The sequence below is a fragment of the Hyla sarda genome, chromosome 6 (assembly GCF_029499605.1).
Source record: "Hyla sarda isolate aHylSar1 chromosome 6, aHylSar1.hap1, whole genome shotgun sequence".
Lineage (NCBI taxonomy): Eukaryota > Metazoa > Chordata > Amphibia > Anura > Hylidae > Hyla > Hyla sarda.
In genome coordinates, this window is record NC_079194.1 from 68,980,618 (window position 1) to 69,052,706 (window position 72,089).

Below are 72,089 nucleotides of genomic sequence, written 5' to 3' on the forward strand. Positions count from 1 at the left end.
TTTTGCTGTTCTGGCACCATAGGGGCTTCCTAAATGCGGCATGCCCCCAGAGCAAAATTTGCTTCCAAAAAGCCAAATGTGACTACTCCTCTTCTGAGACCTGTAGTGCGCCAGCAGAGCACTTTTCACCCCCATATGGGGTGTTTTCTGAATCGGGAGAAATTGGGCTTCAAATGTTGAGGGGTATTTTCTGCTATTACCCTTTTTAAAAATGTAACATTTTTGGGAAAACAAGCATTTTAGGTAATTTTTTTTTTTTACATTTGCAAAAGTCATGAAACACCTGTGGGGTATTAAGGCTCACTTTATCCCATGTTACATTACCCGAGTGGTCTAGTTTCCAAAATGGTATGCCATGTGGTTATTTTTTGCTGTTCTGGCACCATAGGGGCTTCCTAAATGCAACATGCCCCCCAAAAACCATTTCAGAAAAACATACTCTCCAAAATCCCCTTGTCGCTCCTTCCATTCTGAGCCCTCTATTGCGCCCGCCGAACACTTTACATAGACATATAAGGTATGTGCTTACTCAAGAGAAATTGGGCTACAAATACAAATAAAAATTTTCTCCTTTTACCACTTGCAAAAATTCAAAAATTGGGTCTACAAGAACATGCGAGTGTAAAAAATGAAGATTTTGAATTTTCTCCTTCACTTTGCTGCTATTCCTGTGAAACACCTAAAGGGTTAAAACACTTACTGAATGTCATTTTGAATACTTTGGGGGGTTCAGTTTTTATAATTGGGTCATTTGTGGGGTATTTCTAATATGAAGACCCTTCAAATCCACTTCAAACCTGAACTGGTCCCTGAAAAATATCGAGTTTGAAAATTTTGTGAAAAATTGGAAAATTGCTGCTGAACTTTGAAGCCCTCTGGTGTCTTCCAAAAGTAAAAACTCGTCAATTTTATGATGCAAACAGAAAGTAGACATATTGTATATGTGAATAAAAAAAAAATGTATTCGTAATATCCATTTTCCTTACAAGCCGAAAGCTTCAAAGTTAGAAAAATGCTAAATTATCAAATTTTTCATCAAATTTACGGATTTTTCACCAAGAAAGGATGCAAGTTACCACAAAAAATTACCACTATGTTAAAGTAGAATATGTCACGAAAAAAAACGATCTCGGAATCAGAATGATAACTAAAAGCATTCCAGAGTTATTAATGTTTAAAGTGACAGTGGTCAGATGTGCAAAAAACGCTCTGGTCTTTAAGGCCAAAATGGGCTTGGTCCTGAAGGGGTTAAAGGGTACTCCGGTGGAAAACTTTTTTTTTTTTTTTTTATGAACTGGTGCCAGAAAGTTAAACAGATTTGCAAATTACTTCCATTAAAAAATCTTTACCCTTCCAGTACTTTTTAGCAGCAGTATGCTACCAAGGAAATTATTTTCTTTTTGAATTTCTTTTTTGTCTTGTCCACAGTGCTCTCTGCTGACACCTCTGTCCGTGTCAAGAACTGTCTAGAGCAGCATAGATTTGCTACCGGGATTTTCTCCTGCTCTGGACAGTTCCTGATACGGGCATCAGGTGTCAGCAGAGAGAACTGTGGATAAGACAAGAAGAGAAATTTATAAAGAAAAGAACTTCCTCGGTAGTATACAGCTGCTAAAAAGTACTGGAAGGATAAAGATCTTTTAATAGAAGTAATTTACAAATCTGTTTAACTTTCTTGCACCAGTTGATTTAAGAAAAAAAAAGTTTTCTACCAGAGTACCCCTTTAAAGCCCAAAGACTTTTATGGGATTCTGCACTTCCATTCACGCTGCTGAATTTTCCGCTTGGGAGTGTGGAATCCCATAAAAGTCTATGGGCTTTAATTTGAGTCAGAATCATGTCTTCTTGTCCTCACAGCTCTCTAAGGCTAGGTTCACACTGCAGAATTTCTGGGCAGAATTTCTGTCGGAGATCGAGCTGGCGGCGCTAGGACCGAGCAGACTGTTTACTGCCCCCATAGACTGCAATGCATTTCTGGTAGGCTCTTTTGGGAGATCTGCTCGGAAATGCATTGTCATCTATGGGGACGGCAATGTAGTCCGCACGGTCCTAGTGCTGCTGGCTCAATCTCCGGCAGAAATTCTGCCCAGAAATTCCATAGTGTGGACCTAGCCTAACAGTGTCAGTAGTTTGGAGCGTGAATTGCAGCTGACAGATTCCCTTTAAATAAAAGATAACATAAGTTCTAAAATTACACATTTTCTGAATCATTTAAAGGAGAACTCCGGTATGGGGGAAAAAAACAACTCATCCCCTATCCTAAGCATAGGGGATAAGTGTTAGATCGCGGGGGGTCCGACAGCTGGGGCCCCCTGCGATCTCCTGTACGGGGACCCGGCTCGCTCCTGCTCAATGCAGGAGCCGAGCGTTTTCGACCACAGCCGAAGCTGCGGCCTACATGCCCCCTCCATATACTTCTATGGCAGGGCCGGAGTGCCAGTACAGGAGCGAGCCGGGTCCCCGTACAGGAGATCGCAGGGGGCCCCAGCTGTCGGACCCCCCGCGATCTAACACTTATCCCCTATGCTTAGGATAGGGGATAAGTTTTTATTTTTTTTTACCCCATACCGGAGTTCTCCTTTAAACAGTATTTTAAAAAAAATGCCTTTGAGTAGGTCTAGATGAGATCTTTATGTGCATTAAGTTTCAGGCACATGAGAGACGAAAATAAAAAGCTCTGTTTGGAAATTATGAATCTGCAGGGCAAGGTGGTGTTCTAGGAAGATGTAAGCAACTTTCTCATTCCAGCCATACTAGTGTCACCTGCAGAGGAAGAACCCCCCATCTGTATACAGCTGTTTCAGAATTCTTGTCCCTTATCGGTACAGAGCAGGGTGCTGGTTGATGCATGAGATGCAGCTCATGGGAGGGACTATTATTTCTCATTGAATCTGTCCCTCCCCTGAGCTGCATCTAAGGTATCTCTCTAGACAACCAGCACCCTGTAGGAAAAGGAACAAGAACTCTGAAACAGCTATCTAAGGATAAATGACTCTTGCTTTAGCAAGAAACTCAAGTTTAGCCAGTACAAGATCATCTTCTTCTTTCCAGAGGTGGGCTAATTTACATACTTTTTCCATGAAGCATTGTCTGAAAATAAGTCTTAAAGGGGTTATCATCCATAAGGTGATTTAAGTACCAAAGCCAAAGGCTGTCGGCCATGCTGAGAGTTGTAGTTTTGCAACAGCTGGAGACACACTGGGAAACACTGCTATATGGGAACTTCTGTAGGCTTCACACTTTATTCATTATAAAATGTGGGCTACAGCGGCATCTAGTGGCAAAAAGTGAGATCACAGTTTACTAAGCTACTGTATGGTTTGTATTTTGTTTTCTCCTTTTTACAATAGACGTCTCTGTTATAACTTGTTATGATGCTGTTTGGTTCATGATTCAAAGGGAAGATAATTAAAAAAGCCTTATTATTAATTTTACATCAACAGTGTGACTGGATAAATTAATCTAAGTATTTTAATACTAAAATGTTCCTCCATGGAAAGGAAAACCTGTATAAGGGATGGTAAATCCTAAGTATGAATAAAGTGTCCTTTCTTATTGGAGTCTATATATAGTCTTTCACATTTAATATTTAGCCTTAGTACAAGGGGTACTTTGGTTCTTTTACGCTGAATTTCAGCAATTTTATACCTGTTGGTTAAATGGCTGTAAATGTTTCTTTGTCAGTATAGCAAAGGGATTTACTGTACAATTTAAAGGGAATTTGTCTTCAGAAAATGATCTATTGTTTAAATCAAGTTTTTATGTTAAAAATATTTTTTATAATGTTTTTTTCTGGTCTTTCATGTTACTATCCATATTTTAAAAACAATCCTGAAATCTTGCAGTTTATATTTTGGCCTGAGGACCCGGGGATCTCCATGCTGCCCTCGGTGTTTGTTTTGCGCGTCAGGTGCAGCACCGGAGGCTCGTGATGTCCCCCCCCATCCCATAGACTTGCATTAAGGGGGTGTGAGGGTGAAGTCACGAGCCTCTGCCCCAAATTGCCAGTCATCCGACAAGGAGTGAAATTCGCTCTGTGCACCGGATGTCTGGGGTGCCACAGCCAAGATTGCAGGGGTGCTCCAGTGGCAGGACCCCCGCGATAAGGCATCTTGTCCCCTATCCTTTGGATAGGGGATAAGATGTCTAGGGGCGGAGTACCCCTTCAAGCAGTGTTGTCCAAACTGTGGCCCTCTAGATGTTGCATAACTACAACTCCCAGCATGCCTCCAGCATGCCTAGACAGCCGTTTGCTGTCTGGGCATGCTGGGATTTGTAGTTTTGCAACATCTGGGGTGCCATAGTTTGGACATCACTGCCTTTAAGGGTAGCATAACATACAGTGGATTTCCCATGATGTTGTGAGTTAGGATCTTGTTACAAAGTTAGGTTGTGTGAATGTATCCTTACAGTAGCTGATGCTCCGAGCTTAGCCTCCCCCTCACCTTTCCCGATTATGTCAATGGGTCAGCTCCTGTCCATTGTTGCCTATGTCCATGGGTCCTGCTGTAAAGCATATCTCTAAATGCAGTTCAAAGCAGCTTGATGGCTGCCCCATAATAACAATATGCAAAATTGAAATAAAAAAATAACAATCAGAAAAAAAAAACAGTTAGAAAGTACATGTATCAATATTAAGCTTTTATCTGAACCCCCCCCCCCCCCAATGTGAAATATAAAATAACCCCCACAAAGTATCACATATACATTATACCTTCCCCCAAAATGTTCCATATAATATTATTTCTCTTAGAGTGTCAAGTATTAAATGATGCCCCCCTATAAAATAAGGCTTCCCGAACTGCTCTGTATCATTATATCCATATAAACACTTTTTATTTTCCTAGGGACAAGTTGTATTTTTTACTGGCACCATGTAATTTAGCTCGGTAGAGATGGGTAAACCACATAAAACACCATTCAGAGACAGTGACAAAGTTCTAATGCTGGGCGTCTCCTGCAGTTTATTGTGCAAAAATAAAATAAAGCCGTATTCACATTGGTATAAAACAAAACAAAAACCTGCTTGTTCAGCACTAACAAAACACTTTCAACTGGTCCTCACTATACAAGTGGCTTACTACCCCGGCATTTCCTTTAAATGTGTTACCTTACCCTACTGGAACTTGTCACAAGTCTGCTTTTGAGACTGCAGCCTTCTGAAGTACAACTCCAAACTGAGGGTCAGGCTCCTCCCAGCCTCTCTATCAGACTAACTTGCATACAGTTTTAACACCCAGGCACAAGCTGTCTTCAGCACCTGTGCTGATCTGGGCTTGTCTGAAAACCTGGAGTGGCCAAGGAAGCAGAATTTAAAGGGGTTATCCAGGAAAAAAACTTTTTTTTATATATCAACTGGCTCCAGAAAGTTAAACAGATTTGTAAATTACTTCTATTAAAAAATCTTATCCTTTCAGTACTTATGAGCTGCTGAAAATTAGTTGTTCTTCTCTGTCTAAGTGCTCTCTGATGATACATGTCTCGGGAACCGCCCAGTTTAAAAGCAAATCCCCATAGCAAACCTCTTCTACTCTGTGCAGTTCCCGAGACAAGCAGAGATGTCAGCAGAGAGCACTGTTGCCAGACAGAAAACAACAACTTCAGCAGCTGATAATTATTGAAAGGATTAAGATTTTTTAATAGAAGTCATTTACAAATCGGTTTAACTTTCTGGATCCAGTTGATATTTAAAAAAAAACTAAAAACTTTTTTCCTGGATAACCCCTTTAAGGCTTCACTGCCAATCCCGCCTTTCATTCTATAAAAATCCAGGCCAGAAGTAGGACTCTAAGCTAAGTATTGCCAGATACTTACCCATCTCCTGCATTCCCCATATATCACCCAGCTTTGGATGAGAAATACACTTCCTGAAACCTAGTGGTTACATATGACAGGTAGCTTGGGGAAATATAGTCATCCCGACCACCATTCCTGTCACTGCTTCACACCATATAATGAATAAAAAAAACTTTTTTGAAGTTTTTATTGTGTGATAAAAATCACATGCTAACAATATTGTGGGTCAGCAGGATTATGACATATAAAATTATAGTTATATAGTTTTACAAAATAAAGTGCAGTGCCATATTCCAACACCCATAACTTTTTTATTTTTCCATTCATAGAGGGCTTGTTTTTTTTTTTTTTTTGCGTGACAAGCTGTAATTTTATTCTTACTATTTTGGGGTACATAAAACTTTTTGAAAACTATTGGTTTTGGAAGGTGAGGTTACCAAAAGAACAACAATTTTGCATTGTGTTTTATATGTTATTTATTTGTTTTATTTTACAGCGACGTGTGGAATGAATGCAGTAATATTTTAGTCACTCACTCAGTTTACAGACACAGCAATAACGTTTGTTTATATTTTTATGTAATTAATGGATTTTTGACCTTTTATTTTCTTGTACATTGTATTAAACTTTTTTCTTGCATTTTTCATTCTGTGATCCCTCATACAATTCACTGGTAGAAAAGCATTAAAGTGTATTGTATTAGTGCATAGTGAAGCATTTAGAGGGAGATTTATTAAAATCTGTACAGAGGAAAAGTTGACCAGTTACCCATAGCAACCAGATTGCTTCTTTTATTTAAAAAAAAAATAAAAAAAAAAAACCTCTCTGGAAAATGATTGGTTGCTTTGGGCAACTGGTTAAAGGGGTACTCCACTGGTCAGAGTTCAGAACATTTAGTTCCGAATGCTGTGTGCACCTGCTGCGGGGGTCAGACACGCCCCTCGTGACATCACATCCCGCCCCCTCAATGCAAGTCTATGGGAGGGGGCGTGGCAGCCGCCACGCCCCCTCCCATAGACTTGCATTGAGTGGACATGGCATGACGTCACAAAGTCACATGGCCGACCCCTGCAGTGCGCACACAGCTTTCGGGACTCTGCCCAGTGGAGTACCCCTTAAAATTTTCCTCTGCACAAGTTTTGATAAATCTCCCCCTGCTTCTCACAGCCCTAAGGATAGAGGGGGAGATTTATCAAAACCTGTGGAAAGGAAAAGTTGCTGAGTTGCCCATAGCAACCAATCAGATCGCTTCTTTCATTTTTCAGAGGCCTTTTCAAAAATGAAAGAAGCGATCTGATTGGTTGCTATGGGCAACTCAGCAAATTTTCCTCTGGACAGGTTTTGATAAATCTCCCCCAGAGTCCCAAAATAAAGCTTCTACATGTAGAGGAAACTGCACACGCATGGGCAGTGGCGGCATTATTCTGTCAGTGATACGGTTTTATACACACGTCCCATTCTACCTTTACAGCAGTACTAAGATAGGCATGGTGGGAGTTGTAGTTTTACAACAAGCTGGAGGCACCCTGGTTGGGAAACACTGCCTTAGGCCTAGTTGTCAATTTACTAGAAACTTTATATGGGTAGGGTCACGCGTAACGGATCGGAAAGGTATTTTACACTACGGATGCGCAGACGACCCTTGAATGAGCCCCCTGCCTGCGCCCGCTCGTAGCAGCAATCTGCATGCACAGTTTACTACAGTCGCGCAGATCCCTGTGTGTGCTCTTAGCGGCGGATTGCTGCTATGTGCGTGCACAGGCAGGGGGCTCACTCTAGGCTCGGTCATTGGCAGATCCACAGCGTGTTTTTATGTGTTACATGCGACCCAACCCTAAGGGTAGGTCCACACTGCACTCCTGCCGCCATCAATAGCCCCCGTCATGAGTTCGCTTAAAATAGCAGATACGTCCTGAACAGAGTCACTCCTTTCGGAAGTGAATGGGGTCCACTGTTCTCGTTCTTGGTGGAATGCCGACGGATACAATTAACAGTGTCAGGAACACAGTGTGGACCTACCCTTAGGATAACTTGTTACTTATATGGTGGTGGGTAGCGGCTGTTGTCACGCTATCACATCCCTCCCCTCCTACGCACCAGACATATTCAAACTGACACTTTTTGAATTAGTGTCACTTTCGGTAATCCGGCAACTGATAGTCCAGAATTGGATTAAAGTCCCGTAAATGATATGGGATCCTGATATATTAAGAAAGATAAGTAGGTTATAGTTACAAGCCTGATAAAAGTCCCACTGTATCGTCACCTGAGGATGAATAGTGAGGTCCGCAAGTCTCGGGTGGTGAAAGACGCTGGCATGCGTCACCACGGCGGTCTGCCTGCCACAGACTAGTTTGAATGGAAGCCTCTCCCGGGATCTCTTGCTATAGTTGGAATCTAGTGGTGAACGAGTGCAGACCTCGTGGTATCCTGATGGCGTGTAAAGTCTCAGGCGCTTGGCAATGCTGTCTGGATCTTGGACTTGGATGGTAGAGCTGCTTTAACCAGAAGTCAATCCTTCAAAATAGGTGAGTATTGAATATCGGTGATGTAGTCGTACAAAAACGCATTTCAGGGCTCTTATATGTAGAACACAGCCCTTTCCTCAGTAGATATGAAATAATTTTATACATTTAATAAAAAATTGTATCTTATGACTGAACCACGATCCAGCTATTTACTATTATTATTTATACAATTTTTCATCTATGTATCAGGTAACTGATACTAGTCTTGAGGGGTTGGTTACGGTTTGAAAATATTGCTTTAAATGTATAACACCTGGTGTAGGTGTACAACCTCCTTACCTCGGCTAGTTAATTGTGAGCTGCACAACCCTCTGTTTTTTACTTTTTGAATTTCACTTGCTGCCGGGGCCGAAAACATCACACTGCCGCTCAGCCTATCGTTGGCCGAGGCGGGACTTCGCTGTGGTCGGTGATTGGTTGAGTGCAGTAGGACTCACCGACCACCGCCAACCAGGAAGAGGATCGCAGCGGAGGCCGGATCGGGTAACTGGAGTACGGTGTCCATTTTAGGACATCATCAGTCATCAGCCGTACCTCTGTCCTCCATCAGGTGAAACGGCATCCCACCTCCTTCCTCGGACCAATTGCTGTCAGTCGTAACTCCGTCCTCCGTCAGGCGAAACGGCATCCTGCCTCCTCCCTCACACCAATCGCTATCATCCTTCAGCCATAACTCCCTCATCCGAAAGTCCCTCATCCAAAACGCCGTCATGCCTCAGACGATTCTCCCTCAGACGCATAGCAGAGCCGACATTGAATAGCATGTACAGCAGAACCAGTATAGCAGAGAGCCGACACTGACTCGGCTCTGCTACACGGCAGGAATCTTTTTCGTCTGAGGGATGACAGAGTTTTGGATCAGAGACTTTAGGATGACAAATGGGAGGAGGGAGTTGCGGCTGACACCTGATGGAGATTGGTCCGAGGGAGGAGGCGGGACGCTGTTTAGCCTGATGAAAGACGGAGGTACGGCTGACGATTTCCTAAAATGGACACTGTACTGGAGACACCGGGGGAGCGACAGCAGGTATGTATCTCTTTATTTTTTTACTGCTGCCTGTCTGAATGACAATTTTTGGATCCCGGAGTACTCCTTTAAGAGAACCGCACCATCGCCCAGGACACCATCTACCGATGCTGTGCCATCATGCATTGGAGGTGACTGCAAAACCACTGGAGGACCCCCTACAATACTGGCTTTCAGTTCTGCAGCATGTTAAAACATAAAAGAGCCATGACTGTAACACCAGATCAGCAGCGCCGGTCCTTACTAGGGAATGAAGACGCCTGTTACCAGATGTTATCTGTGCAAAGAATAACACAGAAAAATGCAATAGTGGACTACAAGTAACAGCATATTGGAATGCTCCTGTTACGAAGGACTGATCTTCTGGCTTTGACCTCGGCTTTAATAATGGACTATACTTTTTGACTGCTGTCTGGCCAAACAGCCTGTTTTGCCGTAACACAAAATACAGCAATATCTGTTTAGCATTACCAAAACTTCAGTTATTAAAATTAATATTTAGACTTCTAAAATAATAATGATAATGTTAGGTTTTGTACTACAGAAGTAATAAAGAAAGAAAAAAAGTGTAATCTGTAAAAAAATGTGCAAAATCTGCAATTTTGCAACCTCAACTTCTAATCCACAGTGGACTTGGTGTGTTTTGGGTCACAAGTCTCATATTTTGCTGCATATTTTCTGCAGCTGATTTTGCTACCTATTGACTTCAACGAGTGGGAAAATATGCAGCAGCAAATATTCAGCAAAATACAGCATGTGTGACCCTACCCTAAGGCAAAGTTTCCACTTGTTTTTTGGAAAGCCAAGAAAAACGCCAATTCTGCCACATGGATGGCGTTTTTTTCAGCCAAAAAATGCTGAGGCCAGATGTTAGCTGTAAATCAATGAGTAATTGCAAAATTCTTTTTCCACTGTGTTTTTCAGTTTGGCGTTTTTTTAAATCCTTTTGGCATTTTTTCACTCTTTTTTCCAGTTTTTCAGCTCCTTGGCGGCTTTGCAAAGTTGCAGCATGTTCAGCTTATGGCGTTTTTTTCCTTGAACTCCTGGCGATTTCTCCCATAGAAGTCTATGGGAGTATAAAAACGCCAAGAAAAATGACATGTGGGTTTTAACTTTGGCATTTTTGCTGTCAGTTTTTATTCTTTTTTGGACTTTAGCGATCCAGAAAAGTGATTGAGATACCTTTTTTTTTTAAATAACATTTCGTAGGGTACCATTAAGAAAAAATATTAAAAAAGAAACAGAAAAAATTGTATTTAATGAAATGTATCTTTATTATAACAACATTTTAATTAATTTTTAAACAGGGGGCGGGCAGGGCACTAAAAATGTAGTCAACAATAATTTAAAAAAAATTATTTTACATTTTTTAGGTAGTACTACTACTCCCAGCATGGAACACACTGTTCCATGATGGGAGTAGTAATACCTGTACTAATTGACAGATCGCCCCAGGTCCGTTGCGATCCTTCTGTATAATGTATAGATGCAGCTGCTCTTCTATGGTCCCCTGCACTCCTGGATATATACACATATTCATATTTCCTGCAGAGAGCTGTGATTGGCCAAATGATTCCAGCCAATCACAGCACTCTGTGGGAAATATGAATAGGTGTATATATACATCAGTGCAGGGGACCATAGAAGAGTGGCCGGCCGCATCTATACATTATACAGGAGGATCACAGGGGGTGTCAGGAGTTACACTCGCTGTGATCTGTCTATTAATGCAGATACTACAGCTCCCAGGATGGAGCAGAATGTGTTCCATGTTGGGAGCAGTAGTACCTGCAGTTGAGGACAGATCACAGCGGATGTCACTCCTGACACCTGCTGCGATCATCCTTCAGGGATGCAGAGCGGCTTTTTTTTTTTCCTGCGCTCGCATCTCTGCTCTGTACTCCGGCCACTACCTCATTCATATTTCCCGCTGAGAGCTGTGATTGGATGCAACCATCCAGCCAATCCCCAATCTGGGTGGGAAATATGAATAAGTGATGTTCTATTAACATCACTGGCCAGAGTATGGTGCAGAGATGTGAGCGCTGTATAGAGCCGCTCCACATCTCCGCTATATTATGGACGATCGCATCGGGTGTCAGGTGTGACACCCGGGGCGATATGTCTATTAGTACAGGAACTACTACTCACATAATGGGACAGTGTGTTCCATGCTGGGAGTAGTAGTACTACCTAAAAAATATTTAAGAAAATGAGGAAAAAAAGTGAACACACACACACACACACACACACACACACACTACATTTTTTATTATTGTCGGACACATTTTTAGTGGTTAAAGAATAAAAATTTAAGAATAGAATAAAAATTTTGTTATGAAAAATATATAAATTTCGTTAAATACATTTTTTCCATCACTACTGCATCCTTTTTTTTTTTGGTACCCAACTAATTTAAAAAAAAAAAACGCCAAAGGGGCCAAAAAATGCTATTTTCACTCAAATGCAAAAATGCCAGTAAAAACGCCAAATAAAAATGTCAGACGCAAGAAATTGCACTGGCGTTTTTTCTGGCGTTTTTTTTTTTCACACAAAAAAAATGCAGGAAAAATAACCCAAGTGGAAACGTAGCCTAATGGTTCAAAATGATAGTTAAAAACAAAATCAGGTGGTTTGATCCAGGGTCCTTGAACTGATCGCCTTTTCCTGAGGTCAGGAACATGAATTGGCTGAATGTGTCCAGGGTTTTTTGCCCCTGGATCAACAGCTTTAGGAATAGGGACCTTATTTATTAATTTATAGTTATAGTAAGAAAAACAAAACCTATGGAAATAACAGTAGTAATAAAGATGATAAAATGATAGCATAATGAAGAGTATATTAATAATCAATCATCATAATAGTAACATTACTATACTAATCTAATAATAAGAATAGAAATATCATGTACAGTATAATAACAGGAGTAGTAAGGGTAATTACAGCTGTGATCTAGGGTCTTAGAACCAATCGCCTTTTCCCGGGGTCAGGATGAAATTTTTACCCTAAGACATGAATTGGCTGAATGTGTCCAGGGGTTTTTGCCTTCTTCTGGATCAACAGCTTTAGAGACAGGGACCTACATTATAGTTATATTTAAAAAAAAAAACTATAGAATTAATAGTAGTAATAATGATAATATTATGATAGCATAATAAAGAGTATATTATTATGATTTTCAATAATAACATTAATATAATAATCTAATAAGTATAGAAATATAATGTACAGTATAATAACAGGAGTAGTTAGGGAAATTAAAGGGGTATTCCAGGTCTTTTGAATGGATGCAGCTCATTTATGTTTCAATGGTTGGGGTGGCTGATGTGTGGGAGGGAGGAAAATAGAATTATGGGATTTCTAGGCAAAAAAGAAAACTGAAACAGAAAATACCAGTTCACAAAAAGCTAGCCACAGTGTTATGGTAAACTCACAACATAGCCATTTAGCCCCAAGACGAGAGTGGATCCTTCCTAAGCATGTCCATTACTGCCTGCCAGGTACATACTAAAATCACCTTATGGTGGAGAACCCTTTTAACTATAATAATTAGTAAATTAATTATAACACAGCTCTGATCCAGGGTCTAAGGACCGATCGCCTTTTCCCGGGGTCAGGAAGGATTTTGTCCCCTGAGACATGAATTGTCTAAATGTGTCCAGGGGTTTTTGTCTTCTTCTGGATCAACAGCTTTAGGGATAAGGACCTACATTATAGTTACAGAAAAACAACAATAGAAATATCTATAATAAAGAATATAGTTAAAATAACTGTAACAGTTATCTATTAGTAAATATATATATATATATATATATATATATATATATATACACACACACCCTGTTTCCCCAAAAATAAACCCTACCCCGAAAGTAAGCCCTAGCAGGATTATCAGGGTGGGCTGCAATATAAGCCCTACCCCGAAAATAAGACCTAGGCCAGGGGTAATCAACTGGCAGACAGCGGTCCAGATCCGGATATATATATATATATATATATATATACACACACACACACACACACATTACTAGCAGTGTTTAGGTTAAATACAATAATTAGTAAAGTGACTAAAGGAATCAGCAGCTTTGATCCAGGGCCTTAGGACCGATCGCCTTTTCACGGGGTCAAGAAGAAATTTTCTCCCTGTAGCACGAACAGGCTGAATGTGACCAGGGGTTTTCGCCTTTTTCTTCATCAACAGCTTAAAAGGGGTACTCTGCTGCCCCAGTGTTCGGAACATTTTGTTCCGAACGCTTGGAGCAGGCGGCGGGGGTCGTGACATCACTGCCACGCCCCTCGTGACATCATGTCAGGATCGCTCAATGCAAGTCTAGACTTGCATTGGGGAGGCGTGGCGTGATGTCACGAGGGGCATGACAGTGACTTCATGACCCCCGCTGCCCACTCCAAGCGTTCTAAACAAATGTCGGGTACTGCACATAGATCACGGGGGTCCCCCGCGATCAGACATTTTATCCCCTGTCCTTTGGATAGGGGATAAGATGTCTAGGGACGGAGTACCCCTTTAATAAGGATTTCAAAGGACTAGTAATAAAATATACTTTGAGTATAAATATAAAGATAGCATGAAAGTAATAATAGGGCAATGATAATAATAATTATTAGAAATTAAATATTTATTAAAATTATAACTTTGTTGTCTCTTTTTTTTATTAAACAAAAACACATACTGCAGCGGAAAGTAACCTATCCCCTCTCTACACGAGAGGGGATAAGTGTCAGATCACAAGGGGCCCCTCCGTGATTTCCTGAACAGGCCCTGGCTCTTTGAGAGGTCGGCAAATGCTCCATTCATTCTCTATAGGGAGCCGAAGAGACCCAAGTACTGTGCTCAGGCATCTTCGGCACTCCCGTAGAAATTAAGAGAGCGAGTGCCGACTCCACCTTGCGCTCCTCTCAGAAAGCAAAGGCCGTTCAGTAGATCCAGTGGATAAGGGATAAGTTACTTTTCACTGCAGTAACCCTTTAAGGCTGGGTTAACATGTAGGGGTAGATTTATTGCACCTGTGTAGAGGAAGAGTGGTGCAGTTGCCCATAGCAACAAATTTCTACATATTTGTAAGGGTGATCACAAACAATCCGGCACCACATGTAGCTGAAATGCGCCAAACCCTTGTGGTGATTTCCTGTGTTTTTCTACCCTTATAATCCTCATATCTGTTGGTTCAAGTTCAAAATCTGAACATGTCTGGAGGATCACCCTCAGGTTTTTGTTTTTATTTAAATGTGCACTGCCAGATCCAAAAACTTTTTATATGTTGTTACTGATGAAAATTAAAGAACTTTTGTAATTAGGCAGCTTAAAAAATTTTGAATATTGAAAAAAAGAAAACGGCTCCTGAAAATGCCACCATTAGGTCCTTCATAGTTAGTGTCCCTCATACCTACTGGGACACTAACCAGTCCTGCAGAAACATCAGGCTTGTCCATGAGTCATGGACAAGAGATGAGTTATGGACAAGGCTGCATGAGCAGACACACCAATCACCTCCCACCACACACCAATCACCTCCCACCACCAAAAGGGAGGGACACGCCCCCTTCTACCACACACCAATCACCTCCCACCACAAGGAGAGACACGCCCCTTCCCGAGAGGATTTCTAACACTGTGAGCTAATTGTTGTTCGAGCATGCTGGGAGTTGTAGTTTTGCAACAGCTGGAGGCACCTTGTTTTGGAAACAGTGGTCTAGAGGGGTTCTAAAGAACACTGATGGACAAAAGCTGAAAATCATTTTACATTTCTCATTATATCTAGAGGGGTTCTACCCCAGATGCCAGGAACAACCACATTGACAACAATAGGATCAGTTCTGGCATCAGTTTCCCACCATGTTTTTCTACTACGCTGGAAACTGAGCCGTGTCGCCTGGTATATGGGAATGACCCCTTGTAGGTCCAGAATTCTTCCCCTGTATAGTGTAAAGGAGTACTGCAGCCACAATTAACTTATCCCCAATCCAAAGGCTGGGAGATTAGTAGCTGATCGCAGGGGGTTCGACCGCTGGGACCCCCACAATCTACGGAACTGAACCCTGTCTCACTCAGTGAGGAGCGCACGTCGTCTACCGCTAGATGGCACACACTCCATTCATTTCAATGGGAGAACCGATGATGCCCAAATTCTGGACTCCGGTATCCTCGGAGCTCCCATAGAAATCAATGGGGCACTTGCCGTCTACCACATGCGCTTTTCACTCAGAGCCGGGTCCTGTTCCCGAGTTCGCGGGGGGTCCGATCATTCTAAGTTTAAGTCTGTAGTACCCCTTTAAAGGAGAAATGTGGCGGAAAACTTAACATCCCCTGTGTCCGGGCTGCAAAAAAAATAAAATAAATAAAACTCTCACCTTCCTACGTTCCCGCGTTGCGCCGGCACTGCTTGGGTCCCTGCTTCTTAGGCTTGGACCGTCACGCTGCAATCAGCGTATTGCCGTTGACAGCAATGTCCCGCCTTGGCCGGTGATAGGCTGAGTGCATTGTCATGTAAAGAGCCTGGGCAGCAGGGAGAAGGCTGGGCCCGAGCTCCTTACATGACAATGCACTCAGTCTATCACCGGCTGAGGCGGGACATTGCTGCGGCAGGCGATACGCTGACTGCAGTGTGACGGTCCAAGTCTAAGAAGAAGGGACTCGAGCAGCGCCGGAGGAATGGGACGCCGATATCGGGACAAGGGGGGGAACGTGAGCTAAAGTTTTTTGTTGTTGTTGTTGTTTTTGCAACCCGGGCACAGGGGATGTTAAAAGTTTTCTGTCGCATTTCTTCTTTAAGACGTAAAGTGAGGCCTTCCGTGACCACTAGATGGCGCTTACTGTATACACATTTATACAGTATAGGCCCCATCTGTAGTGAGAACCTATGCTCCCCCTTGTGGTGGCTGTAGAACTATAGAATTAGAAATGTTATCATTGAAATGGGTTGTTATAAAAAACAAACAAAAACAACCCCCTTTACAAATGCACCCATCCCCCATATATCTAGCTGCTGACACCCTTTGAGATCCATTATGGTCAGTCTAGATGTGTTACCTTGTCCCTTCTATAGCTTGTCGTAAGTGTATTTCAGCAGACCCTTATACAGTGCACATTTTTCCAATAGGATTTGAAATCCCACGTGTGGCAAAGAAACAAACAGTGGTACGTTTCGGTGCAATGTAAATGAGCAGTAAAGATTACGGGGGGGGGGGGGGGGCAATTCTACTGATATCCTCTGTGGCGCTCTTCATACTGTACTGATTATTATTCATTTCCATAAAGTTGCTTTAGTCTGCGAACACATACAATTTTTGTTTGACTTTTTTTGGCCTGAAAAAAACACGCCACGAAAAAAACTACCCCCTCATTTTTAACTTCCAAGATGCACCCTAAAGTAAAGTTATGGGGACAGCCTTACCATGGTCTACAAAGACACTTAACAAGACAACCCCTTTAAATTGATGACCGAAATAGTGGAGCTAGAAGGGGACTCTCCATTCATTCCACAGACTGGTGGTCCCCAAACTGCAACTCTCCAACTGTTACAAAACTACTACTCCCAGCATGCCCAGCCTGCCAAAGTCTAACATTATTATCAAAACTGGGGTGCTTATACTAAATATTAAAACATACCCTTTAATTGGTTAACAGATAAAACTGATACACATAGTGGCCCCAACAATGCAAAAACCAGAAACGCAGGCATAAGAGGATTGAGGGTTGATATATGACTAACAAATGCTTGTTGTTGTTTTCATATCTTAGCACTCAAGTTTGTATATTTGCACATTTATGTTATTGTGTTTAGCACTATGTTAGTGTTCTTACCCATTCACTCTAGATAGAGTAGGGGCAGATCCAGAGGCATGGGGGCCGCCCTTGTTAGTGCCAAACGTTCAGGGTAAAAGACTAGCTGAGGTTTAGTCCCCTATGGGGAATTACCCACTGGGCACTCGTTGCTCATCCCTGAGGGCTAGGACAGGAGATTAGGGTTGGGGACCACACTGTATCCCGCAACTGGCGGCGGTGAATGAATGACGCTAACATGTCCCGCATGTAGGCTTCATTCATTCACTGCTGCGCGACATGTCCCTGCTGCTGCCCTGCTCCTACTAGCGCAATCAGAGCGCACCGCCGGGACATGCCTATTTTCTTTTGCTCATTTCTGTACCCGACGGAGATGAGCAGCAGAGAATAGACATATCCCGGCGGTGCGCTCTGATTGCGCTAGTAGGAGCAGGGCAGCAGCAGGGACATGTCGCGCAGCAGTGAATGAATGAAGCCTACATGCGGGACATGTTGGCTTCATTCATTAATTCTTTCACCGCCGCCGGTTCCCGACATGTGCTGCTGCTGCCCTGCTCCAAGAAGAGGAGCAAGCACTGGGAGGGGAAATAAGGACACGGGGGGGGGGGGGGGGGGGAATAAGGATATGCATACCGGGCCAATACATTATTATAAATATGCATGGGGGCATAAATTTGGGGGTCTCAGTAGTAGTTGAAAAACCCCGCCAGAAGCCCTGAATGGCTACTCAGTGCCGGCCATTCAGAGCTCCCAGAGGGGGATTTAAAATGAAAGTATACACTGTACATACATTGCAGGGGAGCGAAGCATGCTGCCCGCTTCCGTCTAATAACTGCTGATCGCATCGGGTCTCAGAAGTGAGAGCCGGTGCAATCAATCCGTCAGCCCCTGTATTACTACCCCCAACATGGAACAGACTCTTTTCCATGATGGGGGTAGTAGTTTAAACACTAATGCAGCCTCCCCAGCCGGTGGCAGACTCCCGCAGCTGGGAGAACTACTACTCCCATCATAAAAGGAGTCTGTTCCATGATGGGAGAAGTGGAAGTCCCTCAGCACTGCAGGAGTCTGCTGATGTCACCTCTTCTGAGCATGCTCACAAGTAATAATAGTACAAAAACGGATACTATAAACCGGGGGCAAATGGAGGACATTAAAGGTTCATCCATTTGCCATAGACTTCAATGTAAAATTTATAATATCCGTTTCTATTCCGTTATTTTTGAGGGGAGAAAAAATACTGCGTGCACCATCTTTTCTCCTGTCAAAAAAAAAAAAACGGATCAGGAAGCAAATGTGTGCAAACGGGTGATAAAGGATTATAAAAGAAAATCCCATTGACATCAATGGGATTATTTTACAGCCGTTTAAAAATGATCAAACGGATTGCAGAACAGACATTTATTAACGGGGCGGCCGGCCTCATTCACATTGGCGACAGACTCTGCTATTCAGAGTTCCATCGGCAATTCCGCCAGTAGGACGCAAGTTAAGCAGAGAAAAAAATAGTGCAAGCAGTATTGTTTTCTCCACTAAAATCCTGTAAAATTACTGGGTAAACGAAGGACCCCGTGCAAGTGAATGAGGTCCGTCAAGACCAGGTAGTAGCCATTTGCATCTGAACCGTTTTAGGGTCCATAACGATCGGACCCTTAACAGATCAGATGCAAACGGCGGTGTGAATCTAGCGTAAAGCACATACACAGCTCTGCTACATTAATGTTTCATACACAGATGTACAGTATGTACACACACAGCTCTGCTACATGAATCCTTCATACACAGATATACAGTACATATACACACACAGCTCTGCTACATGAATCCTTCATACACAGATATACAGTACATATACACACACAGCTCTGCTACATGAATCCTTCATACACAGATATACAGTACATATACACACACAGCTCTGCTACACGAATCCTTCATACACAGATATACAGTACATATACACACACAGCTCTGCTACATGAATCCTTCATACACAGATATACAGTACATCAATATACACACACAGCTCTGCTACACGAATCCTTCATACACAGATATACAGTACATCTATACACACACAGCTCTGCTACACGAATCCTTCATACACAGATATACAGTACATCTATACACACACAGCTCTGCTACATCCTATAGACACGTCATTCCTCTATGCGCTGTACCGCACCCTACACTCCAACCCCAACCAATCACTAAACATCAAACTGCTTGAATCCTGCTCCTTCCATTCACACAAGAACAAGCGACAACCACTACCGGCATCCTGACCACACCTGCACACGTGACTGGTCACATGGTCATGACATCACGAAAGGTCCTTCACCCACTAGGACTGATTCTTCCTGGTAGTCCCGTACAGTGTGATCAGCTGATCTCTGCCCACCTGGTATAGATGACAGCTTGTCTGCGGAATGGCACCTCAGCACCATGTCCTCCAGGACACCACCAAGCTGGCATCGTCTACCATGGTCCTGCAGGTACAGTCTGATCAGTATGTGGGACAGGACCTTTGGGGAGATAAACTGTTGCCTATGGCAACCAATCAGAACGCTGCTTTTCTTAACCAGAGCAATTTTAAAACTGAAAGCTGAGTTCTGATTGGTTGCTATGGGTAGAAAGGACAGTTTAGAGTGTAACTACAACTCCCAGCATGCTGGGAGTTGTAGTTTTGCTGCAGTTAGAATGGAGAATACTGCTGTATAATATAAATAGATTACAGATCACAGTAGGCTCCCTAACTTTATCTACTACTAAGGCGTCAACCTTGTGGGACGTCGCTATACTTCCTATTGTCTGGTTAAGGGGTTCAGTGGCTCTCCAGCTGTTATAAAACTACAGCTCCCAGCATGTCCTGGCAGTTGTGGGAGTTTTAGTTGGGCAACAACTAGAGCATGCCTGGGATATCAATGTGTAGTATGTTACACCCCCATCTCACACACAAGTGTGGTGCCTTGGGGGGTGTATGTCAGTTGGGGTGTTGCTGTGAGGTATATCACGGTTATAATTAACTCTTGTCAGTCGTGACGCCAGGGTGAGGGTTAAATGCTGTATGGTTTGGCCTATCGCCACCCTTCCCAAGAGCGATAGGTAGACGCAGAATAAAGTATTGTCCACACCCAGAGCTTTGCTGAAAACTTGCGTAAACTTTACTGAAGATTTTCTGTAACATGCGAATACAGGAACAGTCTTTATAACAGAGTCTATATACAGCTCAGCTGAGATTGACGTATGGTTGGGACTTTTGTTCCCAAGTTCTTTAGCTTAGTAGGATTTAGTATGCGCAGATCCGCTGGATTTAGGGTTATGTTTAGGTCCAGGGTCTTGCTAGAAGTAGCGGGGAAGTTGTAAGAACTCCCTGTTTAGCTTCAGGCCGAGGCTGGCAGGCTGTGGCCTAGTATTTGTCGTTGTAAGTTGCGGAGATCTGTCCTCATGAAGTGTCAGAAACCCAAGAGCAGAAGAGATGCTGCTTGCTTTGCAGCTCAGGAACAAGAGAGCGTCTATTGGCTGCAGCTCCCTTATATGGGCGGGGGCTGGCCGTTTTAGGATTGGTCCACACCATCTGTCAATCAGCTTTACAAGGCATTGTGGGTATTACATCACCCATGAACCTCCAAAGGTCCTTTTACCTACCATAGAGACTAAACCATAGTCACATGACCCTGCGACGCTATGCAAGGTAAGTATACACTTTCTATACAGTATTTACATTTATTTTAGAAATATATTAACTATATGAGGGGTGACTAGGGGATGACTAAAGAAGCGGAACCCCACAGTTACTAGGAACTCTGACTTTGGGGACCCCTAACCAAGGTACGTTATGCAATACGGTACCGGGATACCACAGAAGATTACACTGTTAGTGATTATACTGAATGAGTTTTTTGTCGCAACGTTACAGCGACACGGCAATAGGGCTGCATCCAACCATTATTTTCATAATAGAGTATGATTTCGATTAACCGGATAAAAAAAAATAAAGAGAAGAAGATTTGTATGTTAGGGTGCATAAACGCCATGTTTTAAGCCTCTGGGGGGAGAATTTAAAGGGGTATTCCAGGAAAAAACTTTTTTATATATCAACTGGCTCCAGAAAGGTAAACAGATTTGTAAATTACTTCTATTAAAAAAATCTTAATCCTTCCAATAATTATCAGCTGCTGAAGTTGAGTTGTTCTTTTCTGTCTGGCAACAATGCTCTCTGCTGACATCTCTGCTTGTTTCGGGAACTGCACAGAGTAGAAGAGGTTTGCTATGGGGATTTGCTTCTACTCTGGACAGTTCCCGAGACAGGTGTCATCAGAGAGCACTTAGACAGAAAAGAACAACTCAACTTCAGCAGCTCATAAGTGCTGAAAGGATTACAATTTTTTAATAGAAGCAATTTACAAATCTGTGTAACTTTCTGGAGCCAATTGATATATAAAAAAAAATTCTGGATTCTGCTGCACCATGCACATCTTGAAATTTACGCGGCAGATGTTTCTGCGGTGGAAATCCCGATTCCAGCAGCCTCAAAAAGAGTAGACTTGTCTGTTCTTTTTGCGGATATTCCACGGAAATGCATGGCTGTCTATGAGACGGTGCATTTTCGAGCGGCCCTAGAGCCCGCCAGATCTTTTTAATTTGATCTTTCAAATGCTAGTGACATGTCTATTTCCTGACTTATCTGGATTTTGGCCTGGACTGAAAACCACGACAGTCCACGATTTTCAGTCTAGCTAAAAGTCGGATACTGAAAATCATCGACTGGAGTCACTAGCTGACTCCATCTGGCCCATTGAATGGAAAGGGGTATGGCATAGATCTGGCTGCCGGATGCACAAAATGAGATATGATCGCACCCTTAGCATATGTTTACACTGCATAATTTTTGCGGGCTCTCTGGCCTGAAAACATTTCCAACCGGACATTACGTCCGTGGCAAGGGACTGTTCAGAAATGCGCCAATCTCCATAGATGGCAATGCATTTCTGAGAGGAAAGAAAGAATTGACAGCCAAAGGCTGCCTGGGCATGCTGGAAGTTGTAGTTTTGCAACAGCTGGAGGTTCCCTAATTAAAACTGCTGTAACCAGTCAGGAAAATGTTGCATGCCAGTAAGATGGAATTTCAGCACTGTACTGGGGTGTACACAGAAATTTAAATTCTGCCCAGCCTGGTAGAATGAGAGTCAGGAGTATCTTGGGCTGCTACTTAAAGGGGTACTCAGGTGGAATTTTTTATATATTTTTTAAATCAACTTGTGCCAAAAAATCTTAATCCCTTCAGTACTTATCAGCTGCTGTATGCTCCACAGGAAGTTCTTTTCTTTTTGAATTTCCTTTCTGTCTGACCACAGTGCCCTCTGCTGACACCTCTGTCCATGTCAGGAGCTGTCCAGCAAATCCCCATAGTAAGCCTCTCCTGCTCTGGACAGTTCCTGACATGGACAGAGGTGTCAGCAGAGAGCACTGTGGTCAGACTGAAAAGAAATAGAAAAATAAAAGAACTTCCTCTGTAGTATACAGCAGCTGATAAGTGCTGGAAGGATTTCGATTTTTTAATAGAAGTAATTTACAAATCTGTTTAACTTTCTGGCACCAGTTGATTTAAAGAAAATGTGTTTTCCACCGGAGTACCCCTTTATAGACTTTTATTCTGTACAATTTGACATTAAAAAGGATTCTCCATTCTATTAGTTGTTCTATACCCGGTCTATAACCAGCACTCCATACACATCCGGTACCAAACAGTGTCCCGTTACTCACTGCATCTTCTTGTTTGTATAGGTCATCTTCCGCATCCTGACATTTGCCCTAAATGCCTTCACACTGCGCTATGTGTCGAAGGAGATAATCGGTATTGTAAACGTTCGGTAAGTGTCCTTAAATTCAACATTATGACATGGTCTTATATATACAATGTATAAGTCATTCATTCATGGATACAGTGAGCGGCTTTGCAGCGAAATGCCAGATTTAGATTTCTGTGCACATACGTATACAGCAGTGTTTCCAAACCAGTGTGCCTCCAGCTGTTGCAAAATTACAACTCCCAGCATGGCTTGGCAGCCAGGAGTTGTAGATTTGCAACAACTGGAGGCACACTGCTTGAGAAACACTGGTATACAGAATATACAGATTTTAATTCTATTTCTCTCTACTTTCTCTTTAGGCTCACCCTCCTTTATACCACAGTAGTATTCCTTGCCCGCGAGGCTTTCCGTAAAGCATGCTTGAGCCATTCTGCACAGCAGAGCTGGAGACACACCATTCACCTCACCTGGTTGGCGTGAGTATTACTGATGGCAATGCTCCTTTGTAATCTTGTAGAGACGTAAGGTATGATCTAGATCCCTTCCCAATTATAATATTAGAGAATCGTTCTATATAATGTGATAACAACGAACAGAACACAGGGGCACTCACGTGATCCTTCTGGTGCAGAGTTATCTTTTATTTCTTTTGCATTAAAGGGGTTATCCAGGAAAAAACTTTTTTTATATATCAACTGGCTCCAGAAAGTTAAACAGATTTGTAAATTACTTCTATTAAAAAAAATCTTAATCCTTTCAGTACTTATGAGCTGCTGAAGTGGAGTTGTTCTTTTCTGTCTGTTCTTTTCTTCTCTGATGACACGTGTCTCGGGAACCGCCCAGTTTAGAAGCAAATCCCCATAGCAAACCTCTTCTACTCTGTGCAGTTCCCGAGACAAGCAGAGATGTCAGCAGAGAGCACTCTTGCCAGACAGAAAAACAACTCAACTTCAGCAGCTGATAATTATTGAAAGGATTAATATTTTTTAATAGAAGCAATTTACAAATCTGTTTAACTTTCTGGAGCCAGTTGATATAAAAAAAAAAAGTTTTTTCCTGGAATACCCCTTTAACACAGTACAAGCAAGACTCCCTACCGGATTAAACAGGAGCCATGGTAATAGCCATTTTGTGCCACTCCCTGTGCTTCTTCAGACCACGCCCTCCTGGAGGGAAGAGGCCAGATAAATACTTTGCAGGGATGTGGAATTCCTATCGCCCGACGCCCGGGACAAGCAGTTTCGGGTGCCGGCAGGTGAATTTGTCTGGCCCTTAGCCCGGCTTCGGGCAAACAGCGCCGGACCTGACAAGCGCGGCGGCACTCTGCAGACTGTATGGAGCGGGCTCCCGACTCCTGCCCGCTCCATACTCTGCAGCCCCCGGATGTAAAAATCTGTGTCCTCCGAAGCAGAGCAGAGGAGAGGAGATGAGAAGCTGTGTATTTGTCTTCTCTCCCCTGCTTTGCAGACGTGCGGGGGGGAGATGAGGGGGCGTGGCTTCTTGCACTGCAGACGTGCGGGGGGGGGAGATGAGGGGGCGTGGCTTCTTGCTCCCCGTGCAGACCTGCGTCCTCTGCCTTCACTCCCCCCAGCTGTAGCTTCGGAGAGCTGAGGGGAGGAGCGGACGCGCGTCTGCATGGGGAGACTGCATGCGGCGTTCACAGGGGAGTATGGACTGGGCTCCAGACTCCTGCCTGCTCCATACTCTGCAGCCCCCGGCTGTTTTCAGTAGCAAGGGGCCGCCGCTAATAGCATGCAGCGATCGCCGCGGCTGGCTATTAACCCTTTAGATCGCCGCTTTCACAGCTGATAGCAGCGTCTAAAGGGAGATGTGAATGCTCCCTGGTGGGCTAGTGGGGTGGACCACTATAGAGGTAGCCGGAGGGCTTACCTCTGCTTCCTCCTGTCCCGGCTCTGTCATTGATAGATCCTGGCTACGTCATAAGTCTAATAAAGTGTAAAAAAAAAAAAAAAGTTTTAATATAAGTTTGAAAGACACACATTAACCCAGTGATCTCCAAACTGTGGCCCTCCAGATGTTACAAAACTACAAGTCCAGGCATGCCGGGAGTTGTAGTTTTGCTACATCTGGAGGGCCACAGTTTGAAGACCGCTGCATTAACCCCTTCCATGTTAAAAGTTCAAATCACCCCCTTTTCCTATATAAAAACATGTAAACATAGTAAAAATAAACATATTTGGTATCGCTTAGTTCGTAATTGTACAACCTATTAAAATATAACATTATGTATCCCGTAAAAAAATACCAAACCACAGATTTGCAATTTTTATAATATCCCAGAAAAAAAAAGTTAAAAAGCGATTAAAAAGTCAGATCAATACCAAAATGGTACCGATACAAAAAACTGATTATGGCGCAAAACATGAGCCCTCATACAGCCTGGTATGTGGGAAAAAAATAAAGCTACAGGGGTTAAAAAATGGTAATTAAAAAAATTAGAAAAAGTTCAGAATTAGTAAAACATGATGTAAACGATACAAATCTGGTATCGCTGTAATCAGGCGCCTAAAGTATAAAACTAACATGTTACCTCAACCACAAGGTAAATGGCGCAGAAAAGAAAACCACCAAATCTGCTAAATTATCTTTTACTATTTCAATTTCACTTCCCTTGATATATATATATTTTTTTTTTGGTTCAGAGAATGTTATTGAAAAATTTAAAGGTATCCTTATAGTAGGTAGTTATGGCTATTATAGGGTGAGGAGGAAAAAACGAGAGCGTAAAAGCGAAAATTGGCCCGGACAAGTGGATCGTCATGAGGGACAAGTAGATTTTGCTCCATTTTAGTCCCGTGGACAAGTAGTTTTTTATAAAATTTCCACACCCCTGACTTTGTGACCTCTGACTTCACCAAGTGATAAAGATCTCCTTATACAGAGAGAGAAAATTTTAATCAATTAACAACAAATCCTATTAAAATACCTAACTTACATGCAATAGAAGAGAGCCTACAAACTACCCCTATATTATTTACATACAATTCAAGGAACGAGGAAATAGTTAAATGAACACACTCATGTCTAAATAATTGTTAAGACCTAGATTTCCCGGCACATCTGTCTTTAGAATCCACATAGCCTCCCGTTGTAATAATGCCTTGTGTCTCTTTCTGCCGTCCCTACATCTAACTAATTCTAATCCGCAAAACTGCAGTACATTAATATCTCCGCCATGTTGCTCCTGTATATGACTTATTAAAGGGGTATTCCAGGCCAAAACTTTTTTTTTTATATATATATCAACTGGCTCCGGAAAGTTAAATAGATTTGTAAAGTACTTCTATTAAAAAATCTTAATCCTTCCAAAAGTTATTAGCTTCTGAAGTTGAGTTGTTGTTTTCTGTCTAACTGCTCTCTGATGACTCACGTCCCGGGAGCTGTGCAGTTCCTATGGGGATATTCTCCCATCATGCAAGGGATATTCTCCCATCATGCACAGCTCCCGGGACGTGACATCATCATTGAGCAGTTAGACAGAAAACTTCAGAAGCTAATAACTATTGGAAGGATTAAGATTTTTTTAATAGAAGTAATTTACAAATCTGTTTAACTTTTCAGAGCCAGTTGATATATATAAAAAAAAGGTTTTGCCTGGAATACCCCTTTAACCTCAGGAGAATATAGGAGACAAAAGAGGAGGACAGCGCCTCTAATTCTGTGGGCTGAATGTCCCAAAAGCCCTTTTAGTGAAAATGTGCTCACTAAGGTGCACGCGTCAAACCCCTAAGTAGTGAGGTGTAGGTGTGTATCCTTGGCTGCAGCCTGCAGGGAGGACCGGGCTTCTATCCGAAGTTGGTGGAGATGCAGAGGTTTGGAGGAAAAATGGAAAAAATTCCTGCGGTGACGCTGCCTCGACGGATACGCCGAGGCAGCGCCACCGCAGGAATTTTTTCCATTTTTCCTCCAAACCTTATTAACCTCAGGGGACCTTTTCCTGTTCTCACTGAATTTACATGTTCACGGAACCTCACATTCAGCACTCTGTTCGCGCCGCCTATATAGAATCTGCGGCAAGTGCAGGTCACGACATAGACCACATGACAAGATCTACACGACATTACGTCCCTATACATTACTTTTTCACCGCCAATGTCAAGCTTCTTATCAGTGCAGAAGAAACTACACCGGTCACGTGGGCCAGATCTGTGGTTTACAGGACTAAGTGTCCTACCTATTGGATTACTGGTTTTGCAGCAAGAACCAATTGTTCCTAATAGACATTTTTTTTATCTGGTGGTTGGCCACTAGGCTGTATTTAAAAGAAAACGGTCACCCAGTTCACACACACTAAACCCAATACACCGTTTTATAGTTTGGGTGAACAGAAGACTGATGTAGGGTTTCTGACTCCTATTCGTACCTGCAGTCCAGTGCTCAGTCCCTCTGAAGATCCTCTTCTTTCTACGCTGAATTGCTGCCAGTTGGATTTGAATATTCATGTTCGCTGGTCACGTCAGCGCTTGTGCCTACTGAGCGTTCACGTGACCAGCGCCCATTAATATTCAAATCCAGCCGGTGGGCCCGCCTCCAGCGCACAATTCAGTGCAGAAAGAAGAGGATCTTCAGTAGGACCGGCCGCTGGATTGCAGGTACATATATGAGTCAGACCCTGCATCAGTCTCCTGTTCACCTGTGCTATAAGCCGGTGTATTGGGTTTAGTGTGGGTGAACAGGTGACCGTTTTCTTTTTAAAGGAAAAATAAAAGTGAGAATATACCTGCTATCCGTTACTTCGGAATACATCTGCATCACCTGAAGCTTCCCTGTAAATATTTCCTACAGGTCTGTTGTGTTTCTTTTTTCTTCCTCTTAACAACTCTGAACAGGACTGTCTACCAGCTTGGGACATAGCTTTATCTAGAACATTTTGTGGGTAACCTTTTATCAGAAGGCGATTATTAAAGGGGTATTCCTGGCAAAAACTTTTTTTATATATATCAACTGGCTCCGGAAAGTTAAACAGATTTGTAAATTATTTCCATTAAAAAATCTTAATCCTTCCAATAGTTATTAACTTCTGAAGTTTTCTGTCTAACTGCTCAATGATGATGTCACGTCCCGGGAGCTGTGCATGATGGGAGAATATCCCTTGCATGATGGGAGAATATCCCCATAGGAGCTGGACAGCTCCCGGGACGTGAGTCATCAGAAAGCAGTTAGACAGAAAACAGCAACTCAACTTCAGAAGCTAATAACTATTGGAAGGATTAAGATTTTTTTAATAGAAGTAATTTACAAATCTATTTAACTTTCCAGAGCCAGTTGATATATAAAAAAAAGTTTTTCCTGGAATACCCCTTTAAGCTTGTTAACCTGTACTGTTTATTCTGAGTCCCTACTGACATGCAGGGAAGACGGATGTGCCGGGAAATCTAGGTCTTAACATTAGACATGAGTGTGTTTATTTAACTATTTCCTTGTTCCTTTAATTGTATATAAATAATGTAGGGGTAGTTTGTAGGCTCATAACCTCTCTCCTATTGCCTGTAAGTTAGGTATGTTAACAGGATCTGTTGTTCATTGAGTTCATTAATGTTCTCTCTGTATCAGGAGATGTGAACGCCCACACCTGGAGATGTCAGAGGTCACAAGGTATTTACCTGGCCTCTCGCCCCCAGGAGGGCATGGTCAGAAGAAGCGCAGAGAAAGTGGTGCAAAATAGCTATTACCATGGCTCCTGTTTAATATGGTTGACCATCCCGCTGGTACTGTTTTAATACACAAAAAATAAAAGATAACTCCAAACCAGAAGGGTCTCGTGAGGGCCCCTGTGTTGTGTTCGTTGTTATCATTAGAAGCTCTTGTGGTTTCATAAGGAGAGCACCATTTGCCTTCGGTTTGGGACAGAGTGTATCTTGCTACGATACTAGTTGTTTGGGCTAGTGGATGCCAAGTGATATGAGAAAGAGCTAGTGCCGACTACTGTATCTGCCTTACTTGTTCTATTTAATGTCATTGCCAAAATTGCTCCCCGTGGGTGCTCTGCAGATCCATCAATTGATTATAGATGATTGTGGAAGCATGCATTCTGTCAGTACACTGCAGATTATAGACTGTATAATGGTGCTTGTGTCTATTACTGTTTTACAGTGTAGCAGCAAGCATGCACCCTCCTTTAGTAACTCTTTTGTCTCTAAAGTTGACATTATGCGCTAATATAATGAAGGGGATCTATTTTTTTGTCTTTTGCTTCGTGCCAAGAGTCCCCAGATGGACACCAAAACAACTTTCTGTCTTTTGGCATCTGTCTGGACCCCTATAGTGACCTATAGCATGTATGTCAGGAGCTTTCCTGACAAAAATGCTAAATGTTGTCAAAAAACATAGTGGTAAACCCCGCCTTATAGTGGGCATCTGCTGACCTTGGGTATTAACCCCTTAAGGACTCAGCCCATTTTGGCCTTAAGGACTCAGACAATTTAATTTTTACGTTTTCATTTTTTCCTCCTCGCCTTCTAAAAATCATAACTCTTTTATATTTTCATCCACAGACTAGTATGAGGGCTTGTTTTTTGCGCGACCAGTTGTCCTTTGTAATGACATCACTCATTATATCATAAAATGTATGGCGCAACCAAAAAACACTATTTTTGTGGGGAAATTAAAACAAAAAACGCAATTTTGCTAATTTTGGAAGGTTTTGTTTTCACGCCGTACAATTTATGGTAAAAATGACGTGTGTTCTTTATTCTGAGGGTCAATACGATTAAAATGATACCCATTATTATATACTTTTATATTATTGTTGCGCTTAAAAAAAATCACAAACTTTTTAACCAAATTAGTACGTTTATAATCCCTTTATTTTGATGACCTATAACTTTTTTATTTTTCCGTATAAGCGGCGGTATGGGGGCTCATTTTTTGCGCCATGATCTGTACTTTTTTTGATACCACATTTGCATATAAAAAACTTTTAATACATTTTTTATAATTTTTTTTAAATAAAATGTATTAAAAAAGTAGGAATTTTGGACTTTTTTTAATTTTTTTTCGTTCACGCCGTTCACCGTACGGGATCATTAACATTTTATTTTAATAGTTCGGACATTTACGCACGCGGCGATACCAAATATGTCTATAAAAAATGTTTTTTACGCTTTTTGGAGGTAAAATAGGAAAAAACGGACGTTTTACTTTTTTATTGGGGGAGGGGATTTTTCACTTTTTTTTTACTTTTACTTTTACATTTTTTTTTACACTTGAATAGTCCCCATAGGGGACTATTCATAGCAATACCATGATTGCTAATACTGATCTGTTCTATGTATAGGACATAGAACAGATCAGTATTATCGGTCATCTCCTGCTCTGGTCTGCTCGATCACAGACCAGAGCAGGAGACGCCGGTAGCCGCACGGAGGAAGGAGAGGGGACCTCCGTGCGGCGTTATGAATGATCAGATCCCCGCAGCAGCGCTGCGGGCGATCCGATCGTTCATTTTAATCGCGAACTGCCGCAGATGCCGGGATCTGTATTGATCCCGGCACCTGAGGGGTTAATGGCGGAGGCCTGCGAGATCGCGGGCGTCGGCCATTGCCGGCGGGTCCCTGGCTGCGATCAGCAGCCGGGATCAGCCGCGCATGACACGGGCATCGCTCCGATGCCCGCGGTTATGCTTAGGACGTAAATGTACGTCCTGGTGCGTTAAGTACCACCTCACCTGGACGTACATTTACGTCCTGCGTCCTTAAGGGGTTAAATGGCCATCCTGTTGCCACCAGTAAGAGCCCCATAGAACATTATTTTTATATATATATATATATATATATATATATATATACAAGAAAAAAGAAAGCCAGCACAACAGCCTAATACACAGGTGCACACTGCCATGGCATCAGAGTATACAAAAAAAGAGGATTGCAGCAGCACACATTGGTCAAAAAAATTGAGGCTCTTAGCGCACTTTTTGATCAAAACGTGTCCCCCATCCACCACGGAGAGGTGGCCTCATTTAGGATGGGAACCTAGCACAAATTCTGAGCCTAACACTCAACTATCCACTCACCTCTGCTGGGCATATAGCCTCTGACTGGGTGACATGCTGGATCCATTTAAAACTCCACCTGTGAGAAAGGGGGAGGGGTGCACAGCTAAAGAGGGTGCCATTACCCCCTGAATTGTACATACAAGAAAAAAGAAAGATAGCCAGCACAACAGCCTAATACACGGGTGCACACTGCCATGGCATCAGAGTATACAAAAAAAGAGGATTGTTGAGTGTTAGGCTCAGAATTTGTGCTAGGTTCCCATCCTAAATGAGGCCACCTCCCCGTGGTGGATGGGGGACACGTTTTGATCAAAAAGTGCGCTAAGAGCCTCAATTTTTTTGACCAATGTGTGCTGCTGCAATCCTCTTTTTTTGTATATATATATATATATATATATATATACACTATAATAATTAAAGAAGGTTACTAAACAAAAGTACATATTGTTTTCATGTGTTTGCAGAGTACCACTAGGCATCTGTTGGTCCTTAGTATTGGGATGGATATGGCTGAGTATATTGGAGGTCCCAGACCCAGCAGTCATACCACATTATGAAGCTGGAGTTCTGGCATTTGGATTTTCTGCAGTAATTGAGCTAATAGCAGAACCATTCTGGGTCCTCGCACAAGCTCATCTCTTTGTTCGATTGAAGGTATGTATACAAAATTGTTTAAAGGGGTATTCCGGCTTTAGACATTTTATCCCCTATCCAAAGGATGTCTGATCTGGGACCCCCCCCCCCCCCCCCGCTATCTCCCCGCAGCACCCGCATTATGCGTGGAGCTGTGTCTCCAGGCTCGGAAATTGGAAATCTCCGGTACTGGAGACGTGACGTAACACCACGCCCCCTCGTGATGTCAAGTCACGCCCCCTCCCTTCATGTCTATGAGGGGGGGGGGGGCGTAACGTTACATGAGAAAAATCAGCTACAGGATTCAATACAAGACAATTGGATGAGATTTTACCAACATTTTCGAGGCGGAATGTAAACTTTCATGCAAGTTTCTGCAGCATGTGAGTTTGGTTGCAGAATTTCAAAATGTGCAATAAAATCTGCTAATGCAGGCAATAGCTTGAGGTTTTTATTCTTTTTTTAAGCTTTTTAGGAATTCTGCACAATTCTGGTTCAAAATTGGCACCGTTTGGTGCAGATTTTTGGACATGGGTGAACTTCGCTGGTTTAGAAATGACATAATAGCACAGACTACTCTGCTTGGCATCAGATATCAGTGTTATTTCTGCTCTATACCGTATATATATCCCATTGGGCTCTGTGTTTAGATTTCCACTGCATTGACCTAAAAGACTATAGGGGCAGTTTACACTGCTAGAGGGGAAAATTATTATAATTCTTAAGTAATTTCTGTCAATTGTTCATATTGTCATCCAGTAATGATTGACTGTACAACTATGTCTAGTATTAAAACCACCAAATTATCCTTAAAGGCATTATCATGGCTTGGCTCTGCAGCTATAAAGCCCCAACCATAGAGCCTGCTTATATAGCCTTCCATGTTCTGTTTGTTTAGTCTGTATATTTCCTAGCTTTGGGGCATGTCCTGTACATTGATCTTCATGGCTTCTATTTTAGGTGATCGCCGAGAGTCTGGCCATAATCATCCGCTGTTCTGTCACAGTCCTTTTGGTCCTTCTCTGGCCTCATTGGGGGCTTCTCATCTTTTCATTCACCCAGGTAAGAGCTAAGTGCAACTTTTTTCATGCACACAAGTAAGAAAGTCATGTTGAGTTTTAGATGTATTTTTGCTTAAAGCAACACATTTTATTTTTTTAACTTACATGCATTAACATGGTGAGGCTAAACAGCCGCCTGGTTCCCACTCTTACCATGCAGCTCCATTTCACAGATAACACACCAATTTTAGTCCACCTTCTCTTGAGTGACAATAGCCAATTCTCTAGTGACTATTAGCCAATGCAGACATGAGTTTTGATCAGTCGTGGGTCTCAGTATTGAGACCCCCACTGATCTCTAGATCACTTTACTTCCTGGCTTTGAGCTCATTGCAGGAGACTAGTTCCATTATAGTCTACTTAGCCCGACACCTGCAAATTGACAGATTGAGCGTAGAGTCAGGGAGTGAAGCACACTGCCGCACACATCCCCGGCTATGTCTACAGATCGGTGGGTGTCTCAGGTGTTGGGTGACCCCAACTGATCAAAACGTTTGACGTGTGCTTTTTGTCTCTCTGTTTCCCTTTATTTTATGTAACTTTGTCCATGTGTCTCCTAGGTCCTGTACACCAGCCTTCTCTCTCTGTGTTACATTCTCTACTTTGCAAAGTTTCTTGGCACTCGGGAGGCAGAGAAAAAATCTTTTCCAGTACACAGTATGATGGAATTCTTCCCCCGATACTCTGCGTCTCAGGTAGCAAATTTTATACAGTGAATACTATCGCATATAGTTGTCATTTTCATAATTTACCATTATTGATTTTCTACTATTAATTCTTACCAGTTTAAAATCTGTAAATGACTGATTTACTCAGGGGCGGGACCAAGGTGTGGATTTCAGAACGAGAGCTGTCAGGTGTTCAACCAGTCACCTAATTCTGGGCGCTCTCTCCTCCTTCCTTTCTTGCCTCTGCTGCATTTACATGGAAAAATATAGTAAAGGTACAGCATCATACATATAGGCATTATAACCTGTAGTAATTGAAACATCAATGGCTTCATTGAAATGAGCCTTGACTAACATAAGAATCTGGCACAGATTTAATTTTTTGATTTCTGCAACTTGATCTGCATCAAATTCAATGACATTCCACATCCCATACGTGAGAATAAGCTTTTAACCCCCCCCCCCCCCCCAAAAAAAAAGCACTATGCCATAAAATGGCACTGCAACTCACATTAATCTGCAGCATTAGGTAGGCAGCAGTTCCCCCACATTAGGTAGCACAGTCTCCCCACATTAGGCAGCAGTTCCCCCACATTTAGTAGCATAGTTTCCCCACATTAGGTAGCAGTTTCCCTACATTAGGTAGCATAGTTTCCCCACATTAGGTAGCACAGTTTCCCCACATTAGGTAGCATAGTTTCCCCACATTAGGCAGCAGTTCCCCCACATTTAGTAGCATAGTTTCCCCACATTAGGTAGCAGTTTCCCTACATTAGGTAGCATAGTTTCCCCACATTAGCTAGCATAGTTCCCCCACATTAGGCAGCAGTCCCCCCACATTAGGTAGCATAGTTTCCCCACATTAGGTAGCATAGTTTCCATAGATTAGGTAGCATAGTTTCCCCATAATAGGTAGCATAGTTTCCCCACAATAGGTAGCATAGTTTCCCCACAATAGGTAGCATAGTTTCCCCACATTAGGTAGCATAGATTCCCCACATTAGGTAGCATAGCCCCTCCCCCAACACACAGACACACACACACAGAGACACACACATACACACTTACCTGGCCTGCGCAGCACTTCTCTGACGGCAGCCTGACAAGTGACATCACTGACGTCCTCCTGCCCGAGTCTGCGTAGGGACGTCACTTGCGCGACGTCACTCATCAGACCCGGGTCGACCAGCTTCAGACTCAGTGTCTAAAGTGCCCGCTGTGCTATTATTCACTTTAGAACAGTGAGCAGTGGTGGCGCAGCGAAGAGCGGCGGGCCCCCTCACACGCTGGGCCCCTGTGCAGCTGAATCGGCTGCACAGGCGATATGTCCGCCCCTGCCTTAAAGGTAGTTTCTTCAATGAATGATGGGTCCCTCTTAACAAAATCTGACAGGTATGTGTAAATTGTGTGATATACATTAGACATCTATCGGCGGGATCAGTTGACCATCTAATGTATGCGGTGACCTCCCGACTCTTCTCCCACACATGATGAAAGAAGGATTGGGCATGTTACATTTCAACTGCCTGATCCTTTTGCTGTCGAATAGATAAGCTTCCCCAGAGGAGTTTGGCAGCAGCTTATCACTGCACTCCATTTAGGACACATGAACGCTCAACCAATGGAGGGATTGAAAGAGATCGCTAACAGCCTTGTGTATGGTTCCCTTTAGACATCCCCTTAGATCCCTTTAGACATCAAGAACAAAAATCATATTTTTCCCTTGAATATGTCTTTCTCCTATAGCTATAGAATCACAAGGTGGATAATCCATATACAGTACAGTGACAGTACTTTTCTCTCCAGGAAGACTGTTTTAATATATGGGCATTTATTTTTATATATATATTTTTTTTATATATTAAAACCAGACCTTTACTTTAGCATACAGAACAAGTGACACATTGGTCTCAAGCTGTCTGTATGACTGTTCTCTATTTTACAGGACTTTTTGGATTGGAAGCAGGCCTGGCTCGCATGGAGCTTCTTCAAACAGTCATTTCTAAAACAAATCTTGACAGAAGGTGCGTATACCTCTTCCCTCCCATCACATGACTAGAGGATCAAGATCCGAAAACTGTCACAAGTTTGACATGTCTGCTTGTCTATTTGAGGATACTATATGATCTGTAGACATTTATACCATTATGTGACACTCAATGCAACAAAAATGTTGTCTCTACTGAGAAGGACCTATGCGTAGAGCAGTGTTTGCCATCCAAGGTGCCCCCAGCTGTTGCAAAACTACAACTCCCAGCATGCCCAGACAGCCTTCGGCTGTCTGAGCATGCTGGGAGTTGTAGTTTTGCAATAGCTAGAGGTTGGGAAACACTGGTGTAGAGTTTCTGGGTTTTCTGTTTATAGGAAACAAGAGGTAGCTCATGATTGTTACTCTTCAATGTGGTTTTCAGGTGAGCGCTACGTAATGACCTTTCTGAATGTGCTGTCGTTTGGAGATCAAGGTAAGTGTTAAATGCCCTACCTTTAAATCCGCCATTTCCTGCGCATTCCTCGCTGTTAAGAGAAGAGCAGTACAAACAGTTAAAGAATTATCCCAGGGGAAAATAAAAAAAATTTAGTTAGTTTGGGGGAGATTTATCAAAACCTGTCCACAGGAAAAGTTACTGAGTCGCCCATAGCGACCGATCAGATCGCTTCTTTCATTTTGCAGATGTATATTTTATATATATTTTTTTGTGTCTTTGATTCAATTGATATATGGTACTGATGTTTCAATTGTTGTATGTTATATGATATGGAAAGAGACCTGTATTTAATGTATTGTTTATGTTTTAATTATTATTCTTTCGATATATACAATTTTATGTAATATAAAGGGTTAACACATGTAGGTATTTATACCCCATGTGAACCCAACTTTGTCATGCCTGATGAAGCTGCGCATGCGCAGCGAAACGCGTTGCATCCAATAAACCTGCCTTGATTTTATGCTGCACTCCTCCTGGTTCCTTCATCCAGCGCCGACATCTCCTACCATTACGGTCCAACTGCCTATCCTTCATTTTGCAGAGGCCTTTTCAAAAATGAAAGTAGGGATCTGATTGGTTGCTATGGGCAACTCAGCAACTTTTCCTCTGGACAGGATTTGATAAATCTCCCCCTTTATTCTTACCTTTCCTTGTGCCTATGTTATAGAGGTGTGTGTAAATAAGTCTGACCTTGGTGTCTCTCTCATGAATGCTGGGTGCCTGTACCTCCCTGTGCGTCCTACTTTATGTAAAAGACAGATACTGCAACAGCCGCATTACTGAGGGGAGGAGCATCTCTTTTACAAAAAAACGTACACCCTATTCTATGTTATGCCCAAGTGCAGAGGTTTAAATGGCCGCTATTATTAGGAAAAACTTTTGACATGTCCTAGCAACATGTCAAAAGTTTTTTGATCGGTGGAGGTCTGAGTGTTCAGACCTCCGCCGACCAAGAGAACGAGCTTTGCGCTCAGCGTATTCTCTCCGGTCACCTTATCGAGCCAAACTTGCCATGTAAGTTTATGAGTGTATTTTGATCATGTGACATAGGTGGGGTGGGGGTGGGCGGGAGTTAGGGAGAAGAGCGTGCAGCAGTGCAGACTTCTCCCAGCTTGTTTTCCTGATTGGTCTGAACACTTAGATCCCGCAAATCAAAACTTTTGACATGTCGATAGGACATGTTCAAAGATTTTTCTAATGACAGGTACTCTTTAAGGGCTACATGTCACTGGTTTCAGAGAACACCAAAGAGAGAAACTCTGTCTCATGCTTCACCCTTGCAAGCCCTGCAGCCAAAACCTCAGCTTTTTTCCTTTAAGACCATGTTCACACAATAGAATTTCTGAGTGCGATCTGGCTCGGATCTGGCTTTCTGAGTGAAATTCTGCTCGTAAATTTCAGTGCATTGTTTTCAATGGGATTCTGGTGCACTGTGCACATGGTGGAATTTCAGCCGCAGATGTTTCTGCCACAGAAATTCCAATTCCAGTCTCTGCTGAAAGAATCGACCGGTCAATTCTTTCAGCATAATCTGCTTAAGGGTACGTTCACACGAGCAGATTTTCACTGGTGAAGCGGATCGGCTGGTGAAGGCCCTCTCTATGCTGTCTTTACATGTGCCTGCTCGTAGCGGCAATACGCCGCTACGAGCAGACACACTACGATGTGCAAGTCGCAGTATACTCGCACATCGCGGGAGCTCTCTGCCTAGCTCAGAGCAGGGAGAGTGGCCGCAATGTGCGAGTATGCTGCGCACATCGCTGCAGGGTGTCTGCTCATCGCGGCGTATTGCCGCTAGGAGCAGGCATATGTAAAGACAGCATAGAGCGGGCCTTCACCAGCGGATCCGCAGCAAAATCCGCTCGTGTGAATGTACCCTTAGAATGTATTGCCAGCTATGTAGATGCAGAGATTTCTGGGCTGTCCTAGTGCCGGCAGAACATGCCGTGCTGACTTTCCACAAGATTTCCACCTCGTGAACATGGCCTAAAGGGATTTGAAGCAAGCGCATTACAGCAGATTTACCTTTGCAAATGTGCCAGAATTCGGTTTAAAAGGAGTAGCTTAAAGTGTACCTGTGGGGAAAAAAAATGAAAAACTTTAGGTTTTTATCAGTCGGAGAGTAGAGATGTCGCGAATTGTTCGCCGGCGAACGGTTCCCTGCGAACATAGCTTGTTCGCTTTCACCGTGCCGTGCGAACATATGCGATGTTCGATCCACCCCCTATTCGTCATCATTGCAAGAAACTTTGACCCTGTGTGTCACAATCAGCAGACACATTACAGCCATTCAGCAGTGAAATAATATCAGTTAGTTTCCATCACACAAGTGCATTCCAGGGCCTGCAAGGGCACAGTGTTACACCAGTGCTACTCATATATGGTGTTACAGTAGTGTACATTTAAAAAAAACAAAAAAACTTTTTTTACTTTGAAATAAAAGCAGTTTCCATCACACAAGTGCATTTCAGGGCCTGCAAGGGCACAGTGTTAACTCCTTAAAGGGGTACTCTGGTGAAAACCTTTTTTCTTTTATATCAACTGGTGGCAGAAAGTTAAACATATTTGTAAATTACTTCTATTAAAAAATCTTAATCCTTCCTGTACTTATTAGCTGCTGAATACTACAGAGGAAATTCTTTTCTTTTTGGAATGCTTTCTGATGACATCACGAACACAGTTCTCTCTGCTGACGTTATTATAATAATAATAATAATAATAATAATAACGCTTTATTTATTATTGTCCTTAGTGGGATTTGAACCCAAGTCCCCAGCACTGCAAGGCAGCAGTGCTAACCACTGAGCCACCATGCTGCCCTTAGCATACATTTGCTATGCATGGTTGCTAAAATGGACAGAGACATCAGCAGAGAGCACTGTGCTCGTGATGTCATCAGTGTTCCAAAAAGAAAGGAATTTCCTCTGTAGCATTCAGCAACTAATAAGTACTGGAAGGATTAAGATTTTTTAATAGAAGTAATTTACAAATATGTTTAACTTTCTGCCACCAGTTGATTTAAAAGAAAAAAGGTTTTCACCGGAGTACCCCTTTAAGGACTTAGGACGTATGAGTACGTTCTAAGTCCGGTCCCTGTCTATAGCGTCATAGCGGGATGGTCCCGGCGCCTATTCACAGCTGGGACCCGCGGCTAATAGCGCGCGGCCGCGATCGTTCGGCCACGCGCTATTAACCCTTCCGATGCAGCGCTCAAAGCTGAGCGCCGCATCGAAAGTGAAAGTAAATGCTTCCCGGCTGCTCACTCGGGCTGATCAGGGTCATCGCGATAAAATTGCTATGCCCCGATCAGCTACCCGGAGAGAAGAAGGTCCCTACCTTCTTCTGTCGGCGTCCTGGCTCTGATTGATTGCTCCATGCCTGAGTTACAGACTGGAGCAATCAACCGCCGATTACACATCTTGTTGCCATGCAACGGCAAGGCAACAATCTGTGTATGCAATCAGCCATTGCAAGCTCATAGATCCCTATTGGAGCTATGAGCTCGCAAAAAAAAAAAAAGTGTAAAAAAAGTTAACCCTTTCAGGTATTCCCTTCTGAATTAAAAGTTTAAATCACCCGGCATTTCCTAGTAACAAAATAAAACAGTGTAAAAAAAAATAAACATATGTGGTATCACCGCGTGTGGAAATGTCCGAATTATAAAAATATACCGCTTTTAAAACCACACGTTCAATGGTGTACGCGCAAAAAAATTCCAAAGTCCAAAATAGCGCATTTTTGATCATTTTTTTATACCACAAAAAAGTGAATAAAAAGTGATCAAAAAGTCTGATCAGAACAAAAATGATACCGCTAAAAACTTCAGATCACAGCACAAAAAAAATTAGCCCTCATAGCGCCCTGAACACAGAAAAATAAAAAAGTTATAGGGCTCAGAAAATGACAATTTTAAACGTATACATTTTCCTGCATGTATTTATGATTTTTTTCTGAAGTAATACAAAATCTAATCTATATAAGTAGGGTATCATTTTAACCTTATGGACCTACAGAATAAAGATAAGGTGTTATTTTTACCGAAAAATGTACTGCGTAGAAACGGAAGCCCCCAAAATTTGCTAAATGGCATTTTTTCTTCAAGTTTGTCGCACAATGAATTTTTTTTCCGTTTCGCCGTGGATTTTTCGGTAAAATGACTAATGTCACTGCAAAGTAGAATTGGTGGCGCACAAAATAAGCCATAATACATATTTTTATGTGCAAAATTGAAAGGGTTATGATTTTTTAAAGGCAAGGAGGAAAAAACGAAAATGCAAAAACGTGAAATCGCTCAATCCTTAAGTGCTACTCATATATGCAAAAACGTGAAATCGCTCAATCCTTAAGTGCTACTCATATATGCAAAAACGTGAAATCGCTCAGTCCTCAGTGCTACTCATATATGGTGTAACAGTAGTGTACATAAAAAAAAACAAAAAAAACCCACTTTTTGACTGTGAAATAATATCAGTCACTTTCCATCGCACAAGTGCGTTTCAGGGCCTGCAAGGGCACAGTGTTACACCAGTGCTACTCATATATGGTGTAACAGTAGTGTACATTTGAAGAAAAAATTACCTTTTTTGGCTGTGAAATAAAATCAGACAGTTAACAAAATACTTGGGAGTTTTGGGGCCTGCAGGGCTCAGTGTCGCACCAGTGCAAGTCATGTGGTTGCACATTAGATTGCACGCGCAGTTCCCCAAATATGAAGTTGGAGGACTGACCAAGCATCTTTTTACATCTCCCTGTTCCTAAAATCAATGCCATATACACGTCACCTGATAGGAGACGTAACAGGGATTAAACTGATAAGAATAGAACTACTTAACACACCACATTAGATTGCACACGCAGTGCCCCAAATTTGAAGTAGGAGGACCGACCAAGCGTCTTTTTCCATCTCCCGGTTCCTAAAATCAATGCCATATACACGTCCCCTGATAGCGTACGTAACAGGGATTAAACTGATAGGAATAGTACTACTTAACACACCTTAACCTGTTAAGGACCAAGGGCCTACCTGTACGATCAGCAGGCACCCCGTGCAAATGCCCAAGGGGGTCATCAGACCCCCCATGTCGGCGAACGGCGCAAATCGCAAGTGAATTCACAATTCCGGGTCATTACGGGTCTATGGTGACCTGGTGACCCGGAATATAAGGGGGATCGCGGTTGTCTAAGACACCCACGATCCCCCTGAAGGGATAGGAGTGAGGTGACAAGGGTGCCACCCCTCCTATCCCTGCTATTGGGCGTCTAGAAGCGGCATCCAATAGCAGATCAGGGGTGGGGGGTTAACTTTCGTTTTCCCCGTTCTGCCCACCCACAATAGGCTGGGCAGAACGGGGAAACGACAGAGGACCGGCGCCGAAGTCCACTTACCCTGCGGGCGACGATCGGTAGGTGGCGATGTCGTGCAGCTGGATCCCTGGATCCGACGGAAGCCAGTAAGTTGCCTAGCAACATCTAGGGGGCTACAGCCCGAGACCACTATACAGTGGTCTCTACACTGTGTCCCTCCAGATGTTGCAAAACTACAACTCCCAGCATGCCCAGACACCTGTCATGCTGGGATTTGTAGTTTTGCAACAGCTGGAGGGCTACAGTTTGGATATCACTGTGCAGTGCACTGTGGCCCTCTAGATCTTGCAAAACTACAACTCCCAGAATGCCCACATAGCAGTTTGCTGTCTGGGCATGCTGGGATTTGCAGCTTTGCAACAGCTGGAGGGTCACAGTTTGGAGATCACTGTGCAGTGGTTTCTAAACTGTAGCCCTCCAGATGTTGCAAAACTGCAAATCCCAGCATGCCCAAACAGCAAACAGCTGTCTTGCCATGCTGGGAGTTGTAGTTGCGTACCTCCAGCTGTTGCATAACTACATCTCCCAGCATGCACTTCGGTGATCAGTACATGCTGGGAGTTGTAGTTTTGCAACAGCTGGAGTTTTGCCCCCCCCCTCCAATGTGAATGTACAGGGTACAATCACACGGACAGGTTTACAGTAAGTTTCCGGCTTCAAATATGAGCTGCGGCAAATTTTTCGCCGCATCGCATACTCCTAGCGGTAAGCTCACTGTAAACCTCCGCCAGTGCGAATGTACCCTAAAAACACTACACTACACTAACACATAATAAAGGGTAAAACACTACATATACACCCCCTTACACTGTCCCCCCCAATAAAAATGAAAAACGTATTGCACAGCAGTGTTTCCAAAATGGAGCCGCCAGCTGTTGCAAAACAACAACGCCCAGCATTTTCGGACAGCCACTGACTGTCCAGGCATGCTGGGAGTTTAGCAACAGCTGGAGGCACCCTGTTTGGGAATCACTGGCGTACAATACCCCTATGTCCACCCCTATGCAATCCCTAATTTAGCCCTCAAATGCGCATGGCGTTCTCTCACTTCGGAGCCCTGTCGTATTTCAAGGAAACAGTTTAGTGCCACATATGGGGTATCGCCGTACTCGGGATAAATTGCACTACAAATTTTGGGGGGCTTTTTCTCCTTTTACCCCTTATGAAAAGTAAAAGTTTGGGTCTACACCAGCCTGTTACTGTAAAAAATAAATAAATTTTACACTAACATGCTGGTGTTGACCTTTACTTTTTATTTTCACCAAAGGTAAAAGGAAAAAAAGACTCCCAAAATTTGTAACGCAATTTCTCCTGAGTACGGAAATACTCCATATGTGGGCGTAAAATGCTCTGCGGACGCACAACAAGGTTCAGGAGTGAGAGCGCACCATGTACATTTGAGGCCTAAATTGGTGATTTGCACAGGGGTGGCTCATGGAAAATAACAAGGGGTATAGTGAACTTTAACACCCCACTTGGATGGGAAAATAAAATAAAAAAATGTTTTCACTAAAATGCTGGTGTTACCCTAAATTTTTCATTTTCACAAGGGAAAATAGGAAAAAAAGCCCCCCAAAATGTGTAACCACATTTCTCTCGAGTATATAAATACCCCATATGGGGATGTAAAGTGATCTGCGGGCGAACTACAATGCTCAGAAGAGAAGGAGCGCCATTGGGATTTTGAAGAGAAAATTTGTCCGGAATTGAAGGCCACGTGTGTTTGCAAAGCCCCCATAGTGCCAGAACAATGGACCCCTCCCACATGTGATCCCATTTTGGAAACTACCCCCCTCACGTAATGTAATAAGGGGTACAGTGAGCATTTATGCCCCACAGGTGTCTGACAGATTTTTGGAACAGTGGTCCGTGAAAATGAAAAATTTAATTTTTCATTTGCTCAGCCCACTGTTCCAAAGATCTGTCAAACGCCAGTGGAGTGTAAATACTCACTCCACCCCTTATTAAATTCTGTGAGGGGTGTAGTTTCCAAAATGGGTTCACATGTGGGGGGTCCACTGTCCGGGGGGCTTTGTAAACGCACATGGCCCCTGACTTCCATTCCAAACAAATTCCCTTTCCAAAAGCTCAATGGCACTCTTCCTCTTCTGAGCATTGTAGTTTGCCAGCAGAGCACTTGACGTCCACACATGGGGTATTTCCATACTCAGAAGAAATGGGGTTACAAATTTTGGGGGTAATTTTCTCCTATTACCCCTTGTAAAAATGTAAAATTTGGGGGGAAAACAGCATTTTAGTGAAATTTTTTTTTTTTCATTTACACATCCAACTTAAAAAGTCGTGAAATACCTGTGAGGTATTAAGGCTTCATGTACCCATTGTTACGTTCCTTGAGGAGTGTAGTTTCCAAAATAGTATGCCATGTGTTTTTTTTGCTGTTCTGGCACCATAGGGACTTCCTAAATGCGACATGCCCCCCAAAAACCATTTCAGCAAAATTTGCTTTCAAATAGCCAAATGTGACTCCTTCTCTTCTGAGCATCGTGGTTTGCCCGCAGAGCATTTTACGTCGTAACATGGGGTATTTCCATACTCAGAAGAGATGGGGTTACAAATTTTAGGGGCATTTTCTCCCATTACCCTTTATAAAATTGGTAAATTTGGGGGAAAAAACTGCACTTTAGTGAAAAATTTTTTTTTTCATTTACACATCCGACTTAAACGAAAAGTCATCAAACACCTGTGGGGTGTTAAGGCTCACTGGACCCCTTGTTACGTGCCTTGAGGGGTGTAGTTTCCAAAATGGTATGCCATGTGGGGGGTTTTCTGCTGTTCTGCCACCATAGCGGCTTCCTAAATGTGACATGCCCCCCAAAAACCATTTCAGAAAAACTCACTCTCCAAAATCCCATTGTCGCTCCTTCCTTTCTGAGCCCTCTACTGCGCCTGCCGAACACTTGACATACACATATGAGGTATTTCCTTACTCGAGAGAAATTGGGTTACAAATTTTGAGAGGATTTGTCTCCTTTTACCTCTTGTAAAAATTCAAAAACTGGGTCTACAAGAACATGCGAGTGTAGAAAATGAAGATTTTGAATTTTCTCCTTAATTTTGCTGTTATTCCTGTGAAACACCTAAAGGGTTAACACACTTACTGAATGTCATTTTGAATACTTTGAGGGGGTGCAGTTTTCATGATGGGGTCATTTGTGGGGTATTTCTAATAGAAAGGCCCTTCAAATCCACTTCAAACCTGAACTGGTCCATGAAAAATTCCGATTTTGAAAATTTTGTGAAAAATTTGAAAATTGCTGCTGAACTTTGAAGCCCTCTGATGTCTTCCAAAAGTAAAAACATGTCAACTTTATGATGCAAACATAAAGTACACATATTGTATACGTGAATCAATATATAATTTATTTGCAATGTCTATTTTCCTTACAAGCAGAGAGCTTCAAAGTTAGAAAAATGCTAAATGTTCAATTTTTTCATCAAATTTTGGAATTTTTCACCAAGAAATGATGCAAGTATCGACAACATTTTACCACTAACATAAAGAAGAATATGTCACGAAAAAACAATGTCGGAATCAGAATGAAAGGTAAAAGCATCCCAGAGTTATTAATCCTTAAAGTGAAAGTGGTCAGATGTGCAAAAAACGCTCTGGTCCTACAGAGAAAATTGGCCTGGTCCTTAAAGGGTTAAGCACGTTATTCCAAACAATTTAGGAATGTTAGGTGATTTATGCCCTTTATGGATTAAAACTAGACTCTGCGTCAACTATGTAATTTTCCATGGGAGTTTTGCCATGGATCCCCCTCCGGCATGCCACAGTCCAGGTGTTAGTCCCCTTGAAACTACTTTTCCATCACTATTGTGGCCACAAAGAGTCCCTGTGGGTTTTAAAATTCGCCTGTCTATTGAAGCCTATGGCGGTTCGCGAACATTTGCGGAAATCCGCGTTCGCCGTTCGCGAACGGAAATTTTTATGTTCGCGACATCACTATCGGAGAGTTTAGACCCCAAGCGATGACGTGAATGAACCTCATTCTCGAGCAGTCACGGTCTGAACTCTTATGACAAATAAAATGTTTTTTTTTTCTAAATGACAGGTACCATTTAGCATGCAACACCATGTGCCAGAAAATGCACCAGAATTGTAAGCCAAGTTTCTAGGACAATTTAATAGACCATCTGATATACTTTGATAATTCTGGTTAAGAGGACAGGGCAGAGTCGAAGGTGACCTGTGGCAGCGGACATGTGGGAGTTGAGCCATTAACTGTGATTGTTATATCAGGTGGGAAGGTGGAGCGAGATGGGGGAAAGATGATGAGTTCTGTTATCTCCATATAGAGTTTTAGTAAGCAGGAGGAGTGGCCCAAAAAACCGCCAGAAAATAAAACGCCGCCGCATTTTCCTGTGTTTTGTGTTTTTTTTCCTGTGTTCTTTCTGGCGTTTTTTGCCAATTGAGTGGAAATTGCATTTTTGGCCCCTTTGATGTTTTGATGTTTTTTCAAGTTTTGTTCGGTACCAAAAAAAAAAGGATGCAGTAGTGATGGAAAAAAAAGTATTTAACAAAATGTTTCTTTTTTCTAACAAAATTTTTATTAATTTTTAATTAAACAGGGATCAATTTATGTGGGCAGGCAGGGTACAAAAAATGTAGCCGACAATAATAAAAATGTAGTGTGTGTGTGTGTGTGTGTGTGTGTGTGTTTTTCACTTTTTTTTTAGGTATTAGTACTACAACTCCCAGCATGGAACACACTGTTACATGATGGAAGTAATAGTTCCTATACTAATAGACAGATTGCCCCGGGTGTCACTACTGACACCCAATGCGATCGTCCGTAATATAGCAGAGATGTGGAGCGGCTCTATACAGTGCTCGCTTCTCTGCTCTGTACTCCAGCCAGTGATGTGAATAGGACATCACTCATTCATATTTTCCGGCCAGAGTGGGGATTGGTCGGTTGGTGGCAGCCATTTACAGCTCTCAGTGGGAAATATTAATGAGTGACTGGCCGGCCGGAGTACAGAGCAGAGAAAAACACCATGATTTCAGGGGGAAAAAACGCCGTAGGCTCAACATGCTGTGACTTTGCAAAACCGCCAAAAAAGAGTGAAAAAAATGCGTAAAAGGATTTAAAAAGAAATGCCAAACTGAAAAACGCAAAGTGAAAAAAGAATTTTGCGATTTCTCATTGATTTATAGCTAACATCTGGCCGCAGCAATGAAAAAACGCCATGGGGGCCATTTTGGCGTTTTTTTTGGGGAAAACACACACACAAAAAAACAAGTGGAAACTTAGCAGAAGGAAGATATAACCTATAGATACTCTGGGATCCTGGAGAGGCGACATCCAGACCAGAGAGGTAGATTTGAGTGTGGTCACCATACAGATGGTATTTAAAGCTGCGGGCAGAAAGTGGTAATGGAAAAGTGTAGGGGCCTGAGGACAAAGTCTTGAGGGACTCCATAAGTGAAAGGGTGAGATGAGGAGGTGGTGTGTGAGTGGGAGACAATGAATGTGTGGTTGGGAAGGTATGAGGAATATATGGGGCTGTGTCTATATAATGGAGAGAAGGCTTCTGTGAGGGCGGGTGAGATTTTGGACGGGGGGGGGGGGGGGGGGGCTGGTGATTAAAGAGAAGAGAATGTAATACAAGGAGAGGTGTGTTTTGATGTTACCACTGAAGTAGCTGTGGTTTTAGTGGCCTAATTCAGTGGAATGGAATACTAGTTCTTTTAGGGATTCTGTATGCAGGTGCTACATAAGTGTATATTTTTATTATCTAGATATTCTGGACACTTTATTTAAACTTTTTCTGCTCTTCCCAGGTGTGTATGATATTGTGAATAACTTAGGATCTCTGGTGGCACGCTTCATCTTCTTGCCTATTGAGGAAAGCTTCTATGTCTATTTCTCCAAAGTGCTGGAGAGAGGAAAAAACGGCAAGAGCCAAAGGACGGTAAGTAATAAAAGCTACACTTCTAGAGTAATACTGAAAATGGGGGACGCTGCACAATAAACAGGCAAACTAGTCTTGGCTTATCTTTTCTATATTTCATAAAGGAGGAGATATCTGCGGCATCTGAAGTTTTGGAGTCGCTCCTGAAGCTGGTGACATTAATCGGTCTGGTTATCCTTGCCTTTGGTTATGCGTATTCACAGCTGGCATTGGATATTTATGGGGGATCTCTGCTTAGTGGCGGCTCTGGTAAGTTTACTAAGAAAAATGTATTAAAAAAAATATAGTTCCACTGGCCATTTTAATCTCAGTTTCAGCTTATATTACTCTCCAGAGCTGCACTCACAATTCTGCTGGTTGTTATAGGAAACAGATAAACTATTTTAGACAGAAACACTGTTAACAGCTTAACTTCTGTAGTACAATTAGTGAAGTTGTAGAGATTTCAGTTCTGAAGCCACTAAACTTGCTTTTCTGGAGTATATCAGTATATTGGATAAACAGTGCAGTGTACTATAAAATGATCAATGTACAGTCTATAAATTGGGGAACTTTTTGTATAGATTGTGGGGGGAATTTACAAATAACATGCAAATTTTTGCACAATGGGAAAAAAAAAGTACAAAATATGGCAACAAGAATATGAAATAGAAAATGGTGCACAGAAGTGAAATTTCAGGAAATATGTACCTGGATAAAATGTATCAAATACCCTGTGACCATTTAATACATTTTACGCACATACACATCAGCCCCATGCAAAATAAAGGTGGACAAAAATTGTCATTGGCAGGGTCCTACTGGTTGCTACGCTCTTTAGTAAAATCCTAAGCACTAATGTGCTGGTAGTCAATGCATTTATGCTTTTATAAGTCGAACAGGTGTTATTTTCAAGCTTCCAGTTCCATTCATACTTGTTCATCCCACTCCTCTTTATCCCCAATCCACATGTTTTACATTGTCTGATCTCATATTGTATTTTTCAGGTCCTGTTCTCCTACGTGTCTACTGTCTCTATGTTCTCCTGCTGGCTATTAATGGTGTGACAGAGTGTTTCACCTTTGCTTCAATGAGTAAAGAGCAGGTAGACAGGTGAGTCTGATTTGCTGCAGATTTTTTGTACGAAAATTCACACTGAAAATCTGCAGCAGATTACAGTACCAGCAAAATAATGTGATTTTTCGAATCTCATTAACACAATACGGAGCCCCCTGCATGCTTGGAAAGCCAAAGGCAGACCCTCGACTTGCTATTTCTGAAAGAAAAAAAATGCTTATCCAGGATGACTCATCAGAGGTCCATACATAGCGGCCCATACATGGAGGTCCATACATAGCGGCCCATACATGGAGGTCCATACATAGCGGCCCATACATGGAGGTTCATACATGGAGGTCCATACATAGAGGTCCATACATAGAGGTCCATACATAGAGGTCCATACATAGAGGTCCATACATAGAGGTCCATACATAGAGGTCCATACATAGAGGTCCATACATAGAGGTCCATACATAGGGGTCCATACATAGCGGTCCATACATAGCGGTCCATACATAGAGGTCCATACATAGAGGTCCATACATGGAGGTCCATACATAGCGGTCCATACATGGAGGTCCATACATGGAGGTCCATACATGGAGGTCCATACATGGAGGTCCATACATAGCGGTCCATACATAGAGGTCCATACATGGAGGTCCATACATGGAGGTCCATACATGGAGGTCCGTACATAGTGATCCGTACATAGAGGTCCGTACATAGAGGTCCGTACATAGAGGTCCGTACATAGAGGTCCATACATAGGGGTCCATACATAGGGGTCCATACATAGCGGTCCATACATAGAGGTCCATACATAGCGGTCCATACATAGCGGTCCATACATAGAGGTCCGTACATAGGGGTCCGTACATAGAGGTCCATACATAGGGGTCCATACATAGGGGTCCATACATAGCGGTCCATACATAGAGGTCCATACATAGCGGTCCATACATAGCGGTCCATACATAGAGGTCCATACATAGAGGTCCGTACATAGGGGTCCGTACATAGAGGTCCGTACATAGAGGTCCGTACATAGCGGTCCATACATAGAGGTCCATACATAGAGGTCCATACATAGAGGTCCATACATAGAGGTCCATACATAGAGGTCCATACATAGAGGTCCATACATAGAGGTCCATACATAGGGGTCCATACATAGCGGTCCATACATAGAGGTCCATACATAGAGGTCCATACATGGAGGTCCATACATAGCGGTCCATACATGGAGGTCCATACATGGAGGTCCATACATGGAGGTCCATACATGGAGGTCCATACATGGAGGTCCATACATGGAGGTCCATACATAGCAGTCCATACATAGAGGTCCATACATGGAGGTCCATACATAGCGGTCCATACATAGAGGTCCATACATGGAGGTCCATACATGGAGGTCCATACATGGAGGTCCATACATGGAGGTCCGTACATAGTGATCCGTACATAGAGGTCCGTACATAGAGGTCCGTACATAGAGGTCCGTACATAGAGGTCCATACATAGGGGTCCATACATAGGGGTCCATACATAGCGGTCCATACATAGAGGTCCATACATAGCGGTCCATACATAGCGGTCCATACATAGAGGTCCGTACATAGGGGTCCGTACATAGAGGTCCGTACATAGCGGTCCATACACAGAGGTCCGTACATAGGGGTCCGTACATAGCGGTCCATACATAGCGGTCCGTACATACAGGTCCATACATACAGGTCCATACATAGTTGCCTTCTGAACCTAGCAGGCTAATTCATTTTTCGGGCAGAAATAGCCGCAACTTCTTCATGCCAGTACAGGTTGTTATTTCTTTTAGCCACAAGAATAGAGGGTAACTTTTGGAGTTGGAAATGCCTATTGTAAAATTCTTGTTTGTGTTTTTTCCCTTATCAGGTTTAACTACATCATGTTGGGTCTCTCGCTAAGTTTCCTTTGCCTTTCCTACTACATGACGATTTGGCTTGGCAGCGTTGGATTCATTTTAGCAAACTGCTTTAATATGGGCTTACGGATTGTTCACAGCCTCCATTACATCAGAAAGTATTACAAGGATAGCCCCTACCAGCCCCTTACAGGGCTTATACCATCTCTAGCAGTAATATGTGTGCTTGCAATTAGCGCTGCAGTGACCAGATACTCAGAGGTAAGTACTTATTACTTACTGCTTTGTAATACTGCCAACATAATACAGGGTTCAAACGCTTTTCAAACCAAACAACACATAAAGAGCACCAAAGAGGGTAGCACAATATGTTTCAGGACCACTTGCACTACTCAATGAACCCACACAGTGAATTTACACACCAGAACATTGCACTGAAATCGACCAAAATAATTAACCCGTTACAAAAGTACTCTGGTATTTTACGTATTTTTTCCTGTGAGAGATATAACCAGGTAACCGTTTGAAAATGCCCATACCTTTTGAAACTTTTGAGGACAACGTTTATACATTAGAACATTTTTTTTTTTATTGAAAAAAACTTTATTAGCAATCAATCGCCTGTGACACAGACAGTACAACATACAACCTGGACACAAAAGAATTGGCAATATTCTCCCATTGCAAAATATAGTCTAGTCCTCAGATTTCCACACCATACTGATGACTTTTCTTTAGGGAGGATGGTTTCATCTTTTGGAGACCACAAGCTGGCTTAGGGAGTCTTGGGGCCCATGCACACTACGGATTTTCCACCTGGAGAAATTTTGGTTAAGCAACATCCTAATGTCTTCATTGGGGTTTTGCACATTAAATTTAAATTCCAGACATCACTGAAAGGATGAACATGTTGCTTCTTTTTGCAGAACTGCACTGCACTCAATGGGTACAGCTTATGTCCACGCAGTCATAGCACAGATTCTTTATGATGGCAAGGGAAGATATTCCATAGTGTTAACGGGTTATTACAATGAGAAATGTTCATTGGAAGAAGGTATACAAATTAGCTTTTCTCCAGAGGAAGAGAGTGTCTCTAGCCCTGCCTTTTGGAGGTAGCATCCTTATAAGTCAATGTCCAACCCATTAAAGAACCTTGAAACATGAGCACTGCCTGTAGGACTCCTTATGCCAGCTAGAGATCTCCGCAATACTCCACCAAGAACTTGCCCAGCCAGGACCCTGCTATGTACTGATCAGGCCCTAAAACCACAAAACAGCTTTCTACAGATAGATGTTTCTTTCTATTGGAGGAGAGATTCTTATATAGCTGAAAATGTTAGTCATGTTTCATGGCTGTTTAATGGGTTGGATATTGAATAATAGGGAAGCTACCTCCAATAGGTGGCGCTAGAGACTGTCTTCTTCCTGGTGGAGGAGAACTAATGTAGATACTAATAACCTCCCACCTAGGCCACAATATATGTGTAAACACTACACTCGAGATTTGAGAATCAAGTTTAGTCAGTTTATGGACCAATAGACTATAGATGTTATAGGGATCGTAAGTAGACAATATTTATGTCCATATAAATTTGAGATCTTCTCCATGGACATGCAGAGCTTCAACCTCATCATCTTTTTAGGGAAAGGTTTTTAAATTGTCAGGTTATATCTCAAAGTCTTTGATTGTTTTAGTAAAGATCCACTGAGTCTGTGCTCAGCTGAACAGTAATAGTCAAGATGTCCCCTTTTTAACATTTTTGCTAATTTTGTAGAACTATTTATATCTATATTTATTATTTGTTAGTGGGAGAACCAGTTAAGATCACTTAATGGAGACCTCAACTCCTTCAGGCTTCAGGTCAGACCCCTAAACTCATCCAGACCTCAGATCAGACCCCTAAACTCATTCAGACCTCAGACCAGACCCCTAAACTCATTCAGACCGGACCCCTAAACTCATTTAGAATCCAAAATTATTTCAGACTTCTACCTCAGACTCCTAAACCCGACCACACCCCAGATCAGACCCATAAACTCAGGCAGACCTCTAAATTTGGACCACATGACTAGACCCCTAAAATGTATTTACACTCCAAACCAGATCCCTTAGATTTTTACCAACCACTCCTGGATCCTGTACAAAACAAGGTGTCATTGTGTGTTGGGGCCCAGCCGTAGTTCTGCTCCTGGTGACATGACATGTGTGTTCAGGCCCCGACTGATCAAGAGAACCAGTGCGGGGAGCAGTGCATGACTGCATATGCTTCTCTCTCTTCTCTGTGTCTTTTTGACCAGGAAAGTTCCATAGACTTACATTATGAATCCGTCCTGGTCAGATAATTTAGATCTGGGACAGAAGGTGCTAAGTGCACACTTGATTTTTTCATGACGGTGTCCCTTTAAATTGGCTTCACTGAGTCCAGAGAGCTGACATCCCCAGTTTGGATTTAGATTGCCGTCTGCCGCAGGAGGTCCTTGAGTGGATGTTACTTGCCTCTATGGTGACCACTTTGAGCCTTGATATAGTGACATCTGGCTTTCTTCGCTGCGCCCTTAGGAACCTGATGCATGTAGAAAAGTTGACTGGCTGCTGCTCTTTATTCAGTAGAAAGTAAAGCTTTTCTAAAGCAAAACTCCCCGTCTTTTGGGAAACATATTCAGGGAATCTGGGAAATGTGAAGTATGGATCTACAATGCTGAACATTTCATCCATTCTTAGTTCTGTACAAATGGGATTTTTTTCTTATTTCAGTCCCTGTGTACCTCTGTATATTTAGGTTCAGTGTAGGCCGAACATACTGTCGATACACAGATCCAATAAGAAGGTAAAATCCACTTGGCTAGACAGATTTATATGGCCTTTTATATGAGGGCTCATATGATGGGAGTGGCAGACTGTTGGATCTTTCTAGGAAGCAAATAAATGAACTGTTCCCCACCATTCCACAGAAGATCACCGCCCAAAGTCCAAAAACCACTTACAGCTCCATAAGGAGCAAAGGTCCAACCTTCTTCCCTCAGCGCTTCCTGCCCATACACTTGGAGAAAAAGGCAGAAAGTTTTACCTTTTGTTTTGCAGTGAGGTCTTAAGTGCCTATTCCCCTGATGTCCTATGGTGGGCATTGCACTGTTTTTAGCATATACATCACTAAGCACTACCCATAAAGCAGCATAGTCTTTACAGAATATCATTTGACATACATTTAGACACTAAACTATATTTAAACACTTAGTTGACTTAGCTTTTCAAGACAACCAAGTCCCACAAAAAGGACGCCATGCAGAATATGTTTTATTTTTCATTGGGAGTCATATAGCAGCTCATCCTCATCGGTCTGACTTGCAAAAACAGATATAAACCATAGACACTCCCTGTTTTTCTAATCCAAACATTCCACTCTCTGTAAATTGTTAAAAACTCTGTGAAGGGCTACATTCGCAACCAAATGTGCTTATGCCCCAATGCATCTAAAATATAAGAGAAACTTTTGGGACTTGTTCGAATAGTGAAACACCATGTTGTTTTTGACAAGTTTTTTAGCATAAAAAAATGCACGGTTTCAGGGAGAAAAAATTGTTCCAATTGATTTTATTGGGAAAATTGAAACTGCACATTTTGGTTTTTTTGTTCGGGGAATAAAAGTGACAAAAAGTGGTTTCTTCAGAGTGTTTTTTGCCTGCATGAACATACCCTAATATTAAAAAATTTTGTACTACAGCTCCTGTGCAGACCTATGTATTTCCATGGTAACAGACAACAAACAAACCCTGTATAGTCTTATCCTGCAGTCACACTCTCTTATATTTGTTTCTAACATACATTTGGTGGGTTAAAGAGTACCTGTCCTCAAACCATATTTTCTAAACTAATTTAGATTATATTCCTTAACTTCTTCTAACACCCCTCCTGACCTTAAAAAAACATTCTGAGCTTTAAAGAGCTGTGTATCATACCTTTCCCTTTGCTCACATTGTGTCAGCTCCTGGCAGGAGATAGGGGGCGTTCCCCAGCAGGCGCAACGTCACTGGAGCCTACGAGAGCTGTGCCTCGCGATGCCCTGCATGCACTTCCTGAGTTTGGACTTCTGCAAGTCCAGATGGAGACCAAACTAACTGTTTGACTTGTGCAGCGAACAGAACAGAGCCACCTAGTGGACATTTTTTTCAATCACATTAAAAACATATAAAGGTTGAGAATTTTAACAACATGCAAATAGCAAAGTGTCTTATAATTGCATAAGGAACAATATATTAAAAGCTTAGTTTGGTGGCAGGTACTCTTAAAAGTGTCTTTGTCATGTAGCAAAACTTTGAACATTTCAGACAGACATTTCAAAAGTTTTGATAGCTTGGGGTTTTAGTGTTTCAGACCCCAACGATCTCTAGATATCACCGGGAGAAGCACGCTGTAACGCACTTTACTGGCCAGAAGGCTGCGATCTGCGCTAGATGGATTCCATAGACATCTCCCAGTAATAGCTAGAGATCAGTCAGGGTCTGAACACCCAGACCCCAAGCGATCAAAACTCTTGACATGTCTCTCTGTCATGTCAAAGGTTTTTCTAAATGACAGGGACACTTTAAAAAGAAGCAGAGAACAGATTGAAACCAGAGTTTATTTGTTGTCTGTTACCATGGAAACACATAGGTCAGCTTAGGAGCTGTAGAAATAAGACATATACGTTTTTTAATTAAAGGGGTTATCCAGGAAAAAGCTTTTTTTTTTTTTTTTTATATATGAACTGGCTCCAGAAAGTTAAACAGATTTGTAAATTACTTCTATTAAAAAATCTTAATCCTTTCAGTACTTATGAGCTTCTGAAGTTAAGGTTGTTCTTTTCAGTCTAAGTGCTCTCTGATGACACGTGTCTCGGGAACTGCCCAGTTTAGAAGCAAATCCCCATAGCAAACCTCTTCTAAACTGGGCATTTCCCGAGACAGGTGTCATCAGAGAGCACTTAGACAGAAAAGAACAACCTTAACTTCAGAAGCTCATAAGTACTGAAAGGATTAAGATTTTTTAATAGAAGTAATTTACAAATCTGTTTAACTTTCTGGAGCCAGGTGATATATATATATAAAAAAAAGTTATTTTCCTGGATAACCCCTTTAAGACCTATTGCAAAGGTTTCAGTGTAATTCTATGGAGCCGGTGTCAGAACTGGACATCAGCCCAATAAAGTTCCATTATGAGACTTACATTGTAAGCGCGCACTTCTCCTGGGTCTGAAAACTCAAACCCAACCGATCAAAAGTTTTTATTTTAATTTTATTATTTTTAATGACTGTGCCCATTAAACCTTCAAAGATTTTATTTTTTTAGGAGTATATATTTTTGTTTGTAAACTTTTTGCCCGGGAAGTGTGGATCAGTCGTCACCTACGAGAAAGTCCTTTGTTGCTCCTGGCCATCGCTTCTGAACACTATAATTCTTCTTTTGACAGGGATCTTTGTGCTGTGACATGGGCTGGCCATCCCGCCTGGCACACATCCTGGTCGGAGCTCTCTGTCTGTCCGTCACGCTGGCTGCTGTAGTCCTGTCTGAAGGAAAACTGACTCACTTTATACGCAGTCACTTCCTGTCTAAAAAGCCAAAGAAGAAAGTTTAACAGAGTCGAGAATGAGCTTCTTCCATATACAGCCGAGGTATTACGTGTCCTCTTCACGCGCATGACACCCTGCAGGCCACGGAGGATCCAGAGGATTACTGTATGAGCAATGTAGAAGGGATAATGTCACTGAGTCCAGATAGAGCATGTATATTTACATAAGGAGCTGCCTGTTGTGTGTGAATGCTGCCATTGAGAACCTGTCATTACAGGCAGAAAAGAACTACACATTTAACCTAATACAGTGTTTCCCAACCAGGGTGCCTCCAGCTGTTGCAAAACGACAACTCCCAGCATGCCCGGACAGCCAACGGCTGTCCGGGCATGCTGGAAGTTGTCGTTTTGCAACAGCTGGAGGCTCCCTGATTGGTAAACAATGATCTAATAACTTGCAGGTCATCTCTTTGCCCTTCCGAACATGATCAGACACATTCCTGAACTAGACATATATGTCCTCTAGTGATGGGACGTTGTCGACCATCAGCTAACATATAAAAGCATCAGAAAGCAGTGCTGACCCCCACCCCCCTCCCCTTCCGCAAACTATAGTCTTAGTGGCATGGTGGAAGGATTTAATAGATGGAAATTTGTATTATGTTCTTACTTCTATACATTTCTCGTTTTTGTCTCTCTATTTCTGAGCTATTTCTATTTATTTGTTTTTACTAATTAAAATCATATACTGATCCATTTTTCTAAATATTCTTTTCAGATCGTGGATTTTTTATGTTCATAATTGAGGAGGGCAGCCTTCTTGCATGAGATGCTGTTAAAGGGGTATTCCAGGAAAAAACTTTTTTATATATATCAACTGGCTCCAGAAAGTTAAACAGATTTGTAAATTACTTCTATTAAAAAAATCTTAATCCTTTCAGTACTTATGAGCTTCTGAAGTTAAGGTTGTTCTTTTCTGTCTAAGTGCTCTCTGATGACTCGTGTCTTGGGAACCGCCCAGTTTAGAAGCAAAATCCCATAGCAAACCTCTTCTAAACTGGGCGGTTCCCGAGACAGGTGTCATCAGAGATTACTTAGACAGAAAAGAACAACCTAAACTTCAGAAGCTCATAAGTACTGAAAGGATTAAGATTTTTTAATAGAAGTAATTTACAAATCTGTTTAACTTTCTGGAGCCAGTTGATATATATATATAAAAAAAAGTTTTTTCCTGGATAACCCCTTTAACAGCATTTAGAGAGGAACTTCACAGCAGTACCATGGACCATAGAAACCTGAAGTCTGGAGATTACTCATTGACTTCTAAGAGGGAGTGTCGTGGGCATGCTCTGTGACCTGTGCAGTAGTCAGTGTGCAGTGATGAGGGAGGAGATGAGCTTTGACCATCACCTTTTGGAAATGCTGGAATCTGTGTTACCTATATATAGCTCCTACCTTTAGAGCTATATATACAGTATAGTGACCTCTCAGGGACAGTAAGTGTCAGCTTAATATTAGGCTTAGTGGCCAGAGAGAAACACAAGATTTCAGAATTATTTTTTTTAAAGATTGAGAGTGACATAGAAAATTAAAGAACATCACCTAAAATTTTTTACATTTGTATTTTTTTTTAATTGATTTTTTTTTAGGTAAAAGTTGATTTAGGGTAGGGTCCCACGGAATGTATCCGCATTTTAAGCTGCGGATCCGCCAGTGAAGGACCATATAGTGTGCCTCCAGCTGTGCCTGCCTGCTCATTTCAGCAATCCGCTGCTACGAGCAGACACACAGTGATCTGCAAGTCGCCACGCTCATGTGCAGTGTACTGGCAGACATCGCGGCCGCTCCCCCGGCTCCCTGAGCTAGACCGAGAGCAGCCGCAATGTCAGCGAGTATACTGCGCATGCGCACGGTGACTCACAGAACACTGTGTGTCTGCTCGTAGCGACGGATTGCCTCTACAAGCAGGAACAGCTGGAGGCACACTGTAGGGTCCGTCATTGGTGAATCTGCAGCGTAAAATACGATGCATATCCCCTCCGCGTGACCCTACCCTTAAACAATAGGGAGAAATTTATTAACAGGTTTACAGGTTTTTTTGGTGTACAAAAGTTAAAGAAATATCGTAAAATTTGTGCATCTTTTTGCTAAAGTGATTTTGACTAAAATGACTTTGGTACACTCTTTTAGATTTTTCTCTGTTCAGTTGTTGTTGATTTATGAAGCGCAACTTTTCTTAAAAAGTTTGTCCAAAAAGCCCTCAATTTTTCACAAAAATACGCCAGCCCAGACCTGGCTTACAAATCTGGCTATGGAGGGCATTTTAAAAATTCCCTTGAATAACTAGGTAAAAAAAATTGCAGAGGAGGAAACAAAAAAAGTGATTTATTGTTTTTTTTGTTGTTTTGCTTATATGCACCAAATTTATTAACCCCCGTGTGATAGTTGATAAATATGTTGCAAAGACAAAGCAAAAATAAATGACTACAGAACATACTTTTTAAGGAGACACACAATGTCCCTCTATGTAATTTTCTGATTACACATTCCATTTGTGCCTTTCGTTAACAAAAACTTTTGCTATAATGTAGATAATACTGTTATATGTATATTTGTAATATACTTTTACTATATTTGTAATATACTTTTACTAAAACATTTTTTTACCAATGTTAAAAATACAGGAAGTGAGGATAGGACAAACAGGGCTCTGTGCAGGCTCCTGGCTTGTCAATCATCCTGATGTGTGAGCCAGGGCATGTCACAGAGGGTCAGTATAAAGAACCCTGCTTGTCTTCAGTGTACAGAGCCCTGCTTGTCCTCAGTGTACAGAGCCCTGCTTGTCCTCGGTGTACAGAGCCCTGCTTGTCCTCGGTGTACAGAGCCCTGCTTGTCCTCGGTGTACAGAGCCCTGCTTGTCCTCGGTGCACAGAGCCCTGCTTGTCCTCGGTGCACAGAGCCCTGCTTGTCCTCGGTGCACAGAGCCCTGCTTGTCCTCGGTGCACAGAGCCCTGCTTGTCCTCGGTGCACAGAGCCCTGCTTGTCCTCGGTGCACAGAGCCCTGCTTGTCCTCGGTGCACAGAGCCCTGCTTGTCCACCCTCACTTCCTATAGTTGGAGTCCCCATAGAGACACACAGACAATAGCTGTAGGGACAAAAATATACACATTTTATAACCAATGTATATTCCAAATATACATATAATGGTATTATCTACATTTATATAAAAAGTTTTTGTTAACAACAGGTACCCTTTAAGGTTTCTGTATATATTAAGATTCATGTAAAAATAATGGTGTGTATTTTGGTGTTTAGACAAGAGGTCTCTCTGGTGGTCAGAACATAATTTCTATCTGGGTATATACATGTTAGCATTTCATTTTACTTTGGGTTTTCTTATTATTAAATGATCATTATAAATATGCAGTTACCAAATGTGTGTATAATTGGTCTGAAAAACCCTTAGTTAGCACACAAAGAGTATGGGGAGTGACTATATTAAAACATAACTTTTACTAGATCAAAGTAAAAAATCATAAATAATAAGTGCTGCATCCAGTGTGGATGACTAAGTGCAAATACCGGACAAACATAGAAATAATTATCTCAATACTCGTTATGGGTTTGTGGATCGAATATACCCCAATTAGAGAAGTATGGAGATATTAAAATGGTATTAAATTGTCCTGTGGCTACCCCTACAGTATCTTCGGTCTGGGCATGCTTGAAATTATAAGCATCAGACCTGTATTAGTCTGTGAGGGTTGTGTTTGATTTTTATCACTCATATGATTTTCTATGAAAAATATTAATCTATAAGGGTTTCCCCTGAGGACGTCGGGGCACTTCGGCAGAAACGCGTCGAGAAACCTATGTTCTAGAGATATTACATGAGCAAGTCCACAATTTTTGTGACAGGATTTAATACCATTTTAATATCTCCATACTTCTCTAATTGGGGTATATTCGATCCACAAACCCATAACGAGTATTGAGATAATTATTTCTGTTTGTCCGGTATTTGCACTTAGTCATTCACACTGGAAGCAGCACTTAATATTTTAGATTTTTTACTTTGATCTAGTAAAAGTTATGTTTTAATATAGTCACTCCCCATACTCTTTGTGTGCTAACTAAGGGTTTTTCAGACCAATTGTTTATTGTTGACCGGGAGCAAGTGGTCTTCTGCTAGACCTGTATATCTTGAGCAGTAGTGTATTACAAATGTGTGTATATTGATTATCATATGACTGGGAAATAATGCATTTTATTTTTTGAAAATAAAAAATAAAAACAAATTATTTTTTAACGACTTTTTTGGTATGTTTAATTAGAAAATAAAGTTTTTGGCTCTATTGACATTTACGTTTAAAGCTCAGTTTGGAGCCTCTACTGCAGATTCAATCGTATTTGATGGGAAGAATAACAAAACAAGCAGCGCTATTCTTCTCTCCAAAACTCCAGACACCAGGACAGAAGAACCTGGCAGTCCCAATTATAAGGCAGTAGGGTCTGTCAGATGCTGCTGGTGGCATCACAGCTTAAATTCTATCTTTCTACCCTTTGACTAAATAGAATAACAGAATTCACTGAACAGATGAGAACAGGGCCTAAATATCTCCCCACGTGTGCTCCCTACACTCATTTTCAGCAGTTTCTTTTTTTTTCCCCCTCTGTTTCTGTGAAACACATCTGTTGCATGCCCACACCCCTCTTTTCCATTCTTATTGTTTTTCTCTAAATAGGAAATCTCTTAAAGGGGTACACCAGGTAACTAAAACTCATCCCCTTTCTACAGGTGTCCCGTCGCAGCCTGTGATTGGCTCAGCGGGCCGTCACTTTCGCACATCTCCGGCGGTGGGGCCTCTCTGCTCCGAGGACAGATGAGTAGCTGTGCCCTGTTCCGGAGATCACTACAGTCTGACCCACCACAATTAGATATTTATCCTCTATCCTGTGGATAGGGAATAAGTTTTAGTTACCTTGACTACACCTTTAAGTTGAATTCTTACACCAGATCCTGTACTGATAAGTCAATGGAACATCATAGATTTAGTGGGGCTGTCGCGTGTAGTCTCTTTAAAGATGATGCAGGCTAATGGCACTCTATATTAGACAGAAATGGGTAGATAATGGGTGACCAAGCCTTTAGGTTGGTGTTGGTGGTTCATGTGGAGACTGCAGATATGAGGCCGCAGGTGGATCATCATTTAGATGGGCAGTGTATTTTTCCAGGTACTTATCTGTCAGAGGTTGCCCAGAAATTCACCAGGGTTTGCCCATCATTTTCTTGAACATCCTTTTCCCTTGATTCTCCTGACACACAGTGGTTCATTGACAGGTCTTTTCCTCTACACGAATAGTTAAAGACCTGTCAATCAAGTCCAGCAGGTCGGGAAGAAACATGAGCAATGTGACACACCTGACAGGTTCCTTATTTCTAGCCGAAGGTTCCCTGATTCCAACAATGTTTTGACTATCTTGCCGAGGGTTAATGTAATAGTCTTGCAAAAAGTGGTGTGAATGCTGGGCTCGGGGGTTGAATAGGAGTAGGGTCGCCACCTTTCTTGCAAAAAAAAATAAAAAATACCGGCCATGCTAATTTGCATAATTAATTATATATGTGTGACATGACAGGATACACATATGTGGGGGAAATGTTGTCCTATTCTGACCCCTATAACTTTTATTTCTCCTTATATGGGCCTGTATGAGGGCTCCATTTTAAATTCTGGAGTGGTAGTTAGTTACTAACTACAACTCCCAGCATGCCCTGATACAGCCTGTGGCTCAGCAGCTGTACCAGATGAAAACTACAACTCCCAGAATGGTGGACTATATAGTAATCCTCCAACTCCCAGGATGTTGCACCATATCCTATACTAGTGTTTCCCAACCAGGGGTGCCTCCCGCTGTTGCAAAACTACAACTCCCAGCATGCCCGGACATGCTTTCCGGGCATCCTGGGAGTTGTAATTTTGCAACAGCTGGAGGCACTCTGCTTGGGAAACACTAGTATAGGATATGGTGCAACATCCTGGGAGTTGGAGGATTGGTTGGATAAATACCGACTATTGCATTAATATAAAATTACTGGCAGTGCGGCCAAAATACCGACTGTGCCAGTAAAATACCGGCCAGGTGGCAACCCTAAATATGAGGCTAATCAGCCGTGAATCAGGCACAGGGGGTTTCATTATGAAGCTTGTTGGCACACCCCGAGCACAGCGTTCACACCCTATTTTGTAATAATTAAATAAAAACACATATAAAAAATGTGGGAGCTCAACGTAAAAAGAGAAAACCTATACCGAGGATACTGCGTTGCACTTACCCATGTGCCAAGAAAGAGTACTAATAGTGTAAAAAGGGGAGGCAGTCCTGCTAGGCTAGGTCAGAGTAAAAGATAAAAGGTCAAAAATTAGAAGGAAGAGAGAGAGAAAAAAGAAAACGTGTCTAAAATAGCATAAAATGATAACATTTATTTGGAAAAATTATGTGAGGTCTGCGGCAGGGTCCTTGTCGCAGACTGGTCACTAGGTAAAATGGTTACAATGGTATAAAATGCTAAAAATATAAAATATACACAGTGGTATTGCACTTCACCAATTGGACAATGAGACAATGAAAGTGGGGCAATGGGACAGTGCAAACTGTATCTGTTTAGTTATACTGTAAAGTCATATTATAGGAGCCGGGATTAATCCAGATGAAAGTGCATGGCAAAAAAGTTGATAATCCAATAAGGCAAATTTTCGGTAGCTCTGGAGCCTCCCAGATTGGGGCCCACTATAAACATTTTTAGGTGCAGAGATACAGGCGATGCCCCCTCTACCCCGACGGCACGGGGACTGAATGCAAGAGGGCAATCGCTATACAGTTCAGGCACTTAGTGCCTCTTACCGGCTACAGTGTGCACAGTCAGGTGAGTGCAGCTGTGCTTGCGATCCGGATACATGTCCCTCTGTCCCGGCGGCACGGGAGAAATGTAGGAGGGGTGATATGATCCGGTGCTGGGGGTCGGAGATGATGGCTGGGAAGCAGCGTGTGGCAGCGCTGTGAAGCTTAGCGGTCTTAGCAGCGTATGGCAGCGCTGGAGGTATCCTCTCTACCCCAGCGGCACGGGGAGCAGGTGAGAGAGTAGGTGAGGACCGGCAATGCGGTAACGATTGTCTCAGATGATGTGCAGGGTTGTCTTAACACCAGACGCGTTTCGTAGAGCGACGTCCCCTTTTTCAATGGTGGAGGTTCAGGAAGACTGTATGGGTCATGGCTGAAAATTTCAGTCTTTTATAACCCATTTTGTGGGTGTCGTCCTTGTGTAATACAAAGGCTGGATGCGGATTTTGGAAGGGAAGTGTCAGGGTTTACAGTTAGCTTCAATAAAGTTTTTGGACACGTTCAAAAAAAAATTATAAAAAACATGGAAAAAGAATAGAATACAGAGAAAACAGAATTGCATAGAGGAATAAAAGAAAAAGACTTAAGAAAAAAAAATAGGAATACATATGATACTGTGTGTAATGAGAGTAGTGTTATGTTTCTAATTGGATAGATATTAAAAGGCAGTCTTTTACGTTCTTTAATTTTGGTTGCTATGCATTATGTTCGTGAATTTTGGTTGCTATGCATTATGTTCGTGAATTTTGGTTGCTATGCATTATGTTCGTGAATTTGAGTAACGGATGTAGTGCTTTAAAGATACATTTTAGAGTATTCTGACATGCAAAGGGAAGGGGAGAGAAAAGTACGGATACAGTAAGTATAAATGACAAATTTATTTATGATGCATATTTTTATAAATGTTATTTGAGTGAATAATGAATAAAATTTAGATGACGTGAGCTGCAAAAAATGGTAATGATGCTGTTTATGTGAAAGGTATGGGAAAATGGATCTGAAAAGGTTTGCCTGGTCAAAAATGATTTGACTGGATACTCGTATTTCGAATATCCAGTGATAAAAAGTGATGTCATATGTTTGAGCACTGTGTGTGCAGATTTAGAGACTAGCCAATAGGGCTAATATTTAATATATAATGATAATAAAAAGGGGGGGGGGGATTAAAATGTTAGGAACAAACCAGAGGTGATAAAAAAAACTGGTATAAAACAGGTTGGGAGATGGTGATAAAAATATAGAGAATTTATTTAGAGCGTATATGAATATTGCTATATGTAAAATGGGGGTATGAATATGATACAGTGAAGGATAAAATAGATGTGGGTATAAATATGATGTGGTGAAGGAAAGGGACGGGGTGTGATCGAACAGAGCCGATAGAATAGATTAAGTAGATTTATATGTTCATATGGTGTTTATTTACAATAAAATATGTATATAATAGTGTAATAATTTATACCTATAAAAATTCGCACCCTACTTATAATTAAATAAAAATAAAGAATTTTCATATATAGGGGGGGAGGGGGAGGGAAAGGACTGGGAAATGAATAGTTAGGGGGGGTATGTTTATAAAAGCCGAATAATTCTAGTTCTGCATTCAAGCCTTTGGGTTTGAGGCTGCCAAACTCATACATTTTTCGTGCTTCGGCTTTTGATATTTGTATAATAAAATTGCCGCCTCTCCAATTTCTTTTTACTGTCTGAATAGCAGCAAAAGTGAATTCTGATGGGTCTGAATTGTGGTATTTGAGGAAATGGGCCGATAGCGGGTGTTTGTCGGAGCTTTTTTTAATGTTATATATGTTCGGCTATACGTGTTTTAAGGGAACGTTTGGTCCTGCCGATGTACTGTTTTTGGCAGCTGCATGTAATGATGTAGATAACACCCGTGGAATTGCATGTTAGGAATTGTTTAATGGACCACTGAAAGTTATTTGAGATAGAGGTTACTTTTTCTGTTTTCTTTGGAAATGTGGTGTTTTTGCAACCTGAACAGGTGCCACATCTATGAAAACTGCCGGTGGTCAACCATGTGTCTGGTTTCCTTTCTTTGGTGTTACGTACAGTGGGAGCCACTTGTATGCTCAAATTGGGTGCTCTTGTAAAGACGATGGGAGGTGTGGTGGGGAGAAGAGGGCGGATTATTTTGTCTTGTAGAAGGAGGTGCCAATTTGGCATAGCAACCAAAAATCACGAACATAATGCATAGCAACCAAAATTAAAGAACGTAAAAGACTGCCTTTTAATATCTATCCAATTAGAAACATAACACTACTCTCATTACACACTGTATCATATGTATCCCTATTTTTCTTTTTCTTTTATTCCTCTATGCAATTCTGTTTTCTCTGTATTCTATTCTTTTTCCATGTTTTTTATAATTTTTTTTTGAACGTGTCCAAAAACTTTATTGAAGCTAACTGTAAACCCTGACACTTCCCTTCCAAAACCCGTATCCAGCCTTTGTATTACACAAGGACGACGCCCACAAAATGGGTTATAAAAGACTGAAATTTTCAGCCATGACCCATACAGTCTTCCTGAACCTCCACCATTGAAAAAGGGGACGCAGCACCCCGAAACGCGTCTGTGTTAAGACAACCCTGCACATCATCTGAGACAATCGTTACCGCATTGCCGGTCCTCACCTACTCTCTCACTTGCTCCCCGCAGGGTAGAGAGGATACCTCCAGCGCTGCCATATGCTGCTACGACCACTAGGCTTCACAGCGCTGCCACACGCTGCTTCCCAGCCATCATCTCCGACCCCCAGCACCGGATCATATCACCCCTCCTACATTTCTCCCCTGCCGCCGGGACAGAGGGACGTGCATCCGGATCGCAAGCACAGCTGCACTCACCTGACTGTGCACACTGTAGCCGGTAAGAGGCACTAAGTGCCTGAACTGTATAGCGATTGCTCTCTTGCATTCAGTCCCCGTGCCGTCAGGGTAGAGGGGGCATCGCCTGTATCTCTGCACCTAAAAACGTTTATAGTGGGCCCCAATCTGGGAGGCTCCTGAGCTACCGAAAATTTGCCTTATTGGATTATCAACTTTTTTGCTATGCACTTTCATCTGGATTAATCCCGGCTCCTATAATATGACTTTACAGTATAACTAAACAGATACAGTTTGCACTGTCCCATTGCCCCACTTTCATTGTCTCATTGTCCAATTAGTGAAGTGCAATACCACTGTGTATATTTTATATTTTTAGTATTTTATACCATTGTAAACATTTTATCTAGTGACCAGTCTGCGACAAGGGCCCTGCCGCAGACCTCACATAATTTTCTAAATAAATATTATCATTTTATGCTATTTTAGACACGTTTTCTTTTTTCTCTCTCTCTTCCTTCTAATTTTTGACCTTATATATTTTACTCTGACCTAGCCTAGCAGGACTGCCTCCCCTTTTTACATTAAATAAAAACACAGTTGGAATTCAAGGCATCAGAGACAACTACATTTTTTTTTGTGGCCAAAGGGTCCTCGCCCCCTCCCTTAGGCATGAATGGAGGGGGAGTGGCGTGACATCACGTCCCTGTTTCGGAAGCCCAGAGGTTTCCGAAACTTCAGACGCAGCTACGCATAGAATGTGGGCTGCTGCAGGGAGATCACAGGAGGTCCCAGCAGCGGGCCCCCCGCAATCAGACATCTTATCCCCTATCCTTTCGATAGGGGATAAGATGTTTTTGCCCGGAATACCCCTTTAAAGTTAAAAGCAAGGACCACATTCACAAGGACCACATTCTGCTGACTAGAGGACTCCGTCAGAGCATCTCCAGAACATCACTTGGGTGAATATAGGACTATACAAAGGGACAATAAAAAGTTCCTGGTATCATATGATATTGCACATGGAGAATTTCCAACATGTTATAAATTTCCATGTACTAAATATGACCCTTCATTTCATTTGCAGTAAAGAATTGTGTTCGTGTTACGAGCCATTGAGACCCATAGATATTTTGGAGTCCCACCAGTGATGTATTGATCCAACCAATAGCATGGTGGTCAATGTGTTTCATTTTGTGCTTTTCAGTTTCATTCTCAATTATGTATAAATAAAACTATGAGCGGTCCAGTTATCTCTGGGCAGGGGACCTGGGTTCTCCTCACTAAGGATCCATAGGTGTATATTTTCATACGTTTTTTACCAATCCAAACTGTGTGACCACATGATGGATAGGAGTCCTCGAACATCTGGGACATTGGCTCAGTCTGGTGTCATCTCTGCACGTGCTGTTGTCTGAAGCTTCATCATACGTCAGGTTCAGGTTCCTGGGAATGCACTTAAAACTTCTTACAAAGATTCTTACATATGAAATATATGATTAGATGTATAGACAAATACATGTGCGCTGCATCGGAGTCTATTGTCTTTTTCTATATTGGAGTAGACCCAGTTAAGAGAATACGTAAGATATCATTTCGCTCACTTCCAGGCTAGTAGTATCTCTCGGGGCTTGTATCTGGATGTGAAAATCACCAGTAAGAAGTGCAAGATTGTCCAGCGCAGGTCTCAGGCAAAAAGTACATTTATTGTTTAAAAGCCAAAGACAGGAGACATAAAGTAACGCGATTCAGGTGTGTTAGCTGCCCCCTTAGTCATACATGTATAATTATTTTAACATAATTAGGGCTCTTTTGTTATTTTTTAAAACATGGAAAATCGCTTTAAGTGGTCGGCCAATCATACCAAAATCAGGTAGGGAACTTATGAAGAAATATAGGGCTTTTTTGCTCTATAAATTTTGCTAACTTTTTTGCATGTGCTCGATTGTGCAAAAAGTGTGTGACTTTTGATGTCTCTAAATGGGAATCCTATTTTTATTACCTACCTTATGCACACTTTATGTAATTTTTTTGCTTACTTTGCAGTGGTTACTAATTCACAATGTGCAACAAGTCTATATCTGTCTCATAAAAAATAGCATAACTTTGTCATCAGGGCCTATATATGTGTCCAATATTTTAAATTTTGTTTCCTAAAAAAGTGTTCTAATTAAATGAGCAACCTACTGCCATTCTCTTTTTATTACCTGAGATTCCGGATAGCATGTTATAACACACACATTGCCCTAATATACATTTACACACATTGGGTAACAATTCATTTCGGGGCCCCCCATGCGAGACCTACTGAGGAGGCGCATGAGCTCCTCCCCCACAAGGAATGCCACACCCATGTGAATGTACCCCACCCATACCAAATTGTCCCACCCATACTGATATGCACCACCCATAGGCATTTTCTATGGACGTATGAAGAGCATTTTTTTTTTTTTTTTTTTTTTAAAGGGCACTGTCACCACCTTTATTTTTTTATATGTTGTAGTACTTATGTACTACAACATATCTGTAATATATTTTCATTATTTATTTTTTCATTTTATGGGTGAATTTTTCGTTTGAAAACCGGCGACTAGGGGTCTCCCTCCTAGTGGCCGGCTGCAGCACGGTGTCACGTCACACCTGAATTCGGACTGATTGAGGCCGGGCAATCGGTCCTAATTCCTTTACACTGCGCTCGCTCCCTGCCTGTCAATCAATCGAGCGCATTGGCTCCCCGGCCACTGGCTGGGAGGCCACTCTTCCCGCACATGTCTTCGCCGCCGCTGCCCCTGCACGCCCGCTACTGGACTCTGCAGTATCAGTAAGTATCAGAACGGAGGGAACATGGTATGTGGGGTGGGGAGGGGGAGAGTTTGTGACGGAGGGAACGGGGTATGCGGGGCGGGGGGGGGGGTTGTGACGGAGGGAACAGGATGCGGGGTAAGTTTTTTTTTTTTTATATAGTAAAAAGAAAAATTAAAAGCAGGGCGGGGGTTAGGGATAAATGTGAAATAGGCAGGGACAGAAAAAAAAAATAGGATAGTGGGAGCTACCCTTTAACCCCTTAAGGACGCAGCCCTTTTTCACCTTAAGGACTGAGCCCTTTTTCGCAATTATGACCACCGTCACTTTACGAATTAATAACGTGAAAACGCTTTTACCGAATATTCTGATTCTGAGATAGTTTTTTCGTGACATATTCTACTTTATTTTGGTGGTAAATTTTCGGCGTTAATTGCATCCTTGCATCTACATATGGGGTATTTCCGTACTCGGGAGAAATTGTGTTACAAATTTTGGGGGAATTTTTCTACTTTTACCCCTTATGAAAAGGAAAAGTTAGGGACTACACCAGCATGTTAGTGTAAAAAAATTTTTACACTAACCTACTGGTGTTGCCCCATACTTTTCATTTTCACAAGAAATAAAAGGAGAAAAAGACCCACAAAATTTGTACCACAATTTCTTCCGAGTAAAGAAATACCCCATATGTGGACGTAAAATGCTCTGTGGACGCACAACATGGCTCAGGATTGAGAGAGCGCCATGTAAATTTGAGGCCTAAATTGGTGATTTGCACAGAGGTGGCTGATAGTTACAGCAGTTCTGACATGAACGCAAAGATTTTTTTTGGAAACTACAGCCCTCAAGGAACGTATCAAGGGGTATAGTGAGCCTTGACAACCCACAGGTCTTGGATGAACTTTTGTTGGACTTGTAAATTAAAAATTTGTTTGTTTTTTTCCCTGAAATGCTGGTTTTACCCCATATTTTTCATTTTCACAAGGGGTAATAAGAAAAAAGCCTCCAAAAATTTGTAGCCCCATTTCTTCTGAGTATGGAAATACCCCATATCTGGATGTAAAGTGCTCTGTGGGTGAACTACAATGCTTAGAAGAGAAGGAGCGCCATTGGGCTTTTGAAGAGAGAATTTGGTTGGAATTGAAGGCCATGTGTGTTTACAAAGCCCCCATGGTGCCAGAACAGTGGACCCCCCCCCCCCACATGTGACCCCATTTTGGAAACTACACCCTTCACAGAATTGAATAAGGGGTGCAGTGAGTATTTACACCCCACAGGTGTCTGACAGATTTTTGGAACAGTTTTCCGTAAAAATGAAAAATACAATTTTTAATTTGCACAGCCCACTGTTCCAGAGATCTGTCAAACGCCAGTGGGGTGTAAATGCTCACTGCACCCCTTCTTACATTCCATGAGAGGTGTGGGGGGGTCCACTATTCTGGCACCACGGGGGGCTTTGTAAATGCACATGGCCCCCGACTTCTATTCCAAACAAATTCTCTCTCCAAAAGCCCAATGGCGCTCCTCCTCTTCTGAGCATTGTAGTTCGCCCACAGAGAACTTTTTATCCACATACGAGGTATTACTATACTCAGAAGAAATGGGGTTGCAAATTTTTGGAGGCTTTTTTCTCCTGTTACCCCTTGTGAAAATGAAAAATTTTGGCTAACACCAGCATTTTATTGATTTTTTTTTTTTTTTTTTTACTTTTTACGTCCCAATTTAACAAAAATTTGTCAGTCACCTGTGGGGTGTTAAGGCTCACTATACCCCTTGTTACGTTCCTTGAGGGGTGTAGTTTCCAAAATAGTATGCCATGTGTTTTTTTTCTTTACGGTTCTGGCATCATGGGGGCTTCCCAAATGCGACATGCTCCCCAAAAACTATTTCTGCAAAACTCGCTTTCCAAAAGCCCTCTAGTGCACTCGCAGATCACTTTACATCCACATATGAGGTATTTCCTTACTCGAGAGAAAATGAATTACACGTTTTGGGGGGCCTTTTTTACCTTTTACCCCTGTAAAAATGAAAAAATGGGGCTAAAATAACATGTTAGTGTAAAAAATTTAGATTTTGAATTTTCTCCTCCATTTTGCTGCTATTCCTGTGAAACACCTAAAGGGTTAAGGAACATTTTGAATGTCATTTTGAATACTTTGAGGGGTGCAGTTTTCACCATGGGGTCCATTATAGGGGATTTCCAATATAAAGACCCTCATATTCACAAATTTAACTAGTCCCTGAAAAATTCTGATTTTGAAATTTTCGTAAAAATTGGAAAGTTGCTGCTATACTTTGAAAAGTAAAAACATGTTAACTTTATGATGTCAACATAAAGTTAACATATTGTGTATGTGAATCAATATGTAATTTATTGTCCCTTTTCCTTACAAGCAGAATGCTTCAAAGTTAGAAAAATGTAAATCTTTCCTAAAATTTTGGAATTTATCACCAAGAAATTATGCAAGTATTGATGAAAATTTAACACTAACATAAAGTAGAATATGTCATGAAAAACAATCTCAGAATCAAATTTATAAGTAAATTCTCCCGTCCTTAGGGTCATAATGGACTCTGTCCCCAAGGGGTTAATGGCGCCAAACTAGTGTCAAGAGATCATGTTAGTTTGACCGCATGGTTAATCTTGTAAAAATGAATGTCGTAAAAAACATATATATATTTTCCCTATTTTGGAGCATATGTTATGGAAAAATGAATAAAGAAATTGGTTTTGCAAAAAATAAGCCATTATATGGGTGTGTAGATAAAAAAATAAGAGTTATGGCTATTAAAGGGCAAGGAGGAAAAACGAAAGTGCAACAATGAAAATTGGCCTGGTCCTTAAGGGACTTTTCTGCATGCAGGGATACTACTTGTTTATATTTTTGTTTACATTATTTTATTTGAAAAATTGGAAAAGGGGGGTAATTCAAACTTTTATTCGGGAAAGAGCTTATTCACATTTATTAACTTTTTAAAATATATTTTATTCACTATTTTTTCACCCCAATAGGAGACCATTACATGTTGTCACGATTCGGCTGGCTGGAGGTGGATCCTCTGTGCCAGAGAGGGATTGGCGTGGACCGTGTTGGTGGACCGGTTCTAAGTTGCTACTGGTATTCACCAGAGCCCGCCGCAAAGCGGGATGGTCTTGCAGCGGCGGTAGCAACCAGGTCGTATCCACCAGCAACGGCTCAACCTCTCTGACTGCTGAAGATAGGCGCGGTACAAGGGAGTAGACAAGAGCAAGGTCGGACGTAGCAGAAGGTCAGGGCAGGCAGCAAGGATCGTAGTCAGGGGCAACGGCAGGAGGTCTGGGACACAGGCTAGGAACACACAAGGAAACGCTTTCACTGGCACAATGGCAACAAGATCCGGCAAGGGAGTGCAGGGGAAGTGATGTATAAATAGGGAGTGCACAGGTGAACACACTAATTAAGCCTGCTGCGCCAATCAGTGGCGCAGTGGCCCTTTAAATTGCAGAGACCCGGCGCGCACGCGCCCTAAGGAGCGGGGCCGCGCGTGCCGGGACAAGACCGACGGGGAGCGAGTCAGGTACGGGAGCCGGGATGCGCATCGCGAGCGGGCGCCTCCCGCATCGCGAATCGCATCCCGGCTGAGAGAGATATTGCAGCTCACCCGGTCAGCAGGTCTGACCGGGGCGCCGCAAATGCGAGGAAATTGCGAGCGCTCCGGGGAGGAGCGGGGACCCGGAGCGCTCAGCGTAACAGTACCCCCCCCCTTGGGTCTCCCCCTCTTCTTGGAGCCTGAGAACCTGAGAATAAGACTTTTGTCTAGGATGTTGTCCTCAGGTTCCCAGGATCTCTCTTCTGGACCACAGCCTTCCCAATCCACCCCAAAAAATTTTTTTCCTCTGACCGTCTTGGAGGCCAGAATCTCCTTCACGG

General features: G+C 42.2%; 1 protein-coding gene across 1 annotated transcript; it reads left to right on the forward strand.

Annotated features, from left to right (window-relative positions):
* Positions 1-19,033: 19,033 nt before the first annotated feature.
* Positions 19,034-56,515, forward strand: RFT1 (RFT1 homolog). Its single transcript, XM_056524066.1, has 13 exons — positions 19,034-19,647; positions 22,940-23,025; positions 23,325-23,441; positions 31,447-31,636; positions 32,576-32,677; positions 33,237-33,371; positions 35,290-35,368; positions 35,756-35,806; positions 47,007-47,137; positions 47,242-47,386; positions 48,124-48,229; positions 50,096-50,345; positions 55,532-56,515. The coding sequence occupies exons 1-13, from the start codon at positions 19,582-19,584 to the stop codon at positions 55,694-55,696; spliced, it is 1,623 nt and encodes a 540-aa protein (XP_056380041.1). The 5' UTR covers positions 19,034-19,581; the 3' UTR covers positions 55,697-56,515.
* Positions 56,516-72,089: the final 15,574 nt, after the last annotated feature.

Coding starts and splice junctions, on each gene's coding strand:
- RFT1 (XM_056524066.1), top strand. CDS start 19,582: ATGGCACCTCAGCACCATGTCCTCCAGGACACCACCAAGCTGGCATCG. Junction 19,648..22,939: donor CGTCTACCATGGTCCTGCAG/GTACAGTCTGAT, acceptor TTGTTTGTATAG/GTCATCTTCCGCATCCTGAC. Junction 47,387..48,123: donor TCTGCTTAGTGGCGGCTCTG/GTAAGTTTACTA, acceptor TGTATTTTTCAG/GTCCTGTTCTCCTACGTGTC.